The sequence below is a fragment of the Haemaphysalis longicornis genome, unplaced genomic scaffold (genome assembly GCF_048455015.1).
Source record: "Haemaphysalis longicornis isolate Haplotype H1 unplaced genomic scaffold, Haemaphysalis longicornis Haplotype H1 scaffold_1, whole genome shotgun sequence".
Taxonomy (NCBI): domain Eukaryota; kingdom Metazoa; phylum Arthropoda; class Arachnida; order Ixodida; family Ixodidae; genus Haemaphysalis; species Haemaphysalis longicornis.
Window position 1 is genome coordinate 146,196,159 of NW_027526203.1, and position 72,089 is coordinate 146,268,247.

Sequence of the window (72,089 nt, forward strand, 5' to 3'; positions counted from 1 at the left end):
GTCGGCGCGTCAAACCCTACAATCAAGTAGTGTGTCCAAAGATGCCGTTGTTCTGCATCTTCGGTAGTGTTGTTAAAAAATGACCCGAGTAAAGATGGTTGTGGTTCGTTTCCCCGAAGTGCAGTGTCGATCAGGAACCCAATCGCCCGGGCTCCGGTTGATTTGGCAGGAGGCTGGCAGGGCGATGGTGTTGAAGTTCTTGGAGACGGCGGTCGAATTGACGAACTCGAGGCGTTGGGGTTGATTATGTGAAACGACGAGTTTATATACAGCTATTTACAGTAGGAAAACTGGGTACATGAGTAATGAAAAGAAAAACTTCGAACTTCAGCTAGACGCTAGCTCCGAGTGCGCGCAAATCACTCGAGCTCCTCAACTTCGTATAACTCTCCTATTCTCGGAGCGTACACAAACCGCTCGAGAAACGACGGCCGAGACCCTGTCTCGCCGCAGAATCCGTCTAGTTGCCCGGTACGGCGCTGCACCCTAAACTTCCGACGCGATCCTAACCTTTATCCTAGGGGGCTCACAAATCCCAACCTAGCTTCAACAGTCCCGCCGGGAACTGCCCAGCTCGGCGCTCAGACAAGAACGATATCTAACAGCCAAGTTCGGCCTTATTACACCTCGAGATCACACTCGCTCGGGAACGCCCCTGTAGCGTTCGTACACGCGTAAGGAAGTGCCCAAATTCACGTAGACAGCTGTCACTCAGCACGCCACGGAATATTCAATGAGGCGCCGCCATCTTTGGTTCAACGGCACGCTCGCAGACGAGCGGGTGCGCGCGACCCCGCGGGGGGAGAGCGAAGGGCGGCGACAGTGCATTGTGCCGGTTAACAATGGTGCGCGTTAACAATGGTACGCGTTAACAATGGCGCGTTAACAATGGTGTCTCGCGCGGCGCGCGCTTCGACGCCGGTAATCCCACCACCTCCGCGCGTCACGTCGACGGTTCTCGGAATCCGGTGGCGCCGTCTGCTTTCTCAATGGGGGATTATCCCTGTGGTATGCAGTGGGCCAGACAATCCGTCTCCCGTGCGCGCCGTGACGAATTGGCGGCGGCTGCGGCGTAGAGTCCACCGTGCTGGGCCCCCAGACAGAGTGGCGGGTTCTCACGCGCAGCCAGGGCGCCTGGCCGCTGATCTCATAAGTGGACCTTACAACCCGGTAGTAGTAAACGCGAGGTCGTAGATGCGGCAATCTCGCAACACTGATAAACGCCAAAAATGGCCCCTGTGGCTGAATTGCGGGCATCAGTGGCGGCGTTCTAATACCTTATCTACTGGCAGTACGCTCGGCTTCTCTGGCGGCACATGCGGGGTCCTGCCTGGCCTTACGCATGCGCTCGGCGTCTTGAGCAAGGATTGCTCTATTTAGGGACACTAGTCCTGCCTAACCTTCAAACATTATCTGCAAATATAATCTTTACCAGGAACACAGAATGGGGGGGGGGGGTCGCATTGTTCATAGGCCCCTTATCATTCATAATGCGGTTTCAATGCTTGTTTTGTGCTTTCCTTAAACGAATTCCGAGCTCTTTGCTGTATGCATGATTACCCTGACGCGTGCGCTCCACGCCTTAGGCCTTGGCGCCTTAGCGTTTTCGCCCACGGACATGAAACCGCCGGAGGGTGGAGGTATACAGCTTAGCTGCAAAAAGAAAGTGGGTCCACATTCCTTAGAGCTGTGCCTTTAACAACGAGCGTTTGAACCCCCTTTGTCGACAGAGCAGCCCAATGAACTAAGAAGGCACGGGCGACATGAAGACACTGGTTCTCCCTCGTGCGCTAAACGTTCACACCGAGCAAAACAACTTTCCTCTTGTCATACATCAGTGCCGTTGACTACATCAGAACGCGGCGGTTGGCAGTCAGCTGATCTGTGGCCGAAAGCGGAACGGGGCGTCTGGGAATCAGCTGAGCTGTGGCGACGACTTCACTCGTATTTCGCAAAAGGTAGGCTGTAGGGCGCTGCGCAAAACAGCACTCGGCATAGAGGTATCACTTTGAGTTCGGCGAGACAAAGCTTGGGACACCATACCACTGTCTTGCTGCCGTGAGAAACGCTGCCGCATGACAGCAGTACTACGGCACTCACGTTGCAGTATTTGGAATACTCGAAGTGCACGCAGAGGCTGGGGTTGAATTGCGGATAAGGTGGTCACATTCATGAACGGAACAGCCACCCTTTTCACGTAACGAAAGTGCTTCGACGGGCTCTCAGACGTTGTCTACGTTTTAGAATTGCTCCGGGAGCATCTGTTTTCTTTAGGACTCATTTTCAGTTCTAAGGTCTCTTTGGCTTGTCCGCAAGGTCCACATTAGTAGACTGGTATCGACTGCGCAGGCGTATAGAAGATTGCACCGGCAGAGCCTCAGTCTACCACTCGTTCCGCTCACAATCTCAGGCTCTGCCGGGACTATACAGCTGTCTGCCATGTCTGTACCACCCCGCTGTCGCAACCACCGCGGCTGGGTTTGTATCGAGCGGCCGTTGAACAGTGCTCCGTGCTTGCGCTTGCTTGCAAGCCGTGTGAACCTGCGCTCGAGAACATCGTAGGCGTTTGAGTAAAGAGTTTGCTTTTTCCCTGAAATGCAGAAGCATGGTTTCGCCACCCTCCACATAACTTTATTCACTCCTTCCACACTTCTGGCGTCATTTACTCGTTTGCGAAAAGGGCTCGCGCTCGAGCCCGAGACAACACCCCAAGCCAAACAATAACAAAATGTCCTAGGAGAATACCACGCCAGGAGTGGGAATGCTGGAAAATTGTTTGCATTGCGTTTATTATGGGGGTATTGAAACACGGGTGAGTAGCGTGAGATGGACGGTGAGATAGAAGAGGCCGAGCCAGGGGTGGCAGAAGACTCTCTTCTTTGGACAACATTTGCAACGAAGCAAACAGATACGCGGCCACGTTTTGCTGTGATGTTGAATTGGCACGCCGCAATGAATTCCGGCTAAGGCAGACTTCCTTCTCCGCATCACGTATGAACGCATCATGCTGCCGCATTGGCCTCATGAGTTTTTAAAGACGATAGTCTTTCCTGGGCTACTTAAACCCAGAAATTTTGGTCTGTCTGTATGTCTGTCTGTCCGTCTGTCTGTCTGTGACTCGATTCAGCCACCCGGCCAAAGCAAAACAATGCCTGCGCAATAGTCTTATATAGTCATAGCTAAATCTACCCGTCTTGGTCCGGTGTAATGTTCATACTTGTCAACATTGTTGAAGAAGAACAAGACATTACGCAAAATATGAGACAACAAATGAATACAGAAGTGATATTTGCAGTGTTCCTTTATAAAAATTCAAACATGCTTGACTTTTGCGAAATTGAATACTTCATCAACTGCAGAAAAAGAATTCACTCCGCCGTCGCCTGCTGTCGCCCGCGCCACTATAGCTTCTGGCGCCATTTTAAGAAATCAACCGGCAACAGTTACGCAAGGTTCCACTAGATAGTTTCCACGTTCTGCTTGCAACGCACGTGGAGTAGGGAAACGCGGTTCTATAAACGTTGAAGTAGGGTGCCTCGATTAACGCGCGTCTTCGCCGCACGGCAGCGTTCGCATCGAGACACCCGTTTTGGAGCAGTGGAACGCGGGAAATTTAAAATGATTTAAGCAAACATTTGGCGTCTTTACCTTGGGAGGAGCACGACGCAAGAGGAACAACATGAGAGGTGAGCGGGAAAGCGAAGGGAGGCATTTACTTCGGTAAAAGCCGATAAAGACTATCGTCTTTTGACGTCATTTGCAACGAAAGGAGCGGATACGCGGCCAATTTTTTGTACGCTCGTAGTTGCACCCGTAAATTGAGAAGCCGGTACCCCAACCTTCAGGATTTCTGACCTCCTAATTCATCTGTCATCATTCGTCACAATGTACACCCTTTCTCAAAATTTTCTAGGCCAATGTTACGCCTTCTCTGCCACAAAAATTCAAAGAATGAGCTTTACCTTTAAATGTGACAAAAATATTGCATGACAGTGAGAAAGAAAGGTATTTTCTCTAGCTTTCCGGCATAAAACGTTTCAGTCTCGCTCGGGACGTAAGCTTCTACATGGAATTTTTTCGCGGCCTGCGTACCTACGGCTTGGCCTAGAAAATTTTGACAAAGACTGTACCTGTTATCTGCTGGTGTTCAGCCGTCTTCTTTCATCCCCTACCGAGCCGGCTCACCACTGGAGAGAGAGAGAGAGAGGGGGAGCCGTGTTGAATTTATTGCGTCGCATAGCAAAGCAACCGAGAGGAAGAAGAGGACATGGCCCGAGGACGCTAGGGAAAAAAGATGAGAAAGAAGAGGAACTTTCGGAAACCATGAAAGTAGTGACAAGCAAGTCAATGTGATTGAAATACAGTTATTCTGTCGTTGCGGTGGTTCCGGACTCCATTCCTCCGCAACATATGGTGCCTGTAAACCCGGGAACGAAGTCGGAGCTACGAGATCGGCAGATCAAGAACCAAGCGGACTGAAAGCAGTGACTGTGTCTACCAGGTAGAGGCAAGTAACGCAGCATGCACAAGCTGAAAGAAAAGAGAAGGGCTCGTAGGCAGCAAAATACCAGGCTGATAAATGAAGCTAAAACGGTACTGGATACCGCGAATGTGCAAACGTTGGGCTCACTCATAGAGCGTCTGCAGTCGAACAATGATGAGTTGAATAAGCTAAATGCCCAGTTGGAAGACACTATACCCGACGAAGAGTTCGCGGCTGAGCATGAATCAATGCTGAAATATGAGGACGCCACCAAAGACATGCTAGGCCAGCTGAAGGCCAAGGAGAAATTACTTCGGAGTGGTTCACGCCTTGCCTGGGTCGACAGCCCCAGCTACGGAGGCGGAGTCTCACAGTGACGAGCGTCATCGGCTGGAAGGCTCCGTGAAGCTCCCGACGCTGCAGCTCCAAACATTCAACGGCGAGTTTTGCCAGTGGCTGAGCTTTTGGACCCAGTTTAAGTCAGGCGTCCACGAGAACCCCAGCCTGGGCGATGGGGAGAAGTTTCAGTACCTTCGGTCACTGCTGGGTGGGCCAGCTGCTGCATCCATTGCCGGTCTGCAACCGACAGAAAACTGCTATCCAGCCGCTGTAGAAATTCTTTCGCGGCGCTTCGGTGACACCCGCCGCATTGTGCAGGAACATTTGGCGCATCTTCGATTGCTTCCTTCAGTGGAGTCATCGAAAGATGTCGGTGGACTACGGCGATTGCTGGATCACGTGCAGTGCCATGTGCGCGGCCTCGCGGCGCTGAAGGTTTCTTCAGCCACGTACTCTACGATGATGACTGACGTGCTTCTGAGAGCGTTACCATCAGACATCGTAGTTGATTACTACCGACAGATAGCGCACAGTTCGCCCATATCAAGCCTGAGGGACGGAGAGTCCTCCGTCGGCGGGGCAGCTGCGTCATCGGCGTCCTTTGACGGTGAGCTTGAAAAGCTCTTGTCCCACCTCACCATGGAAGTAGAGAGTAGAGAAAGAAGTATGATCGGCATTAGAGAAGACCAAGCTGACACCGAGTCAGTTTATGGATCGGAAAATCGGCTCATGCTTCCAAATGCAGCTGTTTTAAGTTTTAGCTTCTCGAATGAGTTCAGTTGTCTGTTCTGTCATTCCGATAAGCACTCTACAGACGAATGCCATGAAAACATGGGATACAATGATAGAATAAAAAAGTTGGCAAAGGACCGACGATGCTTTCGTTGTACCATGAGAGGGCATTTTTCAAGGGAATGTCGGCGTAATGTCGAGTGCGCCAACTGTTCCGGCCGACATGTCTCTTCGGTGTGTGATTTTGGCTGGCAGCGAAGAGGAGCAGACATATTGCGGAAGATGGACGCCAGGAACCTGCATTGCCGCACTCGCCCTTCTGTCAGCATGGAAGTGCTGCTGACGACGTGCAGGTTATGGATTCAAGGGAATGAGCAATGCGCCTACGTCCGCGGCTTAGTGGATGGAGGCAGTCAGCGCTCATTCATACGCGAAGATGTCGCACGTACCCTACGTCTGCGAGAGCTTGGGAAGACAAGCTTACACCTTCATGCGTTTGGCCAGGATGAGTCATTAAAAAGAGAATGTCGTCTAGTGGAAGTCTTTGTGCGGAGCCAATACAGCGACGCTGTGTTCCCTATAGAAGCAATTGAAGTCCCCTTCATCTGCAAAGATATCATTGAAGCACCCACTGAGAGTGGCTTTATTGCTTCTGTCGAAACCGGTGGCGATCCTATTGCGGACAAACTTCTTCGGCCAGGCATGGCCGCTGTACCTGAGATCAGCCTTCTACTCGGAGCCGACCACCTTTGGAAGGTTATGACAGGAGAGGTACGTCGTCACCGAAGAAACAACGGCCTGGTTGCATTGAAGTCGGTATTTGGTTGGATGTTTCAGGGGCCTGTAGCCAGTTCATTCGATATCGCAGCGAATGTCTCCGTGTTGCGAGGGAGACCCAAGCTCGATAAGGTGGACGAAGATTTTGAACCGTTTCGTGCTCTTGAAAGTACAGGAACTTCTGGGGATTACGAAGACAAGACAGGCGACGACAACGAATCAACTTCGCGAAAACGTCGCCTGCCTCACCACACGTACACGAAAAATTCTTATAGAGAGCAGTACCCGGAGAGACCAGCCACGGTCGTAGAGCCCCAGTCAAAGCATAAAAACCTTGTCAGAAATTACCACAGGGAAGGTACGCCATCTTCCAAAGTTGAGTCCACGAGCTTCCGGCCTAAACGCCCATCACAAAGTCAAGCCGCTGAAGTCAAATTTGAGCTAAGTTGTCCACGTTTCAGGAAGGGGAGGCAGATGAAAAGTAGTGCGAAGAATAGAAGAGGGCGTAAATCACTCAGTGAGACACAGCACCTGCTTCCGACAGTAATAAGTGATCACACGGAGAAGAATCCAGGTTGGAGCCAGTACAAGTGCCTGAAGAAAGACGAAAGAACGGTGCACTTCTATGATAAAGATAAGATGTAGGTGTACAGGGACAGTAGAATTTGGGGCAAAGGCTGTACGGACAACACCAGAAGCTTGAAATACATTTTTTCTGCGGAGTGGAGGATGTTGAATTTATTGCGTCGCACAGCAAAGCAACCGAGAGGAAGAAGAGGACATGGCCCGAGGACGCTGGGGAAGAAAGAAGATGAGAAAGAAGAGGAACTTTCGGAGACCATGAAAGTAGTGACAAGCAAGTCAATGTGATTGAAATACAGTTATTCTGTCGTTGCGGTGGCTCCGGACTCCATTCCGCCGCAACAAGCCGCTCTCAAGTAAAATTACACCGATGAACGCGCCAGCAGAGACACTGCAAGACGTGTAATAGCGCACAACGAAAACAGTGCAGGAAACAACCGCGGGAGGGCCCGAAGGCCGAGTTAGGAGGTGACGTGGCGAGTAGCTGAGGCAAGGCTGCGATCGTTTGTTGGAGGCACACACCGTTCCGGCATATCCGTCCGGCATTCTTTCGCATTCTTTACATCATAGGGAGTGCTTTGGTTTCCTAGGTGTTTCGCTTCCCACTGTACGATATTCAGGGCCAACGTTACACGTCCCATGGAGAATCATTGCAAGCGGAAAGATGCGCGGCAACAGTTGTCGCTGTCAGCCGTATCACCCAGGGGTGACCGTCGGTTTTTAATCAGCCAAAGGTATCATAGTTTGGGTTGTCTGAAAGTTCAAAAAAGGTTGAGGGAAAAAATGTTTTATTGCATGTTTTTACGAGCAGCCCTAAAAGAATCAGTATTAGTTTGGTGTAACTTACTGTGGAAGAGAAGTACACATGTCTTCCACGTGTCGCATAGACATTGAATGAGAGAAGAAAAAATAGCTATGTGAAGTCTTTTTTGAGCATCCACTAGTCAAGTTGAAGCTTGAGGAGTGAATCAGTCGGCGGTGCTATAATGCTTTTATGTTACCAGGCAGAGCGTTTCAATGTCAGTACAGCTCACGGAAACGATAATCTCGGCGTGTACGGCTCGTCCTAGAAGCCGACGACAAAAGGGCGATGGTGATGCCCATGAAAACAACACCTCAAACACAGTTTGAAAGTTGGCGATAAAACAGACTGCTAACCGCGTTCCAAAAGCCGACGGAAAGATGACAAAAATAAATCGAATATTCATAGGTAAATCACTGGAATTCACGAGAATAAGGTTGATCTCCGTCGCGAAATTAGGGCCTGCCGCAACGCGCACGCCTTGCTCCAATGCGTTCCTCGCACGCCTCTCGCACACCCGGGCCAACTGTTTGTCGCGCTCTAGTCCCCTGTGATCAGGTTGGCTCGCGTTAGCTGCCGCATATATATAGCTGCTTTTTTAAAAGCGAAGCTTTTCACCTCTACTCCCCAAAAAGGTTCTGTCGCAACCGTTGGTGTCAACAGAAAACTCCCGTAAACAAATAAAAGAAGTTACTGGTATCGCCAGGAATCGAACCTGGAACGAACAGAGAAACGGAGCCAGAGCCCGTTGTCTTACCGATCTTACCGAGCCCTCTCGGAGATGGTGGAGACAGACGGTGGACTCACCGAGCACATCTGCGGGTTTACGCCCTGCGTTCTCGCTGAATGCAACGTGATAGCGTCACGCGACCTCCCGCGCCGATGTGCGCGCCCCCCACGGCACGTGTAGCGGCCATGTGCGCGCCTTGCGCGTGCGCTAGGAGTTACAAATATTAAAGGAAGCTCACACCAACGCACGGCATCTCGCTTCTCCTCCGTCTCTGCTGCCGATCAGGTCGCCTCTGTCAGTGGCGGCAGAGACGGGGGAGAAGTGAGATCATCTAGCACCGGGTTTGCTTCCTTAATTTTATGAGAAAGTAGTTTCCACTCGTGTACTTCACCAATACAACCCTACCAACCACCGTTCTTGAATCATGAATTGTTTTAACCTTAGCAAAGAATGAAGTAATAAAGTGTGTGGTTAAGTGCTTTTAATTGTCTCTGGTTTCACTCTTTGTAGAGCCACGTGTGTGAATTCAAGCGACGTCGAATGGGTAACAGTTGTGGGTGTCGTTTACTGCTTCGCTTTCCGACCACTTTCCCAGGGTGGATTGGCGCGCATTTTCGTCGTTCACCAGTGCTCGAATGATAGCCGTCAGTCACATATCATCCTCTTATGCGCCCACAGGGCGCTACACTCGCTTCATACTCCATTTTACTCTGGGACACCGGGTGACGGGCACGCTAGCTAAGCGAAGGCAGTGCTGCCTGCTCGTCTTGACGTCACCTGTGTTAGCAGTGGTCCCGTCGTTTTCGGTTCTGTCCCTCTATGCCCACGGATCGACGGCGCAAGATGTTGCCGACATAGGCCTGTATTATTGCTCTGGCAAAACTGAATTTGTGTGTAGACAATATGGGGTGTTTTTCAGTTCAAGGCTAGCCATTTGGTCACTTTCTTGGCCAACGTTTCTGATGGTCTTGTTTTTTGAACGCTAATTGCAACCGCAAAGATTTGTCAATTCCACCCACATTCATCATCATCATCATCATCATCATCATCATCATCATCATCATCATCATCATCATCATCATCAGCCTATCTACGCCCACTGCAGGCCAAATGCCTCTCCCATTAATCTCCAATTTCCCCGATCCTGCGCTAACTGCGACCAATTCATCCCCGCAAGCTTCTTGATCTCATCTGCCTATCTAACTTTCTACCCCTGCCATGCTTGCCTTCTCTAGGGACGCACTCTGTTACCCTTAATGACCAACGGTTATCTTGCCTTCGCATTACGTGCCCTGCCCACGTCCATTTCTTCTTCTTAATTTCTAATAATATATCCTTAACACGCGTTTGTTCCCTGACCCAATCCGTTCTCTTCTTGTCCCTCAATGTTACACCCATCATCTTCCGTTACTTTCGTCTTTATTTCAAGACTACGTGTATTGGTTCGATGAATTTTCTGCTTATAATGTTAGAGTGCCGCGTGGTAAATCTCTTACGTCAGAATCAAATTGTAAGGTGCTTCGTCAGAGAGGTCTCTCTGCGTGCATACGTCGCCAATCGCTTACACACACAAAAAAAAAGACCTTGCAAATTCGCGTAAAATCTCCGAAGTCTAGTATAGCATCCAAGTCAGCACGACGTGGATATAGTCTTTTGTGACACAGAAAAATCTCCAGAATTTAAATCGCCATGGAAGCAAAGATTGCATTCCCTGTTTTTCGCGCGGAATGTAATGCCGCACGTCAGTCTAAATTTGTCGATCGCTGCACGCGGAGTGTGCGTGAGACTACTTTCGCCGCAAGAACTGTTAGGGGCACCTTAATGGGAATTCTTTTCTATAGCGTCCGCCTAAGCGAATGCGCCTTGCGGCAAAGAAAACTTTCTGGTGAAACAAGGAGAGGTAATATTTGCCTGCGATATATCCAGGTCCGTGCTTTGCGATACCAAGAACCTTGCAGTGAGAGCTCAGCCTAAAGTCCAGCGAAGCGGCACGCCCCTGGTCCCTTTGCGTATTGACAGTCTCCCAGAATTCCTAATGTGATGACTGCATGTTCGCTTGCTTTCAAGATGTGAAACCCCTGGGGAGTATTAACTTCGCACTGCTTGAAATGGAACGGACGCCTCACTGTTAACGAAAATCATACCATGGTTTCAGAGTTGATTCCTCAGTACGCCTGTCGAGAAAGCGGCGTCGGAAGTATCGGGGCTCTGAGGTCACACAAGGGTTAGACCAAGCCGTCACCCACGGGCATTCTCGGGGCGCGCATCCCACGGGCTATAATAACCCACGGGCGCTTCCTAGGAGTGAATTACCACGGCCGTTTGCTTTGAGTCACTCAGCCGCAGCTGTCTATAAGTCATGCTCCATTTGTTGCAACGCAGCTGGTATAATTTTTCAAGTTTTCAGTGTTGCATTGGTATGTGAACTCTAGGTTTACTTACTACCACCTAACCTTGGGGAAAGGTGTTATAAGGAGGAGGGATGCCTTTAATGATGTACAGAATTCAGCCTGGCAGCGAGCCCGACTGGCTACTCCATATGAACATGTAAGGGGCGAAAGTGGGTGAAGGAAGCGAAGACATAAAGACTCATACAAACACTAACAATGGAAAATGAACACACAGAAACTTAGGGATGCAGGGACATGCACACAGCACACGAACGGTGGTAGAGTTAATGCAAACTTTTACAGAGTTTCGTTCAGGCCAGAGTCACGGAGAAATGACACCAAGGCCCCTGTATTTTGTGTTGCCACGACAGTTTAGTGCCATGGACCCATGACGTCGCAATGTTTCAGTGGTGCATTAGCACGCAGTCCCAAAGTTGTCTTCATGGTTTTCCGTGGAGCGTCAAAACGGGGACCGACGCACAGTACACGTTCTATGTCCTCACGAACATTGCAAGCGTGACAGTGAGGGGAGGCAACTGGGCGCGTCTTGTGCAACTAGTGGTTAGTAAAAGCAACATTGAGGCGAATGCGGTGAAGAATTGCTTCGCCCGCTTACCCAGGCCCCACGGCATTCGGAAGGTGCAGGCGGGGTCAATTTTATACAAAGGCTGACACGTTGTAGATCTGCCCGTCCACATTGATTGTTGTAACTGTCGTGCGACAGAGTACGCGTCGGTAGAAGGGAATCGGGATGATGACGCTGGAATGGTTGTGGGCCGCGCAAGCTTTTTCGTGAGCCACCACATTCCCTATCACGACACAATGCCCAAATAGCCACTATAGCACTGCATTGTGCAGCAAGATGGTAACCTGTGTATGCAGAGTGTGTATTTGGTGGGCCAGTTGTTCCCGTGGAAATAAGGCCTGTTGATGAAGTGCCGCTCGTGAATTTGGCCAGAGAATATGGCCCATTCGTTTAGGTGCCAATTCTTCAGCAAAGTGGCATGCTATCGTAACACCATGGCTGACTAATTGGTCAGATAACTGGAACGTGTGACGTCTCCCCCCCCCCCCAACCCACACACACACACACCTCCCAAAAAGAAATGCAACACGTGTGCCGCTCACCCTTTTTTTTATCTATTTCGCAAAAGAAAGATTCATCGGCAGGGCTGACGGCTCCTTACATGCGTTCATCCCTCTTCCCCGCAGAAAAGACCGCAATTCTTTTAATTTTGATAGATTGTAGGGTGTAACATGCCGACGCTACACAGGCGATGAGGCGCGCCGAAGTGGAGGGCTCCGGATTAATTTTAACCACTTGGGGATCTGTAACGTGCGCCGAAATCTCGAACACACTGCCGTTTTTGCCTTTCGCCTCCATCAGAAAATCGGCCGCCCCGTCCGGGAATCGAACCCGAGAACGCAATTCTTGCACTGGACTGCTGTAGCTACTGTATCAACTAGGTGCGTGGAATAATTTTTGTTGTTGTTGTGATATGTATTTATTAATCTTAATTACACTCCGTGCCTCGACCTTTGTCATCGGCGGAGGTGGAGATGGGGGAAGGGAGTTGGAGGATGGGGCGGGGGGCGGAGTGTCCCGATTACATGCGGTCCTGTACAGCGGCTTCTCGAATGTTTACGAGAAGAGAGTCGAGGACCTTCTTCCTGTGCCCTGTAGAAAATTTTTGCTTTTAAGCTTTGGCTCGTGCCGCTGAGTCTGCACTGGCATTCATACCAGTCCCTGCATTTTTGGAATGAACCTGCGTTGTGAGTGACAGCCCGTCCTCCGTGTCTCTTCGCATCTGGCCCCGTCCGTCCCCCTGTGGTAAAAATGAGCGTTCGCCTGCTACACTGCACACTTCCTCCCGAAAATGCGGTGCGTACAAGCAGCCGCACATGACAGACGTGCGCGGCAGCCGGCAGCCCCGCGTGACAGACATCCCGTGCGCGCATCGACGCCGCAGACGGTGTAGCTGTGGTGCTCAGCCCGGGTGAGGTCGAACCAGTTTCGCGCCAGACCGGTCCGAGTCAGGGCCGTCGCGCACAGCGCGCACTCGTTCGTCGGCCGTCGCGGGAGGCAGCAGCCACCATGGACGGCGCTTGGGGGGCAACGCTTGTGGCGACGACGCTGGCTGCTGCACTGCTCGGGGTGAGTCGCTCGCTCGCTGGCCGGAAGCCGCGCGTGCGAGATGCGCACTCGGCGTCGCCTTCGGAGCACGTACTCAGATAACGGGGCTCTCTTTGGGACCATTTATTTTCGCCACATTATGAGGTCGGGGACATGTATGAGCCAGAGCTAGCTTTGCTACAGCTTTTCACTTCATGATAGAAGACGTTCGGGGGAATGATTAGCGCCACAAAACTGGGAGCGCAGTGAAGTTAGCACTTGAGTGACGTGACGGCAGCGACCGGTAGCGAGAAGAACGCGCGAGATAAAGCGCACTGTGAGACGTTCGTGATGAGTTACTTTGTCTCTTCATAGGTCTCGTAAAAGTCGAGTCACGGGTAAATACATAATAACGGGAGTGACAAAATATTTATCAATTGAATCGCGGCCCGTACAGGCGTCTGTTGTGTTTTTTTTTGTCTCTTGTCGGTACTAGGCCTGATGTCTCCGTTTTTTATCTGTCAACGGGGGGCCAGGTGAGGTAGCTGTGAAAAAGCAAAAGTGTAGTCATTCTGTGCGCCCGGTGGAGTAAAATACGCGACTACCCGATGAATGGCCACCTATCACAACATGACAACGGCTGAATGGCCAGCCTCGAGCAAGACTGCCGAGCTGGAAACGAGCGGCGGCAGTGTGGGCGGCACTTCTTGGGATGCGCCGCCGCCTCCGCTTGACTGAACTGCGGCCACCTTCTGTGAAGAGAGCTCGCATGCATTCCTCATCTACACGCATTTATCGTTTATGACCGCTTCGTTTGGAGGCTTTATTCGAGACCGCCGCTGGTAGTTGGGCAGCGATTATTACAAGGTAGAGTAAACAGGCCAAATTATCGGTAGCGTCGCACAAAGTATTCTTTTGGGGTAATAATGGCTCGTCGACTGACACCACGTTCGCTAGTGCGTATATATATATATATATATATATATATATATATATATATATATATATATATATATAGAAAGAAATGCCGGCAGTCTACAACGCCAAAGAAGGCATAGGGGAGTGGTTAGACTATTTATTACCGTTAGTGACGTTACATTATTATATATATATATATATATATATATATATATATATATATATATATATATATATATATATATCTATATATATATATCTATATATATATATATATATACAGAAAGATAGGTTGGCAGTCTACAACGCCAAAGGAGGCATAGGGGTATTGTTAGGCTCTTTTTTTACTACGGTTAATAAATTTAACAATTTTTTTAAATATAAGGAAGAAAGAAAGAAAGAAAAACACGCGCCCAGAGTGGGGACCGAACCCACGCCTTTCGTTTAGATCTCGAATGCCTTACCAATTCGGCATTCGAGATCTAATCGAAAGGCGTGGGTTCGGTCCCCACTCTGGGCGCGTGCTTTTCTTTCTTTCTTTCTTCCTTATATTTAAAAAAAATTGTTAAATTTATTAACCGTAGTAAAAAAAGAGCCTAACAACACCCCTATGCCTCCTTTAGCGTTGTAGACTGCCAACCTATCTTTCTGTATTTCCTCAACGAGCTCCTCATTTCCTAACTATATTATTCTCTCTATATATATATATATATATCAAGGTTGCAGTCGTCATTGCCAGTGCTATTCGGCTTTTCGAAATATATAATAGGGCCGAATGACGTGTGCTTGTCACGTTTCTTTGATTCATTGATAAATAAGCGAAAATATAAGTCGAGAAAAAATCCGCCGTTTTCCGGGAGCGGGACTCGAACCCACATCTCCGCATAACCGGTGCGGTGCGTTAACCAATTACGCTATCCCCACAGCGGCTTCTCTCTCGACTTTAAAGCGGGGGTTTATATTTACAAGAGCTCTGAGGCCGGTCAACTAGCGCCGCATAGCACTGGCAATGACGACTGCAACCTTGATATGTATCTTTACCGAGTCCCTCGTCCCGTATCTCTCTGTTCTGCTATATATATATATATATATATATATATATATATATATATATATATATATATATATATATATATATATATATATATATATATATATATATATATATATATATATATATATATATTTATATATATATATTGTAGCAATGCTAATGAGCAGGTCTTGTAACGTCGTAACGCAATCAGCCCATTGGGGTATGCGCCACATCAAGAAAGAGTGCCATGTGATCGTGGCCAATCTATACATGAGGGTATGCGCGCATACTCTCATGTATGCGCGCATACGACACCGACCGCATAACTAACTAAACGCTTTGTTTTGGCAGAAAACAAAACAAACGCGGGCAATCTTTGCCGCATGGTCAACAATTTATATCGTCCGAGCAAAGGGAGGACAAAAGTGCGGCGCGAACCATGCGCAGTCTGTAGTTTGTTGTGCTATCGGCGTGGTCTTTAGAATCTCTTTTTCATTCAAGTTTGTGTACGTGGCCCAGACTGGAAGGTGCCGAAACGTCCGTTTGTGAGAACATTTTTCTACGATAACACATTCCACGAGCGCCAACCTTCGTGCGCAGTGAAAAAAGTGCGGCTCTCATCCTTGGTTCGAGGAAACTGTGGTTTTGTACCGGCATAAGGGTCAAACTTTTAAGGAGCTGGTGGAGGACTTTTATATCGCTTCACATGATACCAAGTGGGATAGCAAAACATCAATCGCGGTACAGGAGCGAGAGACAAAGAGCGCGCGCTAATAGGCACTATGTTTATCTAATCTTTGGTTTGTTTTCAAGTATAAATTTTGTGACTTTCGATAAATTGGTAGTGGTGAGTAGGCGCTGGTGTGTGCCCTTTCTGTCCGACCCTCGTTCATTCTGCGCTTTTAAAGTTCCTTTCTCCGTCTCGTACAGACAAAGAACACAAAAGAGGCCACTTAGTTGTGGATTGGTTCATGCCCTATACTCGAACTGATGTCATGAACCAATTCTCTGTCGTTTCAACAAGGCTAGAATTAACACGGAAGTTCCCGTGGATGGAAGTGATGCCGTTTCACTTTTGCAGCTCTTGGCTTCCACGGCGACCGGCAACCCTGGAGGGAGGGAAGTCCTGAGAGGCCCCACCGGGCCAATCGTCAAGAATCACTTCACGACAGACAGGACAAGAGGTATCCCGTCATGCGCACACTCCTTCACCTTTTTAAAAGGAGAGCTGTTTAAGATTGTGCGTGGTCCGTTGGCGTTAGCAAAAAAAAAAATACAAAGAAGAAAGCTGCAGTGACATCTACGTTGAGGTCTTAAGATGTACGACGCGATAGCGTTACTTCGACTTCCAGTGATCGTTTTGGAACGGAGTTGCTGCATTTACCATTTATGCTTTACAAACACCGAAGGTCAGTCAAAAGAGTAAGAATAGCCTCAATGGTTTTAAACCACCATGGCACAGGAAAGACAGAAACAGAAGCCATCAACGCTTGTGTGGTTTAAGATGCTGGCGTGAAAGATTGCGGTACTTGGTGTTGATCAGTTTCAGCGAGCCCCGAATCCAGCAGCTCGTTCCCCGCCCTCTCAATCAGCTCACGCTGATCTTGTGATGAGAAGACAGTCAAAGCTGCCTCTCATTTCTCCACAGAAGTGGAATATGTAATGTTTCAGTTGTTCTCCCTTGAGCATCTCCTTGAACATGGCAAAGTGGCGTGGAAAAGGGTGCACGTTTTCCGCATTTACATAGTTTTCAGTTAACGTCGGATGTTCCCTACCAAACATCTGCGCCCTATAAATTGGTGAATATATACATTGGTTTGTTTCGTGCGCAGAGCTTTCGCTTCTTCAGCACGCGAAGGGTCGTGTTCCTGGGCTTGGAAAGAAGAGAGGTTCTCTATATTTTTCGGGGAGGGGAGTGTGGCAGCCCTGGTTGCGAGGAGAAATATATGTGAGTTCGAGTGCTTCTTAGCAACCCTTAATCCCTTCCAGAACCTCGCGTCAGGGTGTCCAGTAATTTCAACTTACTCGATTGTAGATGGTAGAATCTTTCGGAAGCGTTTAGGTATTCCGTCTGTAATGATGTTTCAAATGCTGTGACAAGAGTCTGTAATGATGTTTGTACTTCTATTTGATAGTTTCGCTAGTCGGATTGCTGACAGGACGGGCCCAATTTCCGGTTGTTCCGTTCTTGTGTATGGGGAAGGATCGTGCAGTGACGAAGATTGCTAGGGTAGACCATTGCGACTATTGTTGCCTCAGTAATTTCTCACGTTCCGGCGTATGTGAATTCTGTGTTTGCATGGTTACGATGATCTAAATGAAGGAATTTGATCCTGGCTTCTAGCCTGTCCTTGCGTAGGTTTGGATCCAATGATTTAGGTTGGGAAGGGTTTTTAGGGGTAGTCGCTGCGTCGTTGACATGTCTATCATGAAGTCCAGTTTCTTCTCCGCTGAAAGGGGAGGGGGAGAGAAGTTACTATCTTGGGTACATTTTCTCGTCCCGGTTTTATATAACAGCTGCTTCCTATGCAATAAGAGAATGGTTTTTCATGTCTTCAAAGGTGCTATATTATAAGGCCCAATTTTAGGGCATTTCCGGCGACCGCGAAAATTGGTAGGTTCTGGGCTGCCTTATATCTGTTCCGATGAAGGCGTTTATTTGGTTTTCTTCGGTGAGGGTACGGAACGGCAGGCTGTACGATAATAAGTGCCTGCATGGGTCTTATCGTTTCCTCTTTCACACGTGCTGTTCCCCTGGTTAGGCATTGTACAATTAATGGGCACAATTCGTTAAAGCTTTTTGTATTTTCACGATTGTGAGAACGGTTCTGCCGCTTCTCAGTAGGGCTATGCCGAGGAGCCTTGCGTGGGTGTTCTCGGTGGTGACATCCAGAAAAAAGTTATGGTGTTTTTTTTTTAATCTTGGCCGCGTGATGCCATCCCTCGTTTACCACACACACATCGCGGTTGTAAATGAACCGCGAAAAATTTGAAAAGTAAATTAAAATAAAGTGCGGGCCATCCTGAGGAGGTGGGTGGAAGCGAAGCTTTAGACACTACCTACCACGGTGACTATGACCCACTTGCGTTATTCACACGTTGCACTGTACCTGTAACACGTTCATTATTATTTCGCTTCGGCACGACGTTAAGAATAACCTTATGATCGGTGTGATGCTCACTCAGACTTTGCGTTGTCACCGCCGGTATATTCTTTGTGAACGTTAAGTCAATGAACGTTCCACGGATTGTAGTCGGTAGTTTGGTATCAGTGTTTCACACGGGTCCAAACCCTCGGAGGACGAAATGGACGAACCACTGGCGTGCACACGGCCGCTACACGTGCCGTGGGCTGAGCGCACAGCGGCGCGAGTGGTCGCGTGATGCTATCACGTGACATTCAGCGAAAACGCAGGGGATAAATCCGCAGCTGTGCTCCGGTGACTACAATGTCTGTCTCCCCCGTCTCCGCTTGCGCTCGTAGCTCAATCGGTAAGACAACGGTATATAGCTCCGTTTATCTATTCGGTCCAGGTTCGATTTCTGGCGGTGCCAGTAATTTATTTTATTTGTTCGGGGGAGTTTTCTGTTGACGTCGACGGTCGCGACAGAACCCTTGGCTGGTAGAGGTACAAAGCTTCGCTTAAAAATAGTTTCATGAAGTGCTATAAACTTAGTTTTATTTTTTACTAGGAGATATTTTAGTTTATTTATGCTTATAATGCAGACTTTCTTGGTTCTTCAGACACTGGGGATAATCATCTGCCCCCCCCCCCCCCCTCTTTAGTTAGGTGACACAATGTTGGTGCCGGCGTTAGTTGCGATGGGACAGCCACTTTGGTGTGATGGCGTCAGTTGCGGGCACGGTTGGCGACCGTGTCAGCCGCGCATGGTACCACGGACATGGCGTTGAAAGAATATCACTGCGCAGGCGCGGCACAGGCTAAAAATGCATGTCCGCCGTAGTATAATTCTTCTCCTTTGCACACTTCAGTTGCCGCTGCGGCATATTCTAGATTTAGGAGAGCCCTCGCATCTCGCTGTCTCAGTCGTAGTTTGCCGTTGGCAGCGATGACGTATTTGCGCGGACGCTTGATGAGGACGGCTAATAGCGGATGGCAGCAGCCACGGGGAAATCGAAAAATGAGCCTAATAACGTTATGGCGTTAAAAATCGCCCGCACTGACTTTTCGGCACAAACAAAGTTAAAGAGAGGGTGAAGTTTGCTTCAGACGCAGGGAAAAGGCTGTATCGGTTTTAGAACAGCGAATGGGCCATGTGCATTACAGACGAAAAAGCCCAGGCCCGTATAGGTTGTGGACATTAAAATGGCCCTGAAAGGCGTTTTGAGCACACTAAATGAAGTAGCGCAATCGTTAGGTTGGGTGGTGAACGTCATCTGTGCCAAGTAGAACATGTCTAAGGGCAGCGGAAGGCTCACACTTTCATTGCAAAGTTTGCTGCCGCATTCCCACCCTTTCCTGCGTGCTTTTGGGCTCTGCCATCTTCCCGCAAGTACGTCATCGATTCTCCCACGTGCGTCACGAAGCAGAAATCTTGCAACTGGACGGCTTTTTTTCTCCCTTCCGGCGATGAGAAGCGTTGTCTGCTCAGCGTCAACAGGCTGCGGCGGCGCCTTTGGTTAATTAGCGCTTCCTGCAGTACGCTTAACGCTATCGTGTTCGTGCATGTTTATCTTTTTTACTCTATTACCACGATCCTCCCTAAGGCTCGTTGGCTAGGCTGACATGACGACGACACGATGGCGACGCCTACTTCCGAGTTGGCAGACCGCTTTGTCACACGACGCCGACGGCGACACGAACACGTCGGCCAATCGAAAGTCCGAGTTGTAGGATTAGTTCGCTGACCAAAGACGCCGACAATGCCTATCGGCCGAACCGTCGTTGTGAATCCACTGAGAAGCGAAAACAGCGCCCTGACAAATTCGCGACGTAATGAAAGCGGCTCTGTCCTAAGTTGTAATAAACATGGTTTTGTCCACGAAGTTCATTCAGCTCAACCACTGCTGGCAACTCTAAGGAAACTTCCCTAGATCTAGGGGATTTGAATCGTCTTTAGGGAAAAAGGAAAATTTGTCAACATCTAGGGAATTTGTTGCGTCTACGTTGTTTTATGCATTCAGTGGTGTAATGGTGCATTTGTTAATTTTAACATTCATTACCTTTATATAACTATGAGGTGCAATGAAGCGCAGATACCTCAATGAAGCGTATCCATTTCACATAAATGTGCATCCATCAAAACTATCGCTCCTACGTTTGGCATTGTTTGCGTAAATTTGAAAAGAACATAACTGATGAATTTTATTAACTTGCTCGCTCAAATATCTCATGCACTGCGCATCGTCTTTGCTCGTTCCTATTAGTCATCTTATTTATGTGCTTCTGTGGTATTACAAGTGCACTCTTTCGTAGTGCAGGATTTTTGTGTCAAATGTTGTGTAGTGCAAGGATTCCCGTTTTTGTGACAAATACGCACATTAAAAAACCTTGCGGTCGTGTGTACTTCGATAATCGTATTGGGCGCTGTACGTGCGGCAGTATTAGGATCGCGTTTGCCGCGGTTCACGCGATCACTCTCATGTGGCTGCCTCAGCGAGCGATTGGGACGAGCGGTTGCGGATCCCCATACGGATCGTTCGTCGCGTCGATCGCAGAAGTCGCTCTATGTGGTTACTGTTAAACACATTATCTGAGAGAAAACATTTAATACCCGCATTCAGCAAAAAAAGTTCGTGCCAATCCATCCTGCGAATGTGGTTGGAAAGCGAAGCAGTAAACGACACCCATAACGATTACCCATGCGACGTCACTTGAATTCGCTCACGTCGCTCTACAAATAGTGAAACCAGAGAGAAGTGAAATGCACCTAACCACACACTTTATTACTTCATTCTTTGCTAAGGTTAAATCAATGCATGATGCATGGACGGTGGTTGGTTGAGTTGTATTGCTGCAGCACATGAGTAGCGCTTGTGTGGAGCGATCTGGACTTGGAGCATCTGCTGAACACGAGTTCGCGGGTTCGATTCCCGGCCGCGGCGGCCGCTTTTCTGATGGAGGAGAAAAGCAAAAACGCCCGTATGTACGAGATTTCGGCGCACGTTAAAGATCCCCAGGTGGTCTAAATTAATCCGGAGCCCTCCACTACGGCGCGCCTCATCGCCTGTGTTGGGTCGGCGCGTAAAACCCTACAATCAGATCAGATCTGGACTTGGAGCTTGATACAGTGTATAAAGTAACAAACTAAAGAAACGCACATTATTGCATTAGCTAACGTGTCGTGGCTCAGTTTCAACTGAGAGAACGAATTTCGACGACCCGTCGACGGCCGGCGGACTAAACGCTGGGCCGACACCGACTGACTCTGTGGGAAGGTCGGCGAGCCGTGCAGTAGCGCAGTCAAGCCAAGTCATTTCCTCCTGACGTCACGCGAAAACGCCACAGAAAATGGGCGAGGATGCAGAGAGGAGGACAGCATTTTCGAATTGATTATTCTACTAAATAAATTCGCGTAAACGCACTCAGAGTGGTCGAAACATGGCCGGTGGACTCGGGACTACAATGAGCGCTATCCCGCAATGTTTACAAATCACTTCAGTATCCCTTTAAGAGCAGAGGAGGAGTTATGGAAGGTTTATTAGCTATTACTGAATCAATATCAACCATACTTTTTAGCCTTAGGCGTAAAACAAAAGCACGTTGGTTCTCACAAAGCGAAATCGCGGTTCTCACTATTCTCACAAAGCGAAATCGCGGTCGCAGTCGAAACCGTGATGTTGCTGGATGTAAGCTATACGGGGACATTATGGAACCCTACTGCGCAACTGTTATTCAAGAAATGCTCAGTTAACCAGCCATGAGTCCTTGAAATCAGGTAGAAAATATTTATGTGGCATAAAGGGTGCGGCTGAATGTAGTATACAGGTTATTTCCACGCAATCTCCAGTTATTTTGTATTGCAGTCGACTGAAGGCTCGCGGCCGCTCAGTCAAAGTCGCGGGTTCAAATCGCGGTAGGGTGTTGCTTTTTGATTTTCTTTTATGTGGCATGGTTTGTGAATCGTATTGGCGAATCCAAAACAAAACTTTTTGGCAGAACTGCGGAACTACCATATCAAACTCCAATGCATCGTTTAAGTGGTAGGCACGATTTGTTCAGTTTTCAACTCACGCTTTGTATATATAAAAAGGCAATTGTACTTTCAGAGGACGAAATACTCATGTGTGTATTTTGCAAGATTGTTATGTCTTTATATCTAGAGTAAACTAGTTTCCTCCCATCCACTTAAACAAGACACAAGGTAGGCTTAGGGGAGGGGGGGGGGGATATGGGGCCGCGGCCGGCTAGTAAACACTCCACATATCGCAACTGGCAGCACTGAGCACCTAAAAAATGTACGAACAGCCTTTCAGCCAGAAAAGGGGCTGCAGGCCATCAGGAGAAAAAGCCAGGGTGGAATAATAGTTTTGTGCAATCATACGCACAATCGAACAATGAGGAAGGCGCGCACGGTTCAAAAACTCATACTAGCCTTCCGAGACCGCTCGTAATATTTGTCACGGCGTACTTGTCTAGTAGTTGATAAACACAGGGTCGCGTAGGAGTTTCTCGAAAATTAAGGGGGGAGAGAGTGTGAAATGGAGTACACGACGAACTCTAAAGAAAGTTCCTGTGCCGTACCGGGCAACCCTCCAGCTGCTTTTTGTTACGGTTATAAATGTTTAAACCGACCGGAATAATGGAATGGAATACAACTGCCCGTGTATGCGCGTGCATGGCGTCACCACAACAAGAGCAAGCCCGACATTTGCGCGAACGAGCGGCTAGTTAAGGGATATATAAACCAACGTCAGCTCGAAACGCATGTACGGGCTCACTCTAACAAAATTTGAGGCGATTCTTTAGTCATTCCCTCACACATTTTCGACTCCCTTATGTACCAACGGATGCCGCCGCCGCGAACGCATGGTGACAGGCTCTTTCTCTTTTTGCGTAATATTTCGGCGTGGTGTGGAGGCGTAAAAGTCCCGCCCCATTCCTTCCATCACCTTTTCCAGCCGTGAGCGGAGTGAAGGATTCATAAGCAAAATTATAAAAAGCGGCCCCAACGGAACACAGAAAGTCAGACGACCTCGTCCCATACGACGCTGCGGCGCAGAATATCGCAGTAGGAGACGACGCCCCCAACCGGATGTTCTTGCGGACGTCAAGAGATGACACCAAGCAAGCTAGGAACGGGTGTTGAGATTTGTGGCCTATTTATTGTTTTTTGTGTACTTGTGTTGGTTGACTTTCTGGTTGCAATTTATGTTCAGCGTAGTCGCTAAGGTGGAAAATGAAGGAGTCCAAGAAAGATAAGTTTAGGGATTAACACACTGAATCTTCACGGAGCAAACTGAGGCCGCTAACGAGTTTGCGTCTGTAAGCAGGCCGGTAGTCGGGTGGCGAACAACGCTTATTGCGCTTGCAACGTAGTCGATATAGGGACAAATGGTGACGTAACAGGTCACGTGATTTAAAAAAAAGGGCTGGTGACGTCAGAGTGACTCAGCCGTGCTACAGCATCATTATTGTGCACCACATGAATCTTGAAAAGCCAAATATTCGCTGGTCATGGACCAATCAGCCTTAGCACTGAAAAGGACACGGCGAGTTTGAAGGAGACCATTTTTCAGGAAAAAAAGAAAAATGACGGCATGCGTTATACTACTCATGGCTGCCAAGGCACTCGACAGCGGTGCACCTCATTTTACAATCAAAATTTGAATATTTTAAGGAGTGATTATTATCGATGTTGTAAACTATAGCGGCACCTATGAAAGTGTGTCGCATTTTCGAATGACCCTTAGTTATAAATGACACCATAGTTACAGTGTTCGGGTACGCGTATTCTCTTGTTGCCAGTGCATGCTGAAATGTGTGTCGCACGTGTTCGAGAACGTGCGCGAGCCAATCCGCGCGTGCGCAGTGGTGCTGACGTGCGAGCCGGAGCGGTTCCTGGTACGGATCAACTTCACGCAGCCCTTCCGCGGAGTGGTGCACGCGGGAGACAAGCGCGACAACTGCCGCATCCGAGGCGACGGCTCCCGCCGCTACACGCTGCCCGTGCCGCTCAACGACTGCAGCACCACGCACAACGTGAGCCTCTCTTCTCTGCACTAACTGTCCATTCTTCTGAAACGATATATATATATATATATATATATATATATATATATATATATATATATATATATATATATATATATATATATATATATTGCAAGGCAAAGTCACGGGGAAGCACAGACCGTTTATTCCGGCTTCGCGAAAGGAACAACCCGCAGAGACTGCGACGAAGAAGACGGTCGCACGAGGCACGCGATATCAGGGTGGCAGCCGGTGGCGCGTGAATGAAGATGATGCTGATGATGGGAGTGTTTCTAGATGCTATGAATGGGGAGAATGACCACTGTAGCGATCGGTATGAAAACATCGCTCACACTAACTTCCCCGGCGGTCGAAGCGGCCAACCTGGCCGCAAGTCAGAGGGATGGCGATCGGCGAAGAAAGCGTTTTAGACGCGAAACATGCACAGTCTCAACGCCACGGCACCGACGGTCAGTGACACCACACGTAGGAGTAACTAAGTAGTTCACTGGAGAGGTACGCTGAAGGACTGTGTACGGGCCAATGAATCGTGGCATAAACTTTTCACATAGCCCTGGAGCACGTAGAGGTGTGGAAAGCAACACTTCGTCTCCTGGTTCGAAGGTGACGTCCCGGCGATCTGTATCGTATCGAGACTTCCGGTCATTCTGGCAGAACTCGGTGTTCAATCGGGCGAGGTTCCGGCAATGCGCGACACGAGAAACAAATTGATCTGTCATGGTAACTGTTGGAGAAACCGGGCAGGAAAAGAAAGATGCGTCCAGAACAGATGGTGGATGCCGGCCATACACGAGGAAAAACGGTGAAAATCCAGTGGTACTTTGAACAGCAGTGTTGTAGGCGTATGTTACAAAGGGAAGAATGGCGGCCCAGTTTCTGTGGTCGGGGTTGATATAGACAGAAATCATATCAGACAGAGTACGATGAAAGCGTTCTGTCAGGCCATTTGTCTGAGGATAATAGCTTGACGTGGTCTTGTGAATGGTACCGGCAGCCCGAAGAACTTCCGCAAGGACTGCTGAGAGGAATGTGCGTCCTCGGTCACTTAAAAGAGTGCGAGGTGGTCCGTGACGTAAAAAGATGGCTTGCAGAAAAAAATCTGCGACTTCGGAAGCGGAGCCGGTACGCAGAGGAGCAGTTTCGGCGAATCGAGTCAAATGATCTACAGCAGTCACAATCCATCGATGGCCAGTCGAAGTTGAAGGCAAAGGTCCATATAGGTCGATGCCAATGACTTCGAATGGAGCAGGAGGGCAAGGCAGGGGCTGTAGCATCCCTGCAGGGCTGAGGTTGAGCGTTTACGACGCTGACAGGCAGCACATGATGCAACATATTTTGCGACGCTGGTGGAAAGGCCTGGCCAAAAGAACCGGCTCCTAATGCGGTCGTAAGTTTTGTTGAACGCAAGATGGCCAGCCATGGCGTCATCGTGAAAGACTTCCAGGATTTGGTTCCGAAGACAGCGAGGGATGACTGGAACCCACCTGTCGCCGGTAGGGTGATAATTGTGACGGTAAAGCGCTCCACCATTCAAGAGGCGAAATTTGTTTAGTTGGCGGCGGGAGCGGCCATTAGGTGGTGAAGCAGAACCATCGAGTTGTTCCATGAGGTGTCGGCAGTACGAATCGGGTCGGTTCGTTGAAGAGATACAAGGTTTGATGGAATATCTTGTTCTGCTGTGTGCAAAGGCGCCATTGTCAGCGTGGGAGAAGAGATGGCAGGGGGCGTGGTATCCTTCGGGGACGGCTGTGGGCAACGGGACAGGGCGTCAGCATCATTGTGAGTCTTGCCCGACTTGTAAGTCACCGTAAAATCGTACTCCTGTAAACGGAGAACCCAGCGGCCAAGGCGTCCAGATAAATTTTTGAGCGAGGATAACCAACAAAGAGACTGCAACTGGTCGAGACGTAGGCAGGTTGTTCGCACATCAATTACGCTTGTGGGGTTCTGAAGAGCAAGGGCGTTAAATGCGAAAGGAGCAATTCCCTTCAAGATGTGGCGCACCTTGTGAGCCTCGGGCATGCTTTGGTCCACCCTGCGGCATAGGGCAAGAACGTCCTCGATGTAAGAAATGTATGTTTCTTCGGGATGTTGCACGCGAGAGTTCAGCTTCTTTCTGGCACAATCTGAGCGAAGAGACGGGGTGCCAAAGGCCTGGCGTATCTCATCCGTAAAGGTGGTCCAATCAGCGAAGCGTCCTTTGTTGTTGTAGAACCACGTCTTCGCCACCTCGTTTAGAGAGAGGGGGACAATGTGCAGCTTGAAAACGTCATCCCACCTGTTAAACTGGCTGACGCGGTTGAACTCGTCAAGACAGTCGTCGGCATCGTCCCCGCGAAGACCAGCGAAGAAGGGAGGGTCACGCTGGGGGCTTGTTAGCAACCACGTCGACGCCGTTTGAGCGGCGGACTCCGACCTGGCTTCTCGCTGCATCGGCGGAGCTGGTAGTAGGACGCGTCGACCCGAACGGAGCTCCAGGGGTGTAACTGGGAGCGGCGGAGGATGGGGTCAAAAGGCAACTCCACCACTTGAAAGGCAAAGTCACGGGGAAGCACAGACCGTTTATTCCGGCTTCGCGAAAGGAACAACCCGCAGAGGCTGCGACGAAGAAGACGGTCGCACGAGGCACGCGATATCAGGGTGGCAGCCGGTGGCGCGTGAATGAAGATGATGCTGATGATGGGATTTTTTTCTAGATGCTATGAATGGGGAGAATGGCCAATGTAGCGATCGGTATGAAAACATCGCTCACAATATTACTGATTTATTTCTTTATTCCTGTTTCATACAAAATTGACAATCACCTCATTCGGTTCTATAAAGCACCTTAAAGTAGCCGTATAGCACTGGCAATAAGGACTGCATCTTCGATGTATATATATATATATAAATATATATATATCTACAGATAACACAGAAATAAGGGTGGGCAGTCAAGAAAACCTCGGAAAGCAAAGGGGAGGATGTGGTAGGTCATTGAAACAGATAAAGAATTTGGAAAGAAAGAAAGTGGAGAAAAAGTGCCCGCCAGGTGGGATCCGAACCCACGACCTCCAGAATACCGGTCTGGTGCGATAACCACTACGCTACCGGCGGGGCGATTTCCCCCTCCACTTTCTGGGGTATTTATGTTTAGGTATTTTTGTTTCCTGTGCTTGCGGGTAGTAGCCAGCGCCACTCGGACTACTCGGTATTTATATATATATATATATATATATATATATATATATATATATAAATATCGTAAAGGCGCGGTGCTTTGCCAACGAAAAGCCGCAAGCGTGGTTAGGGGCCAAATCACCAGCAAAGCGAAGAGGACGGCCGCCAATTGTAAGAGGAGAAAGAAGCTCGGAGCTCGTTCGGAGAGAATAAACATGGTGTTTTGAGAATCGGACGTGGTTTCATTACAAGCGGCGCAGCCCACAAGCCTTCAAGCACCGAGGCGACTCAGCCTCCGGACCTGCTCTCCCTCGCGGCGATCCGGCCGCAGGGCCGGCCCTCAGAAGCGGCCAAGGCCTGGCACGCCTTTCAGCCCTGCTGCCCGAGTTCATCGGCGGGGCTGTGGTACCAGCACGAGCACCGAACGGAAGTAACGCCCAGCGGTCGACGTCTTCTTTACTTGCCGCTGCTTCCGCCGTTCACGCAGTGATCACTGCGGACTTTGGACTCTCCTCCGTGAGTGACCAACCTCTCGCAATGACGACCACTGCAGCGAACGCCGGCCACCGTTTTTGGAATGCCCAGGCCCTCAAACAGATGTGTCAGCAGCTTCGCGACGTCATTCCCAACCCGTTTCCATTGCCCGCCCACACGGGCGTCCCGGTCTTCCGAGGGTTCCAGGACGATGCTGTTTCTTTGGCAAAGCTGATCGATGCCCTTGCCACCCACCACACTTGGCCCGACCACACCAAGTGGTTAGTTGCACAAGAACGCCTGCACGATGCTGCTCGAGCATGGCACCTGTATGAAGGTCACTCCCATCTAACCAGGGCAAGCTGGAGCGGGGCGTTAGTCACTGCGTTTAGCGGGTTGTCAGCCAACTACGACGCTAGCATTATGGAAATGCGTGCCCGTCGCAACGGCCCTAGCGAGAACGTCATGGCCTACATCTACGACGAGCTGCGGCTGCTCGCAGACTGTGACTTCGCCTTGGTGTCTCCTGTTGCGAGGCAGTATGTCATAGACGGCTTGGCCGACCCCGCCCATGCTGCAGTCTTGACCGTGCAGCCGCCTGATTTGCACCTGCAAGATTTCGTCAGCATGGCTTCAGAACTGCAACACACTGCAACCCGGCAAAGGCAGGAGACTCCCCAGCGGTCTCCTGCCTTCTACCAGCAAAGCGAAGAGGACGGCCGCCGATTGGAAGAGGAGAGAGAAGCTCGGAGCTCGTTCGGAGAGAATAAACATGGCGTCTTGAAAATCGGATGTGGTTTGATTACAATATATATATATATATATATATATATATATATATATATATATATATATATATATATATATATATACAGTAATTTTCGTTATAACGAACTCGCTTTACTCGAAATATTGCTTTATTCGAAATTTCTTCTGGTCCCAACCCAAACCCATGCATTTTAGGCCGCATTACTCGAAGCGCACGAAGAGCAGGACCGGGTTGGAGCGAAGTGGCGAGCGGAGGCATCGCCGAGCGGCGGCGATACAGCGGCGAGTCGGGCGGTCAACATGGCAGGTTAACAAGCTGGCGTTTCCCCTGAGATTTTTTCGAGCCCGTAATTCGCGCCAACCGACTTTAGACAGACGGTCCAAATGCGCGGCAGGGTCATTGGATTTTGTTCCTAGACATTTGTCAATTGCGTGGACGCGACGGTGCGCGAACACTGACACTCGAAGCGTAGAATAAGCAGTGTCGTCGACAGCGGGGCGCCGAAAAACTGTTGTTTTGCAAACTTCACGGCTGAACACGGCTGAACCCCGTGAATGGGCCTTAGTCAGGCAGAGTCCGTCTGCCTTTAGCCCACTCACCCGGGAAATTTTTGTCTGAATAAATCATTTTGGAAATCTGAAAAAAAAAAAAGACTGCCAGAACAGAGGCCCTCGCTATGCATGTAGCGAATCAGAATGAGAAAAGATGGTTTGATTGATTGATTGTAGGGTTTAACGCGCCGACGCAACGCAGGCGATGAGGCGCGCCGTAGTGGAGGGCTCCGGATTAATTTTGACCACCTGGGGATCTTTAACGTGCGCCGAAATCTCGCACACGCGGGCGTTTTTGCTTTTCGCCTCCATCAGAAAAGCGGCCGCCGCGGCCGGGAATCGAACCCGCGACCTCGTGCTCAGCAGCGCAACGTGAGAAAAGATGGGCTCGTTGAATTGAGAGAAATAAGTGTTGGTAGTCAAGCTTTTCTTTTTGAAGCTTACATTGAAAGAAGCCACGTACGAAACAAAGCTTCTCGCTGATACCACTTTCATACGCCCTTTTCCTGAGTACGCAAGTGCAGCCTAGTTCTCGGCTTCAAAGGCGAACATTGCTTTATTGAAAAGCGGGCAACGTATGGCCGTGCACTTTATGTTTAGGCGGTACAGGCATGATGGCTCTCCAACTCAAATGTTACAGCGTGCGGGCCTTAAGGATTTGGGAAAACGTGGCAAAGTGAACCGTTTAAAGCTCTTGTATTTACTCTATCACATTGTGCTAAAGATAAACCCGTCCTACTCGATGTAAACATACGCACACACTTTAAGAATACTTCTGTAATAATGACACGTTCTACTTTTCCTTCTTTCCCCGTGCCACCAGAAATTGGAATTCACTAGATCACACCATTACTGAACGAACAACAGTAGAGAAATTCAGTGTTATTGCTGAAATTGCTATCCTCTCTTGAAAGCAGGGTTGCCCTTCTTACGCTCTTTATGTGCCTGAATGTGTGTGGTTTGGGTATCTGAGCAAGGGCTACCTTTTTTTGCACCGTTTATCTTTTCTTATTTTATTGTATAATTTCTTTGTTGGTGCACATTGCGTACTTTATGCCAACCTTTGTTGTTCTTCTTCGTTCCGTATTGTAAATCAAATTGTGTGTTTTTGATATGTGTTCTTTGACGGTGCCTGCTTTGACGGTGCCTGTCAATCGCAGTAGGGATTGACAGTATGCATAAATAAATAAACGACATCAGTGTATTCAACAGAAAAAATAAAGGTTCGGTTACGGTTCGGGTTCGGGTAACTTCATCAGTTCCGGTTCGACTAAATCACGTGCCGAACCGCTTCACAAATCGGTTAGAGGAGTTGAATTATCAGCGAAGTGAAAGAAATGTTTAGTAGTTTAAATCGACCACAAAAACAAAATAGAAGCAAGAATTCAGGATGCTGTTTTTTACTTATAAAGCGGTGCAGTTTAAGAGACAACTGCGAACAAATGAGCCGGGTATTAGGGACAACAGACGAAAAAGCGGCGATTCACCAGCGACTTTCTCGCCCATTTCTTGTGTCGTCCAGGGATACTTTTGCAGGGGTGGAACAACTGCGCCACTTGCGTCATTGAGCGCCAAACTTGTTTATCTGCGTCATCCTGCGCCGAACCGACCCTGCTGCGCCAAACTCGTTCATCAGCGCCGTCATACGCCGCAGCGCCTGAATTGAGCCGCGAGATACAACCGACATGATGCCCGCCCGCGAAAACTTGGCTGAAACATCTTGTTTTCGGTTCCATCGATGCTATGAGCGGCTATGGAACTCGGCTTTGGCTTAGCCGTAAGGCCACAGACTCTACGTGCCTCCTTTTTGAATTTCTGTGTGTTGCATTTGCACAGTAGTGTTTGCCGGTGTCGGCCGCTGCGCCAGAATCAATGAAAAATGACCAAAAGTAAAATGTTTTTGCGGCTCATTGCAAACAGATTAAAATAATATCCGCATGAAAGGTTGTAGTTTATTGGAGGTGAACATCAATATAGCCGCCCATTTTTGGCAATCCTAGCCTTGCTGCCCGCATCTTTCCGTTGCTGCATGTATTGAACAAACAAGTTCTTCCACGCTTTGCCGTCGCTTGTTTTTTTGTTCGCATTTGTTTTGAGGTAATTAGTGATTTTCGCCTGTGAACTGGAAACGGAAACGAATTTTAAACTTGTAATAAACTTCCTGTGAAACGGAGGGAAGGCTGGTCGCCTTTTTTCTTCCCTTTGTTTTTTGTACGTAGAAAAGAAAAAAAAAACTGAAATTCGATTCAATTCAACTTTGGGGTTAGCTTTGTTTAGTGGAGGATGGCCCAAGTTTAATCGTACCTTCTGACACCCTCTAGTTGCGTAGTCTCTGGCTTAAGTTCTCCGACTCTCGCAACCATGTGACGGGCGAAGGCAAAGCTATTTTCAGCTTCCCACTGAAACCGCTGTTCGATGGAAAAAATTCAAGCCAACGCCTTGTTTTACGAAATGCCGCCGTCGGTTCGCATAAACACTGCCCTTTACCGGACACGAAGCGAGGCCTGGTCTGATCTCTTTCGGCTCTGCGCGTGACGTTTGACCTTCGAACGTTAATAACGCGGCGCGCTCGCTGGGGCCGAAGATAGACAACTCCGCATTTGGTAAACTTTTAGATATAGTACAACAACTGCGTTCCTGGTTCAGAGTAAGCTATACTGCATGGTAGAACACCTGATATAGTAATTAGATCAAACGTAATGGGCAGGGGACTTGCCCAGCGGGCTGTAGGGAGATTAGGGAGGTACCTTAATCCGGTGAAATGGTGTTACCTCTGGTCGAAATGGCAATTCTGGCTGCTCCAAACCTGCTCCAAAAATGCCTTTCTGGCTGCTCCAAGCCTGCTATAAAGGGCACTTGTGCCTGCTCCCAGGACTGCTCCCAAACCCATGGACCCTGTTCCACCCCTGTTTGGGATGTTTTCAAGAGATTGGACAGGTGTGTCCGGCCGACCTTTTTTATTTGGGCGAAATATTTATATTGTAAGCAGCAGTGAATAACCTTAAGCGCCGAGATTTCTCCATGGTTTTCCCTTTATTTATTTCCCATCGGTGCATCTTCTTCATCGTCTTACTTCCCCGGTTCATCACCGGCACATCATTGTTTAGACGCGCGAGGCTTCATGATCATCATAGTAGTTCGAAGTCACTTCTCGGGTTCGGGCTGCTGCTTGCCGAATAAGGGGCATTCTCGCCTTCATCCAAGCCTTCTCGCCTGAGCCTCTCAATATATAGCTCCTTGTGCACTGGGATTAGGATATCTGAAGGGAATTTGCAGAGAAACCAGAGCTTTCCCTTTCTAAAAATAAATTGCCGAGGACGGCTCGGTTTACAAACGCGTTGAATGAATCGTGCTAAAATCAGAACTGTTACCTCCGTAAAACATAAACTATTGCAGCTATTGGCGGGGAGATTTTTTTTTGTGGAGGCTTTTCATAATAATAAATGAATTAATGTATTCATTTTTAGTTTGCCTAAAAAATTCTTTACAATAAAAATACAAACATGACACATTTTCGATAATTGCCGAAATGTTGGGCCCTGTTTTCCTGCATCTAACGAGACACTGAGTTCAATTTTTACTATATTTGTCCCTAATTTTATATTTTTAGGGCGAATTTTAGTTCATGTAGCAAAAATGATACAATTCCAAAAAATGCACTGCACTGCAGATAAGTCGAACATTTTGCTTTTATTTTAAAACCGATAGAAAAAGGCCATGTTGACTTTTCTTTAAATATGCAGAAATGTAAGCCAAGCTAGGCTGTTCTTCATCGCATGCCTTAAAACTTGTTGTGTCATTTGTGTGGTTTTGTAGCTACAAAGCACGAAATTTGGTTACAAAGCACAAACTTCTGATGTGTACGTAGGGCGAGAAATGGCCGGTACAAACTTGTCCAGTGTACGCGCTCTGACAATTTGCCGATAATACCCGGCATTATGCGCAGTAACGACGTTTGGTTATATGAAAGGTGGGGCAAAGCAGGGTACGTCTGGATAAAAATCTACGTCTTTCTTTCGTGCTTATTGGATGGCTGAAGGCAGCGATAACGGGCACAAATTATTCCTGCATGAACTCAGAACGGAATATAAAACTAAGTGATGAGCTTTTTTTTCCTGTGGAATCACACTTGTCAGAAAATATTGGGGGGTTTGGTGCTCCGAAGCTATGCCTTTGCTATGAGGCGCACCATATATTGCCGGACGGCAGAAAATTTTCACCACCTGGAAATGTTTAATGAACGTCGAAATATCGACACAGAGTCGTTTTGCGCTTTTGTCTTCCATCTACATAAGAAAATGGGCCGCCGGAGGGGACGATGAACTCCGATTCCCAGCGGCTTAGCCACTGAAGCACTCCTGGGGTAACGCGTGTCAAGTATTTCCACTTTCAAGGTGTGCGTCCTTTTAAAATAAAAGCATTCTTAGTATAACGGATGGAGTCCTGTAAAAAAACTAATCTATTCCCCATAGACCGGTTGGTCGACCGAAAAGCACTGATAACATCTCTGGACACACGGCGCATGCGTGCAACTTGGCTTCCATTGCGTCAACATGGGCGACGTTGAGAATGGCGAGATTAAACAGCAGCGGAGACAGTACGGCGCCCGGCGGAGTGCCAACTGAGGGGAGTTAGATCAACAACGTCTGATGTCACGTCTCCGACCTGAATAATGGCAGTGCGAGACGTGAGGAAGTCCCTGACGTAATTGTAAGTACGTTCTCCAGGGGAGACTGCTGCCAGTCCTTGCCAGATTGCCATATGTGATACCCTAGCAAATGCTTTCGTGAGGTCTATAGGGAAAGTACAGCGCCCGTGTCCAGTTTTGACGGAGCGGTAATTGATTCCCTGGATAGTGAAAGAAGAATATCCCGAGTGGACAATCCTGATCTAAAGCCATGGAGTGGGAAAGAAAATTAATAGAGGTAAGATGATTCGTAAGGCGAACATCGATGATGTGCTCTAGTACTTTTCCAACGCATGAAGTGAGGGAGATGGGTCGAAGATGGTCACTATTGAGCGGCTTCCCCGGTTTGGGTATCAGGGCAATTTTTGCGTGCTTCCAGGACAGGGGTACAACGCCGAGTATCCAAAAATGGTTATAATATTTTGTGAGTGTTGAGATAGATTGGTCGTCTATATTACGAAGAATCTTATTTTGTGATGCCGTCTGGTCCTGGGGCCGAACCTGGGCGAACGTGGAGGAGGGCGACTCGTACTTTCGCTTCCGTTATTTCGGCATCTAGTTCCGCATTAGCTTCCCCTGAATAGGACGGTGAATGCCGTGTAGGTGTGCGCATTCTCACTGCTCGTGCGACATCTGTTGGGAGCTTTGGTTTTTGTGGTGCTTGGCGCCCGCTCAAGGCGACATATTTTATTTTGGCATTTGCTTTTATCTTGCTTCTCTTCAAAACGGTTAAAGCGTTGTTTTTCTTTGATTCACTACGGTGAATAAATTTGCCGATTCCACTTATAGTGGAGAATTGATGAAAATCGAAGCAGTGGAGAGTGCGCCTAGAAATACGAGACATGTTCGACGCTTCAGTTACCCTGGCAAACACATGGTGAACCGCACAACTAGTCCTTGACTTGCGCAGGGATGCATGGCAAGAGTGATGTAAAGGGACCCTACAACACTCTTTGAGCAGTGCAAGTAAACCTGCGCGATAGGGGTGTGCGAATATTCGAAAATTTCGAAAATTGCAAGAATATTAAATATGTTATACTCGTATTCGCTTCGAAAACTATGCATTCGAAAGATTTCGAATATTCGAAAGAGTTCGAATAATCGGATACAGTCGGACACGGATATATCGAACACGGATATATCGAATTATTGTCTATATCGAACTGTCTGAACATCCCCTTGAAAATCCCTTGAAAAAGTATAGCGCTGTTATAAGCGTGTATCGAACTCGCGGTCACGGGCACATTCGGTATATCGAACGCTGCGCCCCAAGTGCCCCTGCAAGTGCGCTTCTCCTTACGGGGTGGATGTGATGATGATGGCAACTTCTCCTGCCGCGCTAGGTTTCTGGCATTTTTTCTGCATGCTTGAGCGTTTTTCAGTGGTTGATCGCGCAGGGGGACCCATGTACAGTCAAACCTCGATATACCGAACACGGGTATATCGAATTATTGACTATATCGAACACTTTCTAGAACTCGCGGAAAATAACATGCATTTTTAATTTTTTATTTCAAACTGGGACGGACATGAAATGGGTATATCGAACTCCGCCACCCCAGACTGCCCAGACCGCTCGCGCTCTCTTGACAGGCGGTGAGCTATCCCGCAGTACCCTCGAGGATAGCGGTGGCGCGATGGGCGTTCCCGACTGCTGCGCATCGGTTCCACCGAAGCAGAATTCGACGGTGCAAAAGAATGCGAGCTTGAAGAAACCTGGGGCCAAATGGAGCGCTTTGTTGGTGCTGAGCCACGAAGCATGTGCATTGGTGGAGTTGAACGACGGTGGAGTTGACGGATGTGGAGATCCTAGCGGATGCTGAGCGCACGAACGAAGACGCTGCCGAGGTTGTACCCGCAAGCGCTGGTAGTGCCCCGCTCCCGACTTCGACCGATGCTTCAGCTGTTTTGGCCCTACCGCACCGCTACTGCGGCGCTGTAGAAGGCATCGGCCTGTTGCTTGTGGAACGTTTGGACTACGTTGAGGAAGTCGTGTATAACACGCCAGGCTACACTACTGCAGTACTTTAGGCCAAAAGAATAAATACTTTGAAGCACCCAGTGAGTGTTTACTGCACGATTCGTTCATTTATTGATTTGTACCAGTTTCTGACGCGTTTTTTACGTGATTTTATATACCGAATTCTGGTTATATCGAACTATTTCACGGGCACCGCGCTGTTCTATATATCGAGGTTTCACTGTACCGGGTTAGGTATTTTTGTCCACGGCCCACGTTTCGGAGCCATGGTCACGGAAAAACGGAAGACTTTGTATTTCGAACAGCCTTGTGAACTTATGATGCACAAGAAGCAAGCGAATCTTACAGATTATTTTTATGCTGAAGTTTGGTTATCGTAGCGGTGTGGCTTTGAATTTACCGTGCTGTGAGGAACAAATCGGTGAGGTACCACTTGTAGCGACTTTCATTAGCTCTCAGTCATGTGCGGAGTTTTCAGATACGCTTCAGATAGCCATACTTCATATTTCGAATTATCGATATATCGAACTATTTCGTGATCCCCTTGGAGTTCGATATATCCGTGTTCGACTGTATTATAAAATATTTGGATTGATTAGTTTAACGGGGGGGGGGGGGGGGGGAGGACGCGGTTTTCGACTCTTGAAAAATGACCAAAACATCGTTTTTTTTTGAAAGCCACATATTCCGCTTCTATGTTTTATATCCTGTGCGTTTGCAATGTTTTTCCGCTGAAAACCGTCGCAAAGTGGCATAAAAATTACTTTTGCCAGCCTCGGTGACAGAATGTCAGCGCAAAATGGCGAAAAAACGGCAATTTTCGGAGTGCTTTATCTCCTCAACGGTGCCACCGGGCGCGGCCATTTTGGTACCATTGGATGGGCCGAGCGATCCTCTTTCCGGTCCTGGCCGTCTCTTTTATCTTCGTGCATTCAGAAACGCACGAATGACAGAAAAAGAAAGACGCACAAACGAAGCCAGAAACAAATACTGAAGCGCGGTTGGCCTTCCGGTCGGTGCGCGTTGAAACGGCCCTCCTGATTGGGCGTCGCTGCGGTAATGCAAGATGGCGGCCGCCTGAACTGCGTAGTTCACGTTTCTGAGTTCATTTGCGCTGCTTCGCTGGGACAAGTTTTTGTTCAGTCATTTTATCTGCTGTGGTATTCAACACGGACATTATCGCAATGGGAATGCCTGAGATCGCAAACCAGATTACGGGAAGTTGCGTGGCTCGAAAGACTGAGGTCATCGAACGCTTCTTGCTGCGCGGGACTTTACCCTGGAGGATGAAACGTGGAGCGCGCGCTTGTGTTAGCAGTTGGCAAGGGAACTTTTTGTCTAATTGGCGATGCTTACACGCTTAGTTATTGGTATACTTGGCAGTATAGCTCGGTAGTTTTGGGAAAGAAACGGCCCACGCGTCAAAAGCTGCGGCGCGCACGGCGTAGCCGCTGCGCGTTGAAGTATCGCCTGACTGCGCAACCGGGTACGATTGAACGCCAGTTGTTAATTAATGCCTGTGACGTTACATTTAATCTTATGAGCGACCTGCCGGGCCATGTCAGTGATAAACAAAGTATGACATGTTGCGGTGTACGAGCGCCGCGATGCGAGAGAGCCATATCGCCTTTTTGCGCAACGATTGCCGTGCACTTCGAGAAATCATGCAAACAGGCTTGAGTTGGGAATAAAAACGTGTTGACGGCGTTAAAAATGTACCTTACTGTCGTTAAATCTCACAAATGGAAATTTTTTAGGGAAATTATTAATACCAGTGCATACATCTATAGTTTAGTGCATATACCCGCCGCTGCGGCTCAGTGGCGAAGGCGTGGTGCTGCTGAGCATGAGGTGGCGGGTTCGATTCCCGGCCGTGGTGGCCGTTTTTCTGATGGAGGCGAAAAGCAAAAACGCCCGTGTGCATGAGATTTCGGCGCACGTTAAAGATCCCCAGGTGGTCAAAATTAATCCGCAGCCCTCCACTACGGCGCGCCTCATCGCCTGCGTTGCGTCGGCGCGTTAAACCGTACAAAAAAAATTTAGTGCATATTAGCGGTACTGCGAGGAATATTGGATGCCCTGAATTTCAAGAGTACTAAAAAAGTGGGCATGTATCGAAGTTGGAGTTATGCAGAATATTATACCAGGCTTCAAAGTAGATCATTTGTATCCTTGTTGTATGTAAACTTTTGGCAATGAACACCTGCACGTAATTGCTGCTCCAAACAAGGTTATAAAGTATATAAGAAGTCAAAACTCAGTTTTCAAATGTAAGTAAAAAAATGTTCTTTACTTGTTACCATGGTCGCAACACTGCAGACGGAAGTTGTCCAGTGCAATACAAGCAACCAGCTAACTTAATTTGTATTGAAAGCCATCACCCCCCTCCTCCCCCCCCCCTCTGTCTGCAAACTGGGCTATGTACCCTTCACAGAAGAGCTGAAAATGATGTTTTATGAAAAAAAAGGATGCAAAAGGCACTCCAATTGCAAGGCAAGGCATTACAGAAGCCCCGTGTTCAAAAGGACACGAAAGGATACAACCCTAGCGACTTTGATGAATGAAATCTGTGTTGTCACTTCGGAAGCTGTTTGCTCAAAAGTTTTTTTTGACACCTGCGTCGCTTGTTCCAGTGATTTCCTTGTGACCGCTAGGTCTATTTTTGATTGCGTTCTTTGCATTACATTCCTTGATGAACAGTTCAGGTCGTGACACTAATGAATTTTCAGGTTTACTTTTTGTAAATTTTGTATACAAATAGTCGTTCATGGTCGTTAATCAGTCACCACTAAAAAACTGGAAACTAAAACAAAATGTGTTTCAAAGACTATCACGACCCCGTTCATTCATTTCGGAATGCAAAGCACTTTGAACCATCATGTTTTATAAGCTTCTCAAGCTCGGTACAAGGTGAAAAGAACGAAAATTTTACATAAAAAAGTTTTCGAAGTAATAACATGAAATTTTTATGGTGTTATCACACGAGCATTTCCACTTGCTGTGCTAATGTTCATCCAAATCCACTTAGAAACAAAAAAGTTGATATTGAAAGCCACGTCTCCCCTTAATTATTCGATATTCGATTCGATATTCGAAGTTAGATATTCGTATTCGATTCGTATTCGAAAAAATTTGATATTCGCACACCTCTATTACGCTACCAGGAATACCTGAGCTAAATATTACACGTGCACGTGAAGCGGTGAGCGCGCAAATCACTGTTAAAGACGCAGGAAAACGAACCGCGCTCTCTTCAATTTTCCTCATTATGCACCATGGCATCGCCGAAATGACGTCATTGCGGCCATGGCTGTTCTATTGGCTGTCGCTGGTCAACTTCGCGGCTTATTTCTCGCCTTTCCTGTGGCTATCCGCCATCGTCGGCGCTGTGTACCAACCTCTTCTATGCCTGAACCTGTACGCACAATTTTGGTATTTATTTTGTGTTTTGAGTGCGCCCGGAGTTTTAGCAACGAATTCAATACTCCCTTTTCAACCAGACCACTCGACAACAAACCTTTATTGCTTCAGAAACGCCTTACCAACCTGAGCGCTTGCTTGCGAGCAGGCAGCCATGCCTGCTTTTTGTGGCACCAGACCGGAAATAGACCCCTCCACGTTGCGGAGAAAAGGAGAAAACTGCCCGGCATGTGAAATATCGAAGGCCGCCGCAAAGAACGCGGCAAGCCGCCCCCCCTCTCTGGGAGAGAGCGCGCAACTTTCGTCGCGTTCTCCGGGGTCTAGTTGAGAGGGAACAATTATGCGCGATTTCTCATGGAGCGTGGTTTCGGTGATAGTGAACGGATTTTCATGATTCTTGCGGGAGGAGATTGCTGGGACAATAGACTTTACCCCAAAATACATATCGAGTTGTCGAAGGTATGTGCTCCAGGTTCCCTTTAAGGAGACGCACACCGTAGACACCTTGCACTAAAGGAGCCATGAAGAGAAAATGCAAGTTGGTTTTATTCGAAAGATTTCGTGTTTTATAGTGCCCCCAGCGCTTGTCCGGATACAAACGGTGCTTTATTCACTGAGAAATTAAACAATTTAGGTTAAAATTTTGATTTTCCCGCTCAATCGTGCGTTTTCGTGGTCCCAAATGACATCACAGGAACCGACCGCTCTGCAGCCTAGAGTTCCTTCATTCACGCATCCGCCGTACAGGGTAGAGACACGTATACGCTGGCGCCGCCATTTTCGGTTGCTCGCTCGCCGCCGAAGCAAGTCATTGTGTCAAAACCGCGCTAAAATTATCGCTGCAACGCGGTTTACTGAAGAAGTTTGAATCATATTGTCTGTTTCGCGTTGCTAGGTCTCGTGGGAAACGAAAAGAATAACGCGTTGAGCCCGTTGGCCCAATTGCGGCGGCACGGGACCGTTCAAAGGTTGTCTCCACCCTGTACAGCGGTGTTGGTTTGTTCCCGCGTTTCTTTACGTTCCGTAACCTAGATGGCGCCACCATACCGTGGCAAGCGTTTGGTTTGTTTTTGCCCGCATTTAAACCTGGCTTGTTTTTGTTCTGGGAGAAAATATTCGTTCCCTGAAACAGTGCTCGCTCGACAAATGGGGTCACGTAAGACACCGTTAGTTGCGGCAATCGGCCAGTGTCGTCTGAGACAACCCCAAGCCCCGTAGTGCTGTGCAGCTAAACCAAGCATTCTGTGCGCAGTACGAACAGCAGAACGCATCAGTACTTCTATGTTTACATGTGCTTTCGTAACTTCCACTGTTTGTCCCATCATTCTTATTGCTTTGTAAAGAATGTGCCCTAAATTTAAGCGCAAATCGCTCGTTCGTCTCGTTTGTAAGCTCTACCTAATTTTCGTCTGCTTCTCCCAGCCTCCGCCAATCGCAGAGCTTAGCTCATGTGACATCATAGGTTGTGTTGCGGGAAATGAGCTGGTGGGTCGCATGACCATTCCTTTTTTTCCTAATTATGTAGCTTATTTGAGCGAAGTTTACGTTAAAAGTGGTGTCAGTATGATTCTAACGAGACAATCTTTTGAATGAACCAAACTTGTGTTTTCTCTTCATGGCTCCTTAAGGCCGGTAAGCAGTGGTTTGGGTTTTTGTAAGGTAGGCGTTAAAGTGCCCGGTAAAATCAATGGTGTCGTCTTGTCGTGGCGGTTCTCGTAACCAGCAGTAACATCCCCGGATGCCCACTGAAAGAAGTGCAGGGCGAGGAAGTCTGTGCGTTTGCGTTGCTACCGGACTGATGCAAAGGATGGCCAAAGCGATGTCCACGTTCCAGCACTTCACCCGGGAACACACGCGTCGCTCAAACCGTCAGCGAGAACGATCTCGGACTCTCTATTGGCTGGAAGCGACAGCTTAACCAGGCCAACTACGAGGTGTGTGGCAGCCTCCTTGAAACGCCACCGCGGCGGCGAGGGGACGGGATGAACGGAGGCAAGCGCTTTCGCAAACCCAGCGGTGCGCCCGAGCAAGACCGCAGCAGCAGCAGCGCCCGAAGAGTCGGGAAGAGAGTCAACAAAAACTCCTCCTTTAAAACTCATCCAGCGTTTATACTCCTAATTACAGGGGTGGTGGCACCGTCAGTTATGAACCTATACTTTGTCTCACTCAAATGTGCCTTATAAGGCACATTTGAGAGGCACATATTCGATTGAAGAAAACCTATAGGTTTCCTTTAGAAGGCACATTATTCGATCTAAAGGAAACCTATAGGTTTCCGTTAGATCTAATAATGCGGACGTATGAGCCATGGCATTAGTCTTAGAGGTGTGGAACAGCCTTGCCTGATGATTATTGATTTTAGGGTTTAACGCGCCGACGCCACGCGGCGATGAGGCGTGCCGTAGTGTAGTGTTCCGGATTAATTTTGAGCACCTGAGGACCTTTAACGTGCGCCGAAATCTCGTACACATGGGCGTTTTTGCTTTTCCCTTCCACCAGAAAAGCGGCCGCCGCAGCCGGGAATCGAACCCGCGTCCTTGTGCTCAGCAGCGCAACGCCTTAGCCACAGAACCACCGCGGCGGGTAACAGCCTTGCCTACATATACTTCGTATTCAAGCACTCTTTCACCTGTTTTTTGCCCAAGCGATTGAATCAAGTGACAGACAGACGGACGGACGGACGGACGGACAGATGGGCAGACAGACAGATATATTTTCCAGTTTAGGTAGCCCAAGAAAGACTATCGTCTTTGAAGACACACGTGCGCAATGAATCGGCACCATGTTACTGATCTGGACAGTCGTACGTTGCCAAAAAAAAAATAGCTGCGATTACCTCACTTTCAGAAGGCATAAAAGCAATGGTCCACGCCGGGCAAGGATTACATTGGCTCCACCCGGGTTCACTCCGGTTCTGTAAACAGGATGGCCGACCGGCTTTCCATTTAGAGTGTGTAGCATTGTATTCTGATTGTGGGGTTTAACGCTCCGACGCTACACGGGCTATGAGACGGGTTATAGTGGATGGCTGCGGATTAATTTTGACCGCCTGGGCATCTTTAACGTGTGCCTAAATCTCGAACACATGGGAGTTTTTGCTTTTCGCCTCCATCAGAAAAGCAGCCGCCGCGGCTGAGAATCGAACCCGCGTCCTTGTGCTGTGCTCAGCAGCGCAACGCCTTAGCCACGCAGCCACCGCGGCGGGTATAGAGCGTGTAGCATTACTCTACTGAAGGCATGGAGCAAGTCGCTAGCGTCAGGTTATTTCCAGTATATGTAAGAATCTCCGCTTCTGGGCAGCCCAGAAGAGAGAGCGAGACTAAGCTTTATTACGAGCATCTTAATGTGGGGTGGGGTACTCAGTCCAGGACTCCATTGGAGACCCCTGCTGCAACGGCCCTTTTTACCAGCCGAAGCTGGGAGCCGGGAAGGAGCTGGACAGCTGCTTCTCCCGCTGCTCACGGGTAGGGTTCGTGGCCCACTCAGCGGAAACAAAATCCCGCCCTAGCATACCGGTGCTGAGTAGCCAACACTGTAAGGCAGTCCTGGGGTTCGTATGCATAGCAACGCACTCGATTGAGCAATCCATGTGCCAAATAAAAAGAAAAAAAATCGGCGAATTCGGATGCCCAGCGCACGATTTGACTCAAAGGTTCGATCTGCGCTGTGGCAGCACGCAATGCAAGCTATACGTTCTGGCTTGCACACCAGTGCCGCAGCGCTGATCGAACTTTTGAGTCAAACGGGAGGAGCGTTGCTGTGATTTGCTGGACTTGGTTGGAAGAATTAAATCGCCACTTGAGTGCATTGTGGACAAGCTGAACCACGGACAGCCTTAAAGGCTGTCCCGCGGTTCACTGGCAAATTCACCTCTCGTAGGTGTGCATATTTACACTGCTGAAATGTAATGTGTTGTATACTGTCAAAGACAGGCAATAAATAAATCAATAAATAAAAAGAATGACGTCGGCGAAGCTTTCCTGAGAATGTGCCCAAGACGTGCGTCCACCTGATAGCAGGTGTTTAAAATACGTTTGGAGAAGTCCGAGTAATTTCACGGCCGTCTCGTTTCTGGTCGATCGCACTAATTACACCTGTTTTGCCTCTGGCTCTGCCAAGCATACATGCACCAGTGATCAGTGGGTGTGCTATGCTGTCGCCTTCACCCGCATGCATTCATCTTTTGGCTGCTTGAACGCAAAGCGAAACATTTCACCCAAATGGAAACTGAAACACAGCCTACCGCATGGGGTGTGACATCACATTTTAGGATGTGGGCTTGCTTTCGTTTCTGTTTTCTTAAAAGCCCATGACCATCAAACGTTTCAGCATACATTTATTTTACATTTGCACGTCCTTGCTGACTCGGTGTTTGTTTGAGAAAACGGTTAGGCAAGCTCCATCAATCACGTTTCACCTTGCATTCGCGGTTTGTGATGTCACAGAGTGTAGTGCGCTACAGTGGATGGGGCGTCGACACTTGCTTTTACCTTTTTCTTTGCATTTTCTGTGTTGATAAGCAACTTCGGCCACCGAGAGGGGTGTATTGGTATTCGAAACGCTCGGATCTATTCTTATGGGCAAACTTGCTTTGACACTTTAGTGTCCCTTGAATCAGTCAAGAAGGGTTTAGACTAGCTGCTTGGCAGACGACGCTGTACCACCCGGCGGATCGCGGAAATAGCCACAAAGCGGAAGTGACATTCCAGCCGGTTTGGTCTAGGCGGGCAGCGAGAGAGCCGGTTGAAGCGGTATTCACACGACGGAGCTTTTAAGCGGAGAAATCCGAGGGAGATTGTGACGTCACCGCAGGCGGACTTCCGCTCAGCCAGCTCCTTCGTTCACACGAAGGATGCGACGATCGGACGGATCTCACAGTTTGCTGTCGCCTATCCCGAAAGCAGGGCCGCCATAGCACCGCCGATTCCGCGACCGCGGCAATTTCTGCTAAAGCCCCTACGTACTGATATTGTCAGGCGCCCAAAAATTGGCCGGGTGCTCGATGCAGGCGCTGCCGCGGAAAGAGGACGGCGCGCGACGCGCGAGGCAGCGAGTGAGGCGACCGTGCGCAAGCAGCAGCCGGCCGGCCCGCCTACAGGCCCGCATACAGATTTTAGGCTTAACACTGCGGCGAATATTCGATTGCCGCTTTTGCAAGCGGCGCAGATGACGATGTTTAATGCAATTTTCCATCACATCGTTACCACCTTTCTCGTATGTGCAGCTTTGTTTGCGCATTGGGGAGCGATAACAAGCTATTGCTCGAGCTACCTGCGGTGGCCTGCGCCACTTCGCGACCGCCGCTCGCCCCGCGACCGTTCTGGTGGTATATGCGGCTCGTTCAGTGCGCCTGTCGTTTGCGCGGCGCATTTTCGTGTCCAGTGTAATAAAAGGCAATAAAAACAGAGCGCCTGCGACCTCTCTAAAACTTGAGTCGCGGCCAGCTGCCCGACGAGCAGACTCGCTCGCTCGCGAGTCGCGAGCGAGTAGCTCGCGAGCAGAAACTGCGACCTCCGATCGGAGCGGTGCGCCGGAGAGAAACTGTGACGTAGGGGTCACGCGGCGCGCACTCCTTGGAGCAAAACGGCGGATTTCTCCGTGGTGCGAATACCCCTTGATCTGCGCTGGACGCGCTGCTCGCAGGGCTGCTACGCGCGCGCGAAGTAGCGCGCAGGCTTGCTTCCGAAACGGTGAGTTCGCGGAGGGCGCCGTACCTGGTACCGGTACCGTACTCTTTTTGACCGTACTTCACGCACTCAGACTCGCCGATGTACTGCCGTATACTTAGAGTTATTCGTTTTCGGGTTTTATATTTTTTCAAAAATTAGGCGGGGGGGGGGGGGGGGGCGAAAATTGGGTGCTATTTTTCGAACTGCTATTAGGGGTTTTTGTGAAACCATTCCAACAGTCGGGTTTTTTCCGGTAAAATTGACACTTGTCCTAAGTTTATTTTAATACACTGAGTATATTTTAGAGGGTATCACGAGCTTTTTAACTCTAACGCTTTAAAATTGGTGTTTGTTTCAATCTCGGGGGGACTTTGGGGTTCTCTTTAAATTGCTCTGCGAAATTTGGCGTTTGGAAATAAATAAATAATCACAGTAAATAGCATTGATAACTTCCATAAATGAAACATTTTATTCACGGAAAGCTGGTCATTGATTCTTCCCTGATCCTTGTTTACATACAGTATTGTGATCTGCTTGCTCAACTGCCGGTTCTGCGCTCTCTTATAGGTCCCTTATATTAGGGTAGGCTACTGTGTACGCACGTACGTGTAGACAAATTTTAAGTGCAATGCACTTCTTAAGCGACCCTGAACCTGCGTCCACCGGCGATGTCCTCGCACGTGGAGATGGGCGCGCGCAGCCTGGCCGCTGACATGGCACATACCCACGTGGGGGATTGGCCAGGAATCTCCTCGTCTTCCTTGGCAACGGGGGGAGATGGGCGCGCGCTGCCTGGCCGCTGACATGGCACATACCCACGTGGGGGATTGGCCAAGAATCGGGCGTGAGAAGGGCTAATGCACCTGCTTAAAGGAGTACTGACACGAAATTTCAAAGCTGAGATCCGCTCTAGCAATCAAGTACAACGACAACACAAATAGGCGTCTGTGAATAAATGCATCTTTCTTTCTTTGTAGTTGTGTGTGTGTGTGTGATCTCTCTTTCGCGAACATTACCGAACCGCGCAAATTCAACTCGTGCATTCGCACTTTCACATTCTTCCCCTCGGGGAAATGCGGGGAATTTTTGTTCGAGTCTGGCATACGTAATATTGTATTAAATGTATCGGTAAGAACGTAAGATATGGTGAGCAATGATGAGCTTCCAGTACCTGCTAATCTTATATAGATGCAGATGAGGCCCCGGTGTTCTTGTTGACGTCTAAGACGACGAATCCGCTCCTCGTTATGCCGGATGACACATTGCTGTCCCCCGTGAGAAGAGGGTACACTACTCAACGTGGACGGCTGGCTGTCATTCTCCTACGTTGTCGTTTACTGCACCGCCCCTGTGCCGCACTGGTACGAGACCACGCTCCGCCCTCCATGACGTCCGAGACGAATAGGGCCAACCCCCCACGGACTCTTGCAGAGAGCGGTGGTGATTCTACTTGCCTATCTGCTTCCAGCGTTCGTGAGTTCTGAGAACGATCACGATGGCATGGCGGGGCACTGGCAAGAAGGAAAGTAACTGTTTCCCAGAGCCAGGGAAACATAATCATATTTCACACAAAAAAGTAGGATACGGCAGTTTGTATCTCGCATGCGTCACAGGGTATTCTTTGCCCCGTGGGCGGTCGGCTCACGAAGTGCCTGCAGGCTGGTGCGAAACTGCGGCACCCGCGTTTATGGCCGGAAAGGGCCGTGCACATAAGGTTCGGCGCGCGTTAAAAAGCCCCTACGTCGCCTGCATAAATTCCCCCACCGCGCCACCGCTGCGTACTTGGGCGTGGTTTACACCCGTCATAAACCTCCCTCTTTGTGGCCCATTTTCGCGCCGCAGGAGCTTTACCGGTGCATCGGTGAACGCTTCTCGCCTCGGAACACAACATTGTGTCCTGTGCACTCTCCAAAAAGAGAGAGAGAGAAAAAAAACAACAGTTGAGAAGTTGTGTTTTCGGGCAGGCATGGAGTCTGCACTAGTTAGCGAAACAAGAACGCCTGATTTTATTTCTAATGATAGGGAAGAATGACTCAACCTCCAACCCGTGGTACGATGGAACACTGTTAAAAAAGTAAAGAAGAAACTGAAGGTGTGATTGAGATATGCACAGCATTCGCGGGAAAGCTGGCTTTGCCGCAACACGTATTCGGTCTACTTACGTCTACGCACGTCGCTCGTGATTGAGCCTTTAGGGCGGTATCAGTTTGCAGTTTCTCTGAAACACGCTAAAATATCTGTCGGAAATTATTTAAGTCGCAGGCCCGTTCATATCGAAGAGGTTTCTGCTTATATGTGTAAAGCAGTGTCTACGAAAGCAATTCCGGGTTTTGTCCCGAGCAACACCTGATCCGGCGAACCTCGATTTGGGGGCAAATCGCGCGCTCTTTCGGCTTTACTCAATGTCTTATACGTGTTGTTATACTGACACACCAGACATCGTCGTGTACTATTGCTAATATTGGGACAAAGAAATGTACAAGTACGCACCTAAAAAAAAAAAAACAGCGTGTCGAGAGGCCGGGCATCGTACATTTGCATATCTTCATTCCCTTTTTAGAGTTGACTTGGTTTTAAGCAAAGCTTTATTGGCTCAATCTTGGCTACCTTCCACACCGAAAAGCACTGCAGGAAAGCCAAGTTTCTCAACGATGATGATGATTATGGGTGAAGTGAAAGATGGTTGAAACGCGAAGATTTCTCCTGCTCAAAGCTAATGTTTTCAGAGTCCAAAGTCAAAATACAAATAAAGCAAAAAACGCTTCCCGTGGTCGCAATCGGACCTGGGTCTCTTCCGTTATGAATCTGACGTATATCCGATTATGCCATTCCGACACCGTCGAAGCAGCTTAGATTTTGGGCTTTACTTTGACCCAGGTTGCATGGGAACAAACTTCGCGTTTTAACCACCTAACTCCTAAAAAAGGGGTTTTGGCTTTTTTCGTGTAGCTTTACCTCGCCCACTAAGGAGAGCATATTTCCAAGTGAACACGAAGGCAATGCAAATTTGTCTGCCCTTTGCAGGACGCCGCGGGCAGCTTCACCAACAGCTTGACGATACGGTTCCACCCTTCGCTGGAGTTGGAGGGGGACGAGATCAAGACGCTAGTCTGCAAGTTCACCACAGGCGACGTGAACCTGGGATGAACGGGCACCATCGCTGACGTCATGTCCACAAGGGGCCTTGTCGTGTGCAGCGATGTGCAAGACCTGCCGAGTGTGAGCTATGCGACGGAAGCGACAGCGCATATTTTGCTGCACGCACGACGGGAAGCTTCCTAGGCACGCCACTGGGCGGGCATGCAACGAGCGCGGCCTCCTGCTTGAGGCTCTTGCGCTGCTCATTTAGTAATAGCGTTCACCTCACCGCCTTTCGCCACACTTCTCAGCTTACGGTGGCCTCACGTGACACGGACCTGTATCACCTCCGCCTCATCGTGCAAATCATTCACAATGAGTGCAAAAACTCGAGAATTGGCTAAGCCCCCGGCCTTCTGCGCCTACGCAGCTTAAGATCGCGTAATCCATGCGCAGAGTTGTCCAGTCAGCAGAAAAGAGCCGGTCACTGGGGATTTTACACAGGCGAGCACTCGAGCGTCGAAAGTACCCGATTGAAATGTGAGTCTGTAGTAGCGCTCAGTAAGGGAAGGTAAATTAAATGTCAGAATTAGGCCCGAAAATGCTATGAAATTGGTTATTCATTCACGATTTAATTTCGGTGCGAGTCTAAATGGTGCCGCTTTCCAGGCAACGTTTCACGCATCTGTAGCAGGAGGCGATCCCTCGGAATTGCATCACCGACTGCCGATTTCGCCATGGCTCCTGCGTACGTTTGGCGGTATGCAGAGCAGTCATTTCTGTCAGTAAATTGATTGCCTGCACAACCAGCTGCACAACGCCACCCTTCCAGCTGAACTTCGCAAACAAACGTCAAAGGTTATGTTTAAAAATTGTCCCTGTATCTGCTTGCTCCCCGCATCTGCCTCGTAACACCCTTTTCTCTCTATCCCCCGTCATGCTGTTGTCCGTCCCTCTACCTGCTCCCATAATGAATACAATGGAAGTTTCATCACTTTGATTCATTTTCCCCGCCTTTTCCCGTGTCGTGCACCGCCTGTTGGGATATTTTCTTTTCATTTTTTTGGACCAGATCGGAGAGACATCCTTTTTTTAGTATTTACTATTTGCATTTATCTGGCCTGTCTTTGACTCCGGTTTTTACTGGGTTTCTTATTTTCTTTCGCGGAAACTAATCCGACGTCTAATCACCAAAAGAACCATGTTTTGCCTCAAGTATGCCTGCCTTTTCTTGTTTGCTGAACAATGTTGGAATGTATGTGCGTGCCACCAGCTTCAGAAATTTCAGACGGTCTTGCATTTGTACACTTCTTGTCCAATCATTGTTTCTCATTGCGGCCGTGTGACCGAATCAATAGACAAACAGAGAGACGTTAAGTTGCCCAAGAAAGACTATCGTCCTTACAATTTTAGGCTGAAACCAAGCCACTCCTAACTTTCTATACTCATAAAGTCAGCATGAGCAGCATAATCTCTAATAGGCTTGCACTGGACAGGTCTTCTCCAGCCGCATACCTTGAACTCTCTCGCTCACATCGATTTTGTTGGTGTCGCCGTACCTCACGGCAAACGCCTGTGTTGAGAGAACTTCTTTTCGGTGGTAGAGTAGTTTTCTCAGTGTGTGCGTGGGTAGTAGGCCATTGACCAAGTGATTGAAGCGGCCATTAGAGGTCTGTAGAGAGGGCATCTTTGATCTTTTCTTGTGAATGAGACTCTGGTGCGTGAACATCCATTGGATGGCAACTTATGCGCGAGTAAGTTTCTCCGTGTAGTGCATAGCAAGTGGTCTCATGAAGAGTAACCTTAACGCGTTTCCCTGTACGCACCCCCTTCACACTTTTACAGAGAACCATGGCGTAAGTTTGTGCGTTCTAGTAGCGCCATTCGTCATGGCTTGTACGGTGACGGCCGTGGTCGATGCGAATCCCTCGCAGGTTCGAACCTTGTCTATTGATTGATTGTACATTCGACGCATTATTCTACCTGACATCTGCGCCGCTGCATTTTGTGCAAACCGAATCGGTGTAATATTTCCTTGGGAGGATAGTCGTGCCCTCTACAAGAATGTCCCAACAAATGTGTAATAGAGTCTCCCGAATGTATTTTACGGTTCCATTACATTTACTTCTCGTATGCTCCAGATGTTAGCGCTTGTGGGAACAACATTGTCATAAAAAGCCATCTTAAGTACCTTGTACATGTTTTCAGATCAAGGACGAGTGTCCAAGCAAATAACGGCGCTTACCGCACTTTTCATGACGTTATCTTTTTCATTTCACTACTTAAATGGCCCAGCAACACTCGTGCTAAAATTTGTTTGTTCATGACGTCTATTGTGGAACATAAGTCAAGTGGCCATTAAACAGATCGGGGTCTGATGCACTATACACTTATAGAGTTAGTAGCGCGTGATCGCAAGAGGTGAAGCGCAATGTGCTGGTGCAAATTTCAGCCGTCAACGCACTTTACCAGACGTGTTGACGGCGGCAGCTTCAAGCGGTATACACGACTGACCTGTGAGTTGTTACTGGCAGTGTTTTTGCTCCTGTGCCAAACCAAGTGAATTTTTACACTTTCTTTTAAATAATAAAAGTCTAGACTGCTAGAAGTGTTTGTAATCATGTGCCAAATCAACTGAATTTTTGCCATTTCTTTGAAATAAAAAACAGTTTCGGCTGCGATTGAAGCCTCTCACTGGTGGACACCTTAGCTCATTTTGTGTTTTTTGCTGATTAAGCTTTTCCTTGACCTTTTTTAAATCTCAGCGATTATACAAGAAGTCGTTCATTATTTGCTTTAAAGGAATACTGAAACGAAATTTCAAAGGTGTGATAACTATGTAAAACGCTTACTTTTTATCAGGAGATATCTCCCAGCAAGTTTCAACAGCACCAGTTCAGCGAAACACATTTAAAATCCATCTTAATCTTCGCCCGCACGAGAAAGCCCAGAGCGGGCCGACATGACATCATGTGCTACTTGCCCCAAACTGCCGACGTCGGAGCTCCCGTGACAAAGCCGACGCGCTGGCTGTGGTTGGCGCGCGCTGCTCGGGCGTGTGTACACGTCATGATTTTGGGACTGACGTCATGCTGCCCGGGCCTGTGGGGACGGCGAAGACCTCGGCCGGTCTGGGCGCGCGCGTGCGCTCGCTCGCGCGCGCTTCCAGAGAGGCAGCGACGCGGCAAGAATGGTGACGTCATGTTATACATCCTGTTATGGCGGCCGCTCGGCGTTTTTCAGTCGAAACCGAAACTGGCACGAATAAACGACGCCGTAAATGAATGTTTACGCTGCGCTCGACCGTATAATCTGTCATTCTATGATTAGTGGGCTGGTAGGCCCGCATAGCAGCGAAAAAAACGTAACACGAAAATTTTGTGTCAGTACTCCTTTAAGAAATAAAAGACACGCGTGGACGCCCCGCTAACGCTTGTGAGTAAGTTAGTAGCGCCACCAGTACTTTTCAATGTAAGCTTAATTTCATTACTTCACCGCTAATAAAGTTAGGGAGGGGTTTTGTGCTTTCATTTCATTCTGTCGTTGAACAGAAGAGCGAAGAGACTGCCACGCCTTCGCATCCTGCTCAGGAATACGGCTAAGCAATACTAGAAGCATTATACGCGCTTAGGCAAGGTCCTCGGGGAGCAGTTGGCGTTGTATTCTGCTGCTCAGTTACGTGGATATCGCTGTTGAAAAGGCGTCTCCTCCTTCTCGTCATTCTTACAAACGTAACCATCGGAACTCCCATGACGAACAGATGAGTGTTGGACAGCTCCTCGCTACCGTGGAAAACAACGCTGGGAGGGGTTGCGGTCGCTGTTATTCAAATGATCCTAAGACAAGGACTTTGACCTATATATTACTTATGGCAATCAAACTGCTTCTAGTAGGTGAGCTTTTTGTAGAATTGCCAGAAGCAATTTGCTCTAGGTGGTTTGTTTAGCAGACGGGCTTTATTATATTTGCTTTAGGATATTTGGACCGCCTTATACGGGGAATGGCTGGATTTTGTCTGTCCACTGCAAGAGTATGACCCATTGGAACAGGTACCGCTAACGAACAAGAACTGAAGCAAAACAGCGCGAAAAAACGAAGGACGAGGGAGAACACACACACGAGCGCTGACAACAACTGAGCATGTTTATTGCAAACGCAAATATATACGCTATACAAACAGAGATACAAAAAACAACCACAAGATATGCAAACAGCGTAAGCATTTTTTCGCCGCGCCCGAACTAATCACACCACTCTGGGTACTGCTTCATCCTTTCAAATACATCATCTCTTTCGCAGTTAAGGTGACCGATGGCTTGCTGACGCACTTATCCCCTCTCTCGGCGATTTGGAATGCTTCAACGATTTCCCGCGTGATTTGGTCCTTGTGCTTCTTTGGTCCTTATGAAGCAGTACCCAGAGTGGTGTGATTAGTTCGGGCGCGGCGAAAAAATGCTTACGCTGTTTGCATATCTTGTGGTTGTTTTTTGTATCTCTGTTTGTATAGCGTATATATTTGCGTTTGCAATAAACATGCTCAGTTGTTGTCAGCGCTCGTGTGTGTGTTCTTCCTCGTCCTTCGTTTTTTCGCGCTGTTTTGCTTCAGTTCATAATGAACCAACTGGCCCCACTTCAGACATTAATTCAGAACAAGAACGTTTTGGGGTATTCGCCTTAAATCTCACTCAAATGTGACTCGCCTTAAGTCTCACTCAAATGTGACTCTGTAGTACCAAGCCCAGCGATGATAGGTTTTGAGTACAATCACCGTTGGTTCGCGCTAAACAGGGAAGAGGCATGAGCTCCCCAAAGATTTTCCACGTGCAAGCATCGATGGGATACTACATGCAATAACACTTGTAAACATGGCTAACGCCTGTTTAGGAGTACGTTTCAGGCGAACCCTTTCAGCAGGAGACAACAACAATGCGAATTCTGCCAACACTTGACCAGGAAGGAGGGTCTTCAGAGAGGCTATAGGCCCAGTGAACCAATCTTAGCGCCAAGGGCGCCGGAGAATAGTTGAAAACCGTTGGAGCGCACAAGCGCATCTGGACACCTAAATAAAACAGAGCTCCAAAAATGAAATCTTGCTCGAAAACGTTCTGGTAGCTCATAAGCATGTTTTGGTCTCAGTAATAAGCTTATTAATTCAGCAATGCCTTGTGGAACTGCAGGGGGCTCCTAAATAACTCGGATGACGTTAAGCTACGGGACCACATACCACGTGCGGTGTGCGTCCAAGAAGCCCACCTAAGCAGCAAACACGTCAATTTTCTGCCTTAATATTTCACATACAGAAAAGACAGACAAACCGCCAGCCGACCATTAAGTGGCGCGGCTATTATCCTGCCAAGAGTAGCCATAGCTAAAGAAATTACGCGGCAGACTGAACTAGAGGTTGGGGAGACTAGTAACAGTATGCTCAATTTACAGTACATCTGAGAAGCGACTACAATGGAGTTCCACTATCTACTCAAACATCTCTCAGGGCCATACATAGTAGAAGGCGACTGCAATGCCCAACATCCTCTGTGGGGCTCTACAAAGTATGATGCAAGCATCCGGTTGATTGCAAAGTCTTACTTTCCACTGGAATGTGCATAGTAGTAGTAGTAGCTCTTTTAGTATGAAACAGGAGGAATCGGGGTTCAAATAGGGGGAATGGGTGATTGGGATTAGGGTTGGGATTAATACATACGAAAAATACAAGCTGCTACCGCGAGAGTTGTGCATATTAAGCAAAAATAAACTCACATAATTCAGTCCACCCACAAAGCATCATCTTCGGTAGACGTAGCTACTCTTGCGATCGGCATGTACTGGAAGACCCACATAGAAGTGGTCCCTTCTCTGTCATCCTAAGGAAAAGGGTCAGTCCTTTAACGTCGCAGGATAGCGCGGCGCCATGGACTAGAAGTATCAAGAGGTCACCTACCTTCCACATGATTATATAGATTTTGTTCACATTGAGAGTGTTTTATCCTTGAGTGCAAATCACACAATTGAAGTGGCCATTGATGGTATGCTACAGACTTCCAGGAATTCAAAGATGAAACGAATGCCTCGGTGGAATGGATAGTGCGAAACGGATACAAAAAAGCAGAATGCGGCGGGGAGCCTTTTCCCTACTTACCCAGCACCGCAGAACTACATCAACTTCAAACGCATCAAATCACTGCCAAGACGCAAGACGGGTACCAAAATATAAAAGCTTGAAGGGGTACTTAGAAGGCATCAATTATTACTCTGACCAGAAAAAAGTATGGAACAGGATAGACAAACTGCGAAGGTAGCAAACCTGCTCCCGTCCTCTAGTTGACAATGCCGGAGACACTTTGCAGGACCAGGGAGGTATACAGCGACCGTAATTTGAATATGTATCGAGTGCACCTCAATACTATAGCAAGTTTCTGAATTTCGAGCACAAGGAAGAAAAACTACAACTTCACCAAGAATGATCTCCAAATTAGCCATATAGCGGTGACCTTAGTGTTGCTAAGCTCAAAGGCTCAAAGGCACCGTTGCTAAAGCAGCTGCTGGACCAGGTAATATTAACCACGAAATGATTAAGACCTTAGACCCATAAACGCAAACCGAATTACTAGCTCTCTATAATAGGATGCAGAGCAGCGAATATATTTCCCCAAGGCAAAAAGGGGCAATTATTGTTCCAATTTTGAAGGAAGGAAAAGTTCCAGGTCTTTCCTCAAGCTAAAGCTGCAAGCGTTTTCGCCTCAACCAGCCCCAATTAGTCCCCCTCAGCGACCACTCTGTCTGGAGATGCAGCCAAAATTGGTAGGCCGGGATTGACACACAGTCCGCAGTTATACACACTGCCCTATTTCCGGGCAATGTAGGGTGAAAAAGCCGGTTTCGCATTCTCGACTCCGAAAGAGATACTTTGTCTTCACTGATGTGTTGCCAAACACTCTTAGAAATTTGTCGTCTACTTCTTTCTGTCGGGGAATGATCTCTCCAAAATGTAGTGCTGTGAGCCACTCACATCGCTCCACGCCCACACTTAACAGCAAATCTTTGCTCTTGTACTGCGTTCAAGCTCCCATGCCTCGTCAAGGGACAGTGCACAGTTGTAGTTGCAGGTGAACTGCGCATGTTCTTTCCAGAGAACGTTTGTTGGAAGCTGAATGGGAACAGCGGAAATGCAGACTTTTCAAGGTAGGTTCACTATTTCTTGTGGCGTGAATGAGGCGTCTTTCGGGACGGAAGACATCATGGGGTTTATTTTTTGCTTCTTGAGAGAGCTGTGGAGCGTTACCAGATCATATTCTGTTACTTCGACGCCAAATTTGTTTTTTTTGCACAAAACCGTTCTTATTTCCTGGCTTCTGCTTAACAAAGGGGAGTTCAGAAGGCTACAAATGCTGAAATTCTACTTTTTTGGAGCCAGTCTTGCATGATCTCTCTCTCTTTCAGTCCAATACGTGGCTTCAGTCGCAAAATATGGGCTTGAGAGCATAGCATCACGCAAAACCACCACGCGGCGACGCACTTGCGTGTGCCTATGGCCTCAAAGCTGCATTCACACCCAGCTTTGTAGCACTGCCACCACTCATGAGTATCACCACAGCTATTTTGCGATACTTGGACAGTGAGAACAAGACCTCCACTTTAGCTTTCGCCCACACATGAAGGTCTGCCCGGCACAGCAGCACATGGTGCACTTTTGTCGCCTTGGACATCCTGTATATCCTTACTTTTTATGCTTTTCACCACCATGTTTCTTGGAATACGCGGCGATTCAGGCTTCACAGAACGATTTGGGAAAATCCCGCAGCTGCTTAGTCCGAAGTCCTTTCGGTGTCTTTTTGAAGAAGTGTGCGTTGTCTATTGCTACCAGAGCACACCTGAAAAGTGCGAGAATAAGAGTACACACATTTTACCATATACCGCAGGTGACGGGGATCTTGATTCCTACCACACTTTTAAAATTTACAAAGTTCTTAAATTATTAACAACCGACAGCTGCAAAACCCTTTGTATAGCTCAATAAGTCTTGTATTGTGGCTTGGGCGCTGTTACGATTCAGCGCACCGGTACCCTGTGCGCGCGTGCTACAAGTTTGGTGTAGTGAGAGGAAGCTTTGTGTGCTGCAGGAAAGCCCGTTCTCCTCACGCAAGTGAAGTCAAGCCAGGGCGAGTAGAAATTTGAATCTGTGAGTAGACTCCGCTCGCCGATACCTCCTCTCCCCTCTCTCAGACTCAACGTGCGCCGGCTTTCCCGAGCCCGGGAAAGAGTGTTTTTTTTGCATCTGCACTTTTTAGCGGGTGGTGTGAAAGCCGTGGTAGGCGGTGGAACCGTTGCCGCTGCTGTGCATAAATCTCACCCTCTCGGTGGTTAGAATCAGTCAACATTTAGGGCTGAACTAAGAGTGCCTCTGCCCGTCGACTCCCTGCTGTTCCTGTATCTTCGCTGTTCATCTCTCGCCGTGCAGTAAAACCAGTTGAGTTTTGCTCTCCGCTTTTTCTCGCCAACACTTAAGGCAGCTCATCTGCCCGCCGCCCGACCACCACGCCACCACTACTTGACGGCGGCGACGGAATCCGGTGCAGGAACGCCTTCGCCAATGTAACAGCACACAGCCATGGTAACGCTTTGTACCAAACGTAACTTAAATAAAACTGAGGGCTTATTATTCAACTACAGTGGAGACAGTTGAAATATTTCGGGTAATGTGTGACATAAATGCCAACGACGGTAGTTCCGTTAGCTCATAAATGATGGCCAAATAATAGCCGTACAGCGAAATATCAAGCATACCAAAAAGCACGCCTGCAGCTTGCCGAAAATCTCAAGTATATGGGTGCCGCATTATCGAAAGCAGATTCTACGCGAACGCAAACGACCCCAGAACTTGAGCTGCGAGAGTTTTCCTTGAAGCATACTATGTTCTTTGCTTCACACTTTAGGAAAAAAAGATACCACAGCGATAAACATACCATAACCTAAAGCAAAAACATTAGCAAAAAGAGCGACGTAAGTCCGACCAAGGCGATGGTCCCGTAAGTGCCGCTAAATCTCCCCTATCCCAACTACTCTCTGCTACGCCGGTTTAGAACCCACGGTGAGAATAGCCTGCCTTAATTTTTGCTAAATCACAACTGCTCATTTTGTAAGCAGTGTAGTGAGTCACTGTTAATGGCGACTATTCCTTGCTTTGGCTGCGGTTTCCTTGCTGCTGCGCGTTCGGTCAGACGTATCCGTCAGTGCCTGAACGAGGTACGCAGTGGCGATTTGCGTGCTACCACCGAGCCAACGCCGTAGCATCGGTCGTCACAGATATCGCTCCCTTACTACAGGGGCTGATGAATCGCGATATTATTAAAAAAACCTAAAAGCATGAGGGTTCCGGCTAGTTGGTAATCCATTAGTAAGACAGCGCGAAAAAAGACCAAGGACGAGACGAAGACGACAAACAAGCGCTGATTTCCAACTGCAATTTAATGAGAAGAAACACACACATAAACATACATTCTATCACAAAGGTATAGCAGATACCGCAGCTGCAACACAGCCACGTGCACAAAACAGATCAAAACCCGCTGACCCATACATCGAAACAAGTGACAAGGAAAATAAGACTACACAATCATCTAAAGAAAGGTTCAGAATTGGGTGCCCAAGTAAGTAGTCACATTTTTTGACAGCAGGATGGACGGGGCACTTATGCACTTATCTCCTTCACTTGTTATCACCGCTGCCTCAATAATCTCTCGGGTAAGTGCATGACCATGACGGTTGACAACACACTCATCAAACAGTGGCGTGCAACCTGCCGTTTCATACGAACGACAATGCCGGCTAAAATTACCCTCCAAGCTGCGCCTAACATTATAATCATGCTCCCGCAACCTGTCATTCAGACAGCGGCCCGTCTGCCCTACGTAATTCGTACCGCACGAAAGGGGTATCTTGTAGATAACCCCTTCCACACACTCAACGAAAGTTTTGCGGTGATTTACGGGGCAACCGCTATCCGTTTTAGATTTGGGCCTATTTATTTTATACAGCCTGGACAGTTTATGCAACAGATTAAGAAAAGCACAGCCTGGACAGTTGGCGCAACAGATTAAGAAAAGCAAAGTCCTGAGCCTTGGCTTGTTGTTCACGGTAATGACACATAAAGTAGATTGGTCCCTCAGAGTTATAGTCACGGAGCAGGGAAGTTGGCAGAAGAGTGTCGGTGTGTTCCTCCAAAAGAACTTGAAATTATTACCCATTGATGATCCGTTCTACACAAAGAATTCAGACCAGGTTGTGGGCTTTGTTAGAGAACGTTTTGAAGAAGTGTTTAACGCTTTTTCAATTGACAAAAAAGACCTGTACTATTCATTGCCTCATAATCCGAGGCATAATCCGATTGCGCCGAGGCTGCCATAGAAAGCTTTGGTGATGTGGCGTTTCAAAATTCCTGCTATCTTACGGTTGCGGGTTTTCTGGAATTTTTGTCTGTATATTTGCGGTCAACGTATGTCAGATGGGATGATTCAGTGTACATCCCCGCACGGGGCACCTTGAGTAATCTTCGTGACGGTACTGGCGATACCGCGGACCCCGAGCCCCCCAACATAAGCTGTGTCCTACCGTGGTGATGTGTTTTTAAGGTGAAGGGTAGAAACCTCTAACGGTGGCCGTCGGAGCCTTGGTCAAGCTCCGGCCGATGGGCTCCCTGCCTGTCTACCAGGCAGGGAGCTCCGGGACCTCTTTGACTACCAGGGTAAGGTCAAAGAAGAAAGTACCCCAGTCTCCCTGCTTTTATACTATGCTATATGGCATTTTCAACCCCCCCCCCCAAACGTGATCGGTCCCAGAAAAGGGGCCGCACCGAAGTATCTTTTCCCCCATAGCCATCTTTAACATTTCCTGAACCGGATAATTTTTCTCGATTTCTTGTGATGGAATCGCTCAATCCAACCCACCCACTAGCATCTCAGTCAGTCTTCTTGATCGCCAAGTATCTTGAAGCCATAGTAGGAAAATCATATAAGTGCGAAAAACAAAGGTCTGGTGAACTCCTAATCGAAATAAATGACAAGCAGCAGTCCACGAAGCTTCTAGCTCAGGCTAGACTGGCTGATCTAGACATCAGGGTCACACCCCATCGGAGCCTCAACAAGAGATCGGAGACAGATCTCTTGAACGAAACGGATGCGGATCTCCTTGCCGGCTTGAAGGATCAGGGCGTCACTGCCGTGAGACGCATCACTATCCGCAGAAACGACAAGGAGATTCCCACCAAGCACATTATCTTGACTGCTGACCGCGCAGTACTCCCACAACACATAAATGCAGGTTTTATCCGTTGCTCCATCCGTCCGTACATCCCGAACCCGCGGCGCTGTTTTAAGTGCCAGCGGTTCGGACATGGTACAAACTCTTGTCGTGGCCGAACGACGTGTGCGAAATGCGCGGCGCATGATCATCCAAGTGACAATTGTCCATCCGATAGCCTGTCTTGTGTGAACTGCGGCGGGCCGCATGCAGCGCACTCCCGCAAGTGTGAAAAGTTTCAACTGGAGAAAAAGATAATTAACATCAAGGTAACTGAGAACCTTACCTTCCCAGAGGCGCGAAAGAGGTTCGCCTCTTTCCCCCTGGGGAGGTACGCCGACGCAGCTCGCCGGGGGGCGGAGCGGCGTCTCGTTTCCACAGGGACCCAGTTCAGCGAGTCTGACCTGGTCCCTCCCCCGACCCCCCCCCCTGGGTTGGTTCTGGCAGCCCAACCCACCACCACGCCGCTTGCTGAGGCAGCAGCGGTTGTGGTGGCAACCTCTTCCGTCGGGACCGGTTCCGCTCCCGCCTCTGTCTCCCCGTCCTCCAGTGTGTTGGAGGGTACCGAGGTGATGGACACCACGGGCCCCGCACCGGTTCCCACCGCCACCGCACCGCCCGTGCCACCTCTGGCGCCCCAGACGCCCTCGGCGGTGGTGGCTCAAACGAAGGGCTCCCGAGGGGGGGCCAAGTCCAGGGGGCCCGGTCCGTCGGGCACCCCTCGGACATCCGACGAAGAGATGGATGTCGGGCCGTTCCTGCCTGCAACGCAGCGCAAGGAACGCGTCCCGACGCCAAAGCCTCTCGACAAGCCAAAAAAGGCGAGAGTCACAGCCCCGAAAGACGACACATAAACAAACACACACACTCCAGTAGCTCTCACACTAAATAATGGGAAGAGAAAACATATTTCAATGGAACTGTAGAGGCGTTCTTTAAAATCTTGACGATGTATACGAAATACTGCATGCTAATCAGCCAAGTGTAATGTGTGTTCAGGAAACACATTTGAATTCCAAGCAGACAAATTTCTTGAATAGTTACATGGTCTTCAGAAAGGACAGGGATGGCTGCACACACTCTTCTGGCGGTGTGGCCATAATTGCCCGGAAATCCTTAGCCTGCCACCCTGTCACTCTGAACACTGTCCTTGAGGCTGTAGCAATGCGAACAATATTATTTAATAGGTTGATAACGGTATGCTCCATCGACATTCCTCCTGATCATGCACTTTCGAGCTCTGATTTCGAGGCGCTGGTCGACCAGCTGCCCGAACCATACATACTAACAGGCGACCTTAATGCTCACAACTCTCTTTGGGGCTCTTCTCGCACGGATGCCCGAGGTCGCCTGATAGAGAAGTTTCTTACATCCTCCGGAGCATGCCATTTCAACAAAAAACAGCCTACATACCATAACTTAGGACACAATACATACTCGCATCTTGACTTGGCTATTGGTTCCGCAGTTCTCTTTCCATGTCTTGAGTGGGGTGTGGGCACAGACCCATATGGTAGTGACCATTTCCCCACTTCCCTAACGTACATAGGTAAAGGCCCATGCAGTCCATCTTCCCATAACAGGTTTAATGAATCAAAAGCAAACTGGAGTACATTCACAGAAACATCTAAACTACACCAGACATCCATAAAACACCTACACGTGGAGGAAGCCGCCCAACTCGTCACGGCGCACATCCTCGACGCTGCCGAAAAGTCCATTCCCCAGGCCTCCAGTGGGTCCCGCACCCCAAGGAGGCCCTGGTGGAACGAGGACTGCAGGCGGGCGCGAGAGGCCCAGAACAAGGCGTGGGGTGTCCTTCGCCGGTACCCCACGTCAGATAACCTTATTTCTTTTAAACGGGCAAAGGCTTTTGGGAAGCGAGTGCGTCGTGAGGCGAAAAGGGAGAGTTGGCGCACCTTCCTCACTTCCATCAACTCATACACTGACGCACACAAAGTCTGGACACGAATACGAAAACTAAAAGGACAACAGACACACAGCCTGCCCCTGGTTAGTACAACAGGGGACACACTGGAAGACCAGGCTAACACACTTGCACAACACTTCGAACACGTGTCCAGTTCAGCACAATACACAAACACTTTCATGAAACACAAAACATCTGCAGAAAAGAAGTCCCTGCGTGATAACAACAAGTCGCACACTTCTTACAATTCTCCTTTTTCTATTCATGAGCTGAAGGTTGCTTTGAGCACATGTAAGCCTTCAGCTCCAGGTGCAGACAAAATCACATACACCATGATACAACACCTACACCCAGACACTCTGGAAACACTCCTACATCTATACAACAACATATGGCTTTCGGGGCGAATTCCTCGCTTTTGGAGGGAGGCCATAGTAGTGGCTTTCCTGAAGGAAGGAAAGGACCCTTCCTCTCCTGCTAGCTATCGGCCCATCGCCCTCACAAGCTGCCTGTGCAAGCTCCTCGAGAAGATGATAAACAGGAGACTCGTGTACTTTCTTGAGTACAATGGTCTTCTCGAGGGCTGCCAGGCAGGCTTCAGGGCGGGGCGGTCCACGAACGACCAACTCGTCGCGCTCGAGTCCTATATAAAGGATGCTTTCCTCCACAAACAATATTCTATGACGGTATTCTTTTATCTGGAAAAAGCGTACGATACCGCGTGGCGGTATGGCATCCTCAGCGACCTCAAGTCCTTCGGCAGGTCAGGTAACATGATAAACACACTTGCCAGCTGCTTGTCTCAAAGAACCTTTCGTGTGCGAGTTGGAACTGCACTCTCTAGGGTTCATGTGCAGGAAAATGGAGTGCCACAAGGTGGAGTTTTAAGTTGCACCCTTTTTATTGTGAAAATGAATTCCCTTAGGAAGGCGCTGCCACCGTCGATTTACTGTTCAGTCTATGTAGACGACATTCAACTCTCCTTTAAATCCTGTAACTTGTCTGTCTGTGAGCGCCAGGTCCAGGACATTCAACTCTCCTTTAAATCCTGTAACTTGTCTGTCTGTGAGCGCCAGGTCCGGCTTGGTGTTAACAAGCTAGCTGGCTGGGCAGATGGCAATGGTTTTAAATTTAATCCCGGGAAGTGCACTTGTATTTTGTTTTCCACGAGGCGTGGTATCCGGCCGGATCCAGACATTCAACTCCACGGTGTCTCTATTCCTGTAAAAAAGGAACACAAGTTCTTGGGTATTATCTTTGACGAAAAGCTGACATTCATCCCACACATAAAACAACTAAAACATAAATGCTTAAAAACAATGAATATCCTGAAGGTTCTGTCGCACATCTCTTTTGGTGCTGACAAACAACTTCTCTTACGTGTTTTTACCAGCTTGATAGGTTCACGATTGGACTATGGTAGCGTTGTTTATGGGTCAGCAAGTAAAACATCCCTCAAAATGCTGGACCCAGTGCTCCATCTCGGGCTCCGCCTGGCGTGTGGCGCCTTCCGCACTAGCCCGGTCGAAAGCCTCTATGGGGAGTGCAACAAATGGAACCTACAACGTCAGCGAGCTTACACAGATCTCCTTTATGCTTTTAAAATTTCATCCATGCCTCACCATCCTTTTAAATCAGTTTTTCATGATACGTCCATGACTGAACTCCTTTTAAATCGACCATCGATCTCTGCGCCCTTCTCTTACAGAGTTAGAGAGGAGGCGTCAGAGCTTGCTGTCTCCTTTTTAGATACAATCCAAAGTTCTCTAACGGATTTTATAGCACCATGGCATCTCCGCCCTGTATTATGCGACACATCTTTTACACATCTAGATAAAAAGCGAGCTCCCACATGTGCAATTCTGCAGCATTTCTTGTATTTGCAGCAGAAGTATGAGTGCTCTGAATTTTATACGGACGCTTCTAGATCTGCCACCTCTGTGTCCTGCGCGGCGCATGGGCCCGGCCTTAGTGTCACTCGAACTCTGAATAGTCATACTAGTATCTTTACGGCAGAGGCTTACGGTGTACTTCTTGTTGTCAATCATATACTTCAAAACCACATCCCACAATCCATTATCTATACAGATTTCCTCAGTGTTGTGCGGGCACTGTCGTCAGCAGTGCCTTCGAAAAACCACGTTGTCAATCTGATTGTCAAGGGTATTATGTCTGTGTATGTACGCAAATTTGAACTGGTTCTTTGCTGGGTCCCTGGCCACTGTGGTATTGCCGGGAACGAAGCAGCGGACCGAATGGCTGCTGTTGCTACACTCTCGAATACAGTAGACATAACCACATTACCCTACACCGACGTGAAACCACACATCAGACAACAACTTCGCAAAACATGGCAAACACACTGGAGTGAACAAACAGACAACAAGTTACACGTAATAAAACCTCAATTGGGACCATACACCACCGACACACGCAATAGATACTCTGAAGTCGCCTTGGCCAGATTAACCCGCCGCGGTGGCTCAGTGGCTAAGGCGTTGCGCTGCTGAGCACGAGGTCGCGGGTTCGATTCCCGGCCGCGGCGGTCGCTTTTCTGATGGAGGCGAAAAGCAAAAATGCCCGTGTGTACGAGATTTCGGCGCACGTTAAAGATCCCCCGGTGGTCAAAATTAATCCGGAGCCCTCCACTACGGCGCGCCTCATCGCCTGCGTTGCGTCGGCGCGTTAAACCCTACAATCAATCAATCAAGCCTTGGCCAGATTACGGATAGGGCACACCCATGCAACGCACTCGTATCTGCTGACGGGATCTTCTAGACCCCAGTGCAGCAGGTGCGGAGAGGCCCTATCCGTAGTGCACATACTACTCACATGCAAGGCACTTCACACAACACGACACAAACACTTCAGAGAACTCTACAGACAACATATCCCACTACATCCATCGCAGTTTCTAGGTGACGAAGCCATTGTTTCTGTTAAACGTGTGTTTGAGTATTTGTCAGACGTTAAGTTTTTAAACCTCATTTCCTATCACGCATAATCAAATCTGGCCCTATACACCAGCCATCACCATTATCTGTAACTGATTTTACTATGTTCGGTTGACATTTTTTTTTTGTAACCACTTCACTTCATTAGATAAACTTTCCTCTGGCGCTTTTTGCCCTTAGTCGGCCTTGCGCCATAAAAACCCAACCATCATCATTCAGTGTACATACAGAAGCAAGGAGTTTGTATTGGCTCTTCAATCGCTCCCATGTTGAGTGACTTGTTGGCGCATTTTGATAGGTTGTTGACAATTCGTCTGCCAAAAAGTGACGTGATCCGTGTGTTTAAGGTCGTAGATGACTATCTGATGTTGTTTAAAAATAATGGTAATAGTGTTGTCAGGTCACAAAATGCATTCTGGGGATTTTGCATGATTGCCTTAGCCCGCTGATTGTGACCCACGAAATTCCAGTTGAAAGGTCCATTCTTTTCCTTGATCTACGTCTGTTGTTCAATGATTCCCACGTGTGTTGGTGGTATGAACCACGTGCTAACAAGACGTTGCTTCATGTGAGTCTTGTCATTCTAAGCTTGTCAAGCGGGGTATTGTTCATACATGTTTGTCAAATGTTATCAAAAAGTCATGCCCTCATGCAATGTCGGATAGCTGTAACGTTCAAGCCTCCCGTCTTCTGTCTGCAGGCTACCCTCCGCTTTTGATTAGTTTCGTTGCTGAAAGATTGCTGACGTATCTTAAGCACACTAACAAAGAAAACAGTGATAAGTCATCCACAAAAAAGAAAATTGTTGTTATGCCATACATTCATGGAGTGTCACACAAATTGAAGAAAGTTGCTGAGCGTCTGAATCTTCAGGTCCTGTTATCTGCACCGCATAAACTGTCCAGGCTGTGTAAAATAAATAGGCCCAAATCTAAAACGGATAGTGGTTGCCCCGTAAATCACCGCAAAACTTTCGCTGAGTGTGCGGAAGGGGTTATCTACAAGATACCCTTTTCGTGCGGTACGAATTACGTAGGGCAGACGGGACGCTGTCTGAATGACAGGTTGCGGGAGCATGATTATAATGTTAGGCGCAGTTTGGAGGGTAATCTTAGCCGGCATTGTCGTTCGTGTGAAAAGGCAGGTTGCACGCCACTGTTTGATGATTGTCTTGTTGTCAGCCGTCATGGTCATGCACTTACCCGAGAGATTATTGAGGCAGCGGTGATAACCAGTGAAGGAGATAAGTGCATAAGTGCCCCGTCCATTCTGCTGTCAAAAAATGTGACTACTTACTTGGGCACCCAATTCTGAACCTTCCTTTAGATGATTGTGTAGTCTTATTTTTCGTGTCACTTGTTTCGATGTATGGGTCAGCGGGTTTTGATCTGTTTTGTGCACGTGGCTGTGTTGCAGCTGCGGTATCTGCCATACCTTTGTGATAGAATGTACGTTTACGTGTGCTTTTCTTTTCATTAAATTTCAGTTGGAAGTCAGCGCTTGTTTGTCGTCTTCGTCTCGTCCTTGGTCTTTTTTCGCGCTGTGTTGCTAATTAAAAAACGCAACACGTCTCTACACTCGCAAAGTGAACGTGCTTTTCCATGGTAGATAACAGCCGCTTATACGAACATTGAGAACTTATATGACTGACGCAGGGCAACAAACCACTCGAGATTTGCAGCAGTAAAGTAGTGTTGATCTCTGGTGCCGTCTGTAACTTCAGTGGGTCGTGGTGGTCATCACATAAGGTTAAACGCCAAAGCTGCACGGCAACAAATGCTGCATCCACAGGCGATGTCGGAAACAGCGCGGTCAAGCCTTCCAGCCAGCCGCGGGCGCTTGCGGCGCTCATTTTCCCCAGAATTCGTTGCGGTCGCCACTACCTGGAAAAGTATATTGGCCGGCCAACTACAAGAGACAAAAACAGGGCCCCCCGGTATTGCGATGCAGACTTGGAATGGGCGATACAAATTCCTACCTTCTAACTGGTGATCAGCCACCGAACTACATTAGGTGTGCAGAGAGTCTCTTAATCATGCATGTTTTGGTTGAGTGATCAAATAATGAACCCTAAAGGAGGCTGGATTTCTCGTAAATTTACAGTAGAGATATCCCGATCTTTTTACCCGGGTGTTCAGCGTTTTCGTTTACTACAGCTTTCGAATCCCTCCAAGACGTCGGTGCTTTGAAGGATTGTTTTAAACGGTGGCATCAGGATAGCCCTGCGAATCACTCCTTTACTAGTATCACACCCGGTGACCTTGCTGGTTCATAATGTTTTCATTTACCGTGTCCTTATACACAATTAGCTCATTGCGCAATAGATAACTTTTCTCTTCCATAGTCACCATTATAGTGGTCTCTTACTGCAATGCAATTTAGTGCTCTTTTAGCCCCCCTTTACCCTAATTCAAACTTTGCTACATTTTAGGCGCTCTTAGCCTTAGGCGCCCTTGCGCCAATGAAGTATACTAAAGGAGACCACTAGAGGCTACGTATCCAGCGACGTGGCCATGTGCAGGGTGGTCTAATATCGCAAAGAAATACGGACGGTGCGTCGATCAGCACCCCTTGGTGACAACGCCTACAAAAAAAGTGAACGAAACCAAAGCAGCATCCATACTACACGTGGCTTGTAGAAACCGGTGCACTGTGTGTGAGGTCAATTTTCTAGAAGCCTTTGAAATGCGGAATTTGAAACCTTTGAAACCTTCGAAATGCAGAACTAAAAAATCGATAGATCCCGCCTAGATCAACTGCAGCAAAACGATCACCGTGGTACAACAAATCACTCCAGCGATTCGCTAATAAGAAAGAAAAAAAGCGTTTATATCGCAGCGCTAAAACCGGCCGGAACGATGACAAGCATATTGCTTCGCTACTTCTTATATTCAGGCATTGCGTAATTCAAAAGACAATTTTAATACCGTGACCATTCCTTCTCTGCTCTGCAATGACACACGACACTTTTGGAAAGGGGTAACAGGTCCCCCGGAAACCGACACAATAGCTTTTAAATCGAGTGCTGGTGAGCTGCTCCCGCGTTCAGCGGCTAATTTGCAGGATCTTTTTCGAACGGTGTATATGCTACAAACCTGTCACTCAAAGACACATCATTTTCAACTATGCCTGAAATTTTGATTGATCCCTGTAGTGTTGCTAAAATTATTGACCCTTAAACTTTCCTCAGCGTCAGGTATCGATGATATAAATACGAATTCCTAAAAAAATACCAAAATGTACTCGTCTGTAACTTTGTCTAAAATATTCCAGCAGTCTCTACGCACGGGTAAAATAACGGATGACTGGAAAGTAGTGAAGGTGGTGCCGATTCACAAATATGACGATGGACAACTCATTAGCAACTATCACCCCAATTTCTTGTGGGCAAGGTTTTTGTGATGAAACCAAAGAGTTTGATGTTTTGAGGAGGAGGACGGCAAATGCGAGCCCCTCTCGACGCGGTCCTTGCCTGCCCTCTTTTATGCGTTACAAAAGAGGTAAATTGAACTGCAATGTCCACGGCTTGAGTCGCTGCTTTCAGGGGTGAATCAGCTGCAGTAATTGGGGTTGATGGGTCTAATCGTTTCTTGTAGTAGCCCTTAGTACAGTGTGTCGGCGCAAAATTCACCGCCTCAAAATTTATCGGCGAGCTTTGATCCATGAGGCCTTGACACGGCTAACTCTTGCTGTCCTTGCCAGTTTTATGTTTTAATTTTGTTTAACCTAGAGCCTGGTGGATTTCATCTCGGGGGTTGTCAGTGCTTGCTGGTTGTTTGTTGACGAGTGTTTCAGAATATTCTTCAGTGCAAAACACCAGCCAGTCACCGACCCAGTAAGGCCAGAACCTCGACCCACGGCTTAGCCCGGAGAACCAGATGGAGGAATGTTCCGGATCCAGACCTCGGCTCTGCGTGAAGCGGTGTCGAGCCCCTCCACTACGTGCGCGAGGTTTTGTGCGGCGGAGAAGCTGTTATGACCGGGTTGCGGACCCGGTACTCGCAAGCTCGGAACTCGGCGCTAATTAGCGCGTTCGTCGGTGTCGGCTCATGCCACGTGTCAATCCGCATTGAATACAGCGGTTCATCAGCCTTGCGTCAACCGCACCCCTTCAACTCTAAGTGGCTACAACGGAAACGAGGCGAGTTCGGCACGCGACTCCCTGAGCCATCGCCGCACCGGCGATTGTGATAAATGGAGACAGCAGAGACAAGAAGGGAGACGACTTCGGAAGCGCGGGTCATGAAATCGGTAATCGGCGAGCTTCCTGAGTCAAGCACCCAGGCCCGCCTCCTACTTGGAGAAAAGGTCTCCCCGTATCAGCGGCGCCATCGCATCGTCTCCCTCGTGGTCACGTGGGCAAGCAACCAGAGCGGCTTCACGCGACGGCGGAACCTATACGCGCAAGATTGTGGGTCTGTGATTGGACGATACATTTGGGAGTTGAATTCTCTACAAGATCTCTAGAGACTTTCGCTTGAACAAAAAGGCGCTGTTGCGAGCTGCCGAGTGTTGCTGTTGTTGGCTGTGCGATTCGTTCGAGGCACAGCATCCATACTTGTACTCATCGTGTTAATACGTGTATAACGTTTTTTTCTTGTTCATCAGCAAACATCGGTCTCTTGATCAACGTCTCCGGTCACCAGTCGCGCTACCAAGATGGATTCCCGAACCCCGGATTCACAACAACTGGTGGCAGCGGTGGGATCTGACCACGCAAAGCACAACACGCCCCACTCGGGCCCTGAGGGTACAATAAATAAATAATAAATAAATAGGGTTACTTCGACGCCCAGGGATCGTTTCGCAACGGAATAGCTGCATTTACTATTTATGCTTAACAAACACCGAAGGTCAGTCAAGAGAGCAAAACTATAGTTAAGATGGTTTCACGCCGCCTTGTCACAAGAAAGACAGACGCCATCTACGCTTGTATGGCTTAAGATGTGGGTATGAAAGGTTGCGGGTAGTTGATGTTGATCAGTTTCAATGAGCCCCGGATCCAGCAGCGCGTTACCTGCCCTCTGGATCAGCTCAAGCTGATCTTGAGGTGGCAAGATAGTCAAAGCTGCCTCCCACTTCTCCACACAAGTGATAAGTGCAATATGTAATGTTTCAGTTTTTCTTCCCTGAGCATCCCCTTGGACATGGCTAAGCTACGTGGAAGAGGGCGCATGTTTTCCGCATTTACAGTTTTTAATTTACGTCGGATGTTTTCTACCCAACATCTTCGCCCATACTGATCGATTGTAGGGTTTAACGCACCGACGCAACGCAGGCGATGAGGGGCGCCGTAGGATTGATTTTGACCACCTGGGGATTTTTAACGTGCGCCGAAATCTCGGGCACACGGGCGTTCTTGCTTTTCGCCTCCATCAGAAAAGTGGCCGCTGCGGCCGGGAATCGAACCCGCGACCTCGTGCTCAGCAGCGCGACGCCTTAGCCACTTTGCCCCCGCGGAGGGTCACTTCGCCCATACACATTTGCGAATAAATACGTTGGTTTGTTTCCTGCGCAGAGCTTGCGATTCTTCAGCATGCGAAGGACCGTGTTCCTAGGCTTAGATAAAAGAGAGGTTCCCCATATGTTTCGAGGGCGGGAGTGGTGCAGCCTTGGTCGCAAGGAGCGCGATATGCGAGTTCGGATGCTTTTTGGTCAGCAACCTCAATCCCTTTCGCACTCTCGCGTCAGGGGGTCCATGTAATTTGAAGTCCCTGTATTTTAGATGGGACAATCTTTCGGTAGCGTTTATGTATTCCGTCCGTAATGAGAGTCTATAATGATGTTTCTGCTTCTATTTGATAGTTTCGCTTGTTTGATTTCCGAGAGGACGGGTCCAATTTTCGCTTGTTCCGTTCCTGTGTGTGGGGAAGGCTCATGCAGTCACGAATATTTCCAGTGTAATCTATTGCGGCTTTTGTTGCCTCAGTAATTTTTCACGTTACGGCGTCGGTGTATACTGTGTTTGTATGGTTACGGTAATTTAATTAAACTATTTTGATTCTGGCTTCTCGCCTGTCTTTGTGTAGGTTTGAAATGAATGATTTCAGCTGGGAAGGGTTTTAAGGGGTAGTCGCTGTATCGCTGACATGTCCATCATGAAGTCCAGTTTCTTCGCTACGGGGGGGGGGGGGGATACGTTTACGCGTCAAGGTTTTATTTAACAGACGCTTCGTTTGCGCTAGCAGAGTGGTTTCCTGGTGTCTTCAAGGGTGTTATAAAATAAGACCTAATTTTATGATTTTTTCGGTGACCGTGAAAACTGATAGGTTGACGGCGGCCTTATATCTGTCCCGATGAAGGCGTTTATGTGGTTTTCTTCGATGAAGGTAAGATTTCGGCATGGCCGCTGTACGATAGCCAGTGCCTGCATGAGCATTATGGTTTCCTCTTTCACTCGTGCTGTTCCTCTGGTTATGCGTTTTACAATGTGGCACAATTCATTGAACATTTTCTGTGTTTTGGCAATGATGAGAGCGGTTCTGCCGCTTCTCACTAGGGCCATGGCGAGGAGCCTCGCGTGGGTGTTCCCGGTGGTGACATCCTGAAACCTTTTTGGGTGTTCTTATCTTAGCCGCGTGATGCCATCATTCGTTTCTCCCACACACATCGCAGTGGTGACTGAACCGCGGTTAAATTTGAAAAGTAAATTAAAAAATCGTGTAATTAACCATTATAATTTTGGATTTACTGTTTACTAAGAGACATTTTAGTTGATTTCTGCTCGTAATGGAGACCGCTCTTGGTTTTTCAAACATCGGCGATAGTCTTCTGCCCACGTCTTTAGTTAGGTGACACAATGTTGGTGCTGGCATTAGTTGCGATGGGACAGCCGCTTTGGTGCGTCAGTTGCGGGCACGGCTGGTGACGGTCTGTCGAGCATTTTACCGTACACAGAAGGTCGAATGAACTTCACTCGGTAGGCGCGGTGCCTGCTGTATTCACGTATATTTTCGTTCGTCGATCATTGCCATTGTAGTTCCCATTGTCAAAACTATTGTTTTCCCTCTTTCCACATGTCAATTGGTGCTGTGCATATTTCCGATTCAGGTGAGCCCTCGCCTCTGCGTGCCTAAGTCGTAGCCTCCAGTTGGCAGCGGTGACGCATTTCCGCGGACGCTTGATGAGCACGGCTGATAGCGGACGGCTAGCAGAAGTGGGAAAATCGAAAAATGAGCATAATAACGCTATCGCGTTAAAAGTAAACAAACAAAGGTTGGCACGGCTTAGTGGCTGTGCCTAATAAAAGCATGGCGGCAGGAGCAACCCTACATGCTGCTTCAGAAAGTCGGTATACACTGTGTGTAAAATAATAACGTATGGTTAGCACTACATGCTCACTAAGAATACGTAATAGAAGCGGACATAAAACCAGAACAAGACGTTTAATTTGCAGTACTTGATGCGGTTTGTTTACAAATTAGAAAATACAGTTCTGAATAAACAAAAATTAGCACTCAAGTGCACACATGTGATCGAAGACACCGACCTAAGTTTTTCTGAAAGATTCGGGCTGCCACAGTCGATGGCCTGGCGAGATGAAACCTCAGCAGCTCTATGCCTAAATGTAAAATCAGCAGCGCAGTTCAGAGGTGCTTCTACGCTTCGCCCAAATGATGCAGCATACTCCAACTGAGCATACTCCACACTCCAAATAATCCAACTGAGCCTTGATTGCCTCCCACTGTAAACGTGAACAGTTATTCTGTCAATTACAATCCATTTCCCTGAACAAACAACAGTCGCCCCGCTGGAAACCACTTAATGCCATTTTACCTTCTGCCTGCTGCTAAGTGTTCATGCTGATGCAGCAGCCGAGGTTCACAGTTATCTGTGAATTGCACATGGGAATTTTCTCTCCGGCAAGTTATTGAATCCCTCAAAACCCATCAGCGAGTATCTCCACTTCCCCTCGAGCACACCGAATGTGTCTCCTCAGGGTCAAAGACAGGCCCGTTAAACATTCACCCCTACCGGAGGGACAGGTTCAACAAAAAATTCTTCGGGCGCTTAAGAATGCGTAAGTATCACCAGGTGAAAGCCTGGC

General features: G+C 48.3%; 1 protein-coding gene across 1 annotated transcript; it reads left to right on the top strand.

Annotated features, from left to right (window-relative positions):
- Positions 1 to 12,843: 12,843 nt before the first annotated feature.
- Positions 12,844 to 50,568, top strand: LOC144137782 (uncharacterized). The gene is made up of 4 exons (XM_077669761.1): positions 12,844 to 12,990; positions 15,984 to 16,086; positions 23,897 to 24,066; positions 47,813 to 50,568. The coding sequence occupies exons 1-4, from the start codon at positions 12,931 to 12,933 to the stop codon at positions 47,933 to 47,935; spliced, it is 456 nt and encodes a 151-aa protein (XP_077525887.1). The 5' UTR covers positions 12,844 to 12,930; the 3' UTR covers positions 47,936 to 50,568.
- The last annotated feature ends 21,521 nt before the right edge of the window (positions 50,569 to 72,089 follow it).

Bases quoted from the DNA above. Each gene is read 5' to 3' on its own strand.
- LOC144137782 (XM_077669761.1), top strand. From the start codon at position 12,931: ATGGACGGCGCTTGGGGGGCAACGCTTGTGGCGACGACGCTGGCTGCT. The intron at 12,991-15,983 runs GTGAGTCGCTCG...TCACTTTTGCAG, and splicing joins TGGCTGCTGCACTGCTCGGG to CTCTTGGCTTCCACGGCGAC. The intron at 24,067-47,812 runs GTGAGCCTCTCT...TGCCCTTTGCAG, and splicing joins ACTGCAGCACCACGCACAAC to GACGCCGCGGGCAGCTTCAC.